This window comes from Anopheles arabiensis, chromosome 2 (assembly GCF_016920715.1).
Source record: "Anopheles arabiensis isolate DONGOLA chromosome 2, AaraD3, whole genome shotgun sequence".
NCBI classification, from domain to species: Eukaryota; Metazoa; Arthropoda; class Insecta; order Diptera; family Culicidae; genus Anopheles; species Anopheles arabiensis.
This window is the reverse complement of record NC_053517.1, coordinates 66,224,421-66,296,509: the sequence shown is the minus strand read 5'-3', so window position 1 is coordinate 66,296,509 and position 72,089 is coordinate 66,224,421. Positions and strand designations below refer to the sequence as shown.

General features: G+C 40.7%; 1 protein-coding gene and 2 long non-coding RNA genes across 3 annotated transcripts; all 3 read left to right on the top strand.

Moving 5' to 3' along the window:
- Positions 1-1,633: 1,633 nt before the first annotated feature.
- LOC120896191 lies at positions 1,634-2,603 on the top strand. The gene is made up of 4 exons (XR_005738406.1): positions 1,634-1,744; positions 1,818-1,940; positions 2,014-2,136; positions 2,210-2,603. It is a non-coding gene; the product is annotated as an uncharacterized LOC120896191 (long non-coding RNA).
- Positions 2,604-13,302: 10,699 nt separating this feature from the next.
- Positions 13,303-13,819, top strand: LOC120896192. Its single transcript, XR_005738407.1, has 3 exons — positions 13,303-13,426; positions 13,492-13,595; positions 13,682-13,819. It is a non-coding gene; the product is annotated as an uncharacterized LOC120896192 (long non-coding RNA).
- A 23,584-nt stretch (positions 13,820-37,403) lies between these two features.
- Positions 37,404-49,126, top strand: LOC120893490. The gene is made up of 4 exons (XM_040295415.1): positions 37,404-37,416; positions 37,492-37,572; positions 41,152-41,396; positions 47,951-49,126. The coding sequence occupies exons 1-4, from the start codon at positions 37,404-37,406 to the stop codon at positions 49,124-49,126; spliced, it is 1,515 nt and encodes a 504-aa protein (XP_040151349.1).
- The last annotated feature ends 22,963 nt before the right edge of the window (positions 49,127-72,089 follow it).

Sequence of the window (72,089 nt, the reverse complement as noted above, 5' to 3'; positions counted from 1 at the left end):
GTTTTTGGCATGACTTTTATATATTTATATATAAATACATAAATACAATAAATATAATAAATATAATAAATATAATAAATAGAATAAATACAATAAATATAATAAATGCAATAGATGTAATAAATATAATAAATAGATAAATAAATAGTAGGTACTTGTCCTATTGCTACATCATTTTTGCTGGAGTGTTGAGTGCAGGTTCTATGTTGTGAGTTTTGAAGATATAGGAAATGTGTAAAAAAATTGTTGACTTTTTCTTTTATTTGAAAAAGTGTGTGATGAGGTACTATAATGTAATATTGTTTTCTTTTATGAATTCTATAATTTTTTGCAGGTATTTCCACTGGTTTCCATCCAGTTTTCGTGCAAGGTGTCTAGGGAGATGTCTTTATGTCTTTTATATTTTTGACACTCAAAAATTTTGTGTCGTCCTGTTTCTGGGACTAGACATTTCTCACAGGTTCCATTTTCTACTATTTTCATTTTATGAAGCCAAAATTCGGAAAGATCATGCCCTGCCAGTATTTTGTTAATTGTTTTTACTTCATTTCCGTTCAGGTTAACCTGTTTGTGCCATAGTTCTGTTTTGAAAACATTTTGGAATTGTTTAAACTTTTTCCCTTTATTCCTGCCCAGGTCTGTGTACCATTTTTTGTTTCCTCTTCCATTTCTTTTGAAATATTGGGTGGCGTCTGTGTATCTGATTTTGTTCTTATAGAACCAATTTGTTAAAGTGCCTTTTTTGCCAGTTCATCTGCTCTATCATTTCCATCAATGCCTACATGTGATGGAATCCATACAATATCTGTTTTAATATTTGTTGCTGTTTTTATAATATTGTAACAAATTTCCTCTATTTTGTTATCTGTTATTGCTTTTTGTAGAATGTTACATGATGTTAGACTGTCTGTGAAAATTACTGGGTTGTCTATATTGTTTTCTTGTGCTAAAAGTAAGGCTTTTTCGATTGCTATCAGTTCGGTGGTGGTTATGGAGGTGAATTTTTTAATCTATAGCTATAGTAGTGATGTTGTGATTTGTTTTTATGTATATCCCTATGCCTACTTTATTTCCGGCAATGCTTCCATCAGTGTAGATGGTGGGTCTGTTATTTTCGTACTTGTTAATGTTTTCAATGGTAATTTGTTTCAAAATTTGAGTGTTTGTTTTTGTTTTTGTTTCTATCGTGTCTTTAATTTTTGTATTTATTTTGATGTGTGTGGTTATATCGTTGTTCTTTGCAATGTATAATTGTTTTAGAATTTTATTGTCTTTTTCGTACGTTGTTTCATGTATTGTTTTTTTTTCTTTTTTTGTATTTTGTTCTTTGATGTATTTGTAGTTGTTGTCTAATGATTGGTGAATAGACTAAATCTTTGGCTAGTTACTTACGTACTATGAATCTACTTCTGATATTGAAAGGTATTTCTGCTGCAATGGCATGCAGAGTATTTATGGGGGTAGTTTTGGTGCAACCTGTAGCTTTTCTTAGTGCCTGGTTGATAGTTGAATTCATTGTTTTGTATTTGTTTTTGTTGCTATTGAAGGTGATGATTTGTTTTAATATATGTATATCTTTCGCGAGGTATTATTATAATTAAAATTACATTCTAAGTGTAATAATTATAGATGATTATTAATTCGTGTTTTAATGTATATTCCATACAGGTAGCTCGCAACAAACGATCGACAGCACGGTTCGTGTACGTGTACGTGTGGATTGCTGGAAGGTTGCTGGTAGCTGGTAGGTTTTCTATCACAAATAAGTTTTATTATTTCCTTCATATTTAAAAGTGTTTTGTTTTGTTTTTCTTCAGGTTGCTGGTAGCTGCAGCTGCGGGAAGGGCTGTGTTTCCTCATCGATCCGGTACGCCACGAAGCATCGAAAGCACGGTTCGTGTACGTGTACGTTTGGATTGCTGGAAGGTAGCTGGTAGCTGGTAGGTTTTCTATCACAAATAAGTTTTATTATTTCCTTCATATTTTAAAGTGTTTTGTTTTGTTTTTCTTCAGGTTGCTGGTAGCTGCAGCTGCGGGAAGGGCTGTGTTTCCTCATCGTTCCGGTACGCCACGAAGCATCGAAAGCACGGTTCGTGTACGTGTACGTTTGGATTGCTGGAAGGTAGCTGGTAGCTGGTAGGTTTTCTATCACAAATAAGTTTTATTATTTCCTTCATATTTTAAAGTGTTTTGTTTTGTTTTTCTTCAGGTTGCTGGTAGCTTCAGCTGCTGGAAGGGCTGTGTTTCCTCATCGTTCCGATACGCCACGAAGACCTCAAATGGGAAAATGGGACACACACACACTTTGGATCCTAAAATACATAGTATAAACTATATATCATCCAATGGCACCTATCGCCAACGACGTTAACCACCAGTCGATAAATGTATCGACCAACATAATAACCAATACTCATATCAGAACCGATTTACGACGTCTTATATAGTGACTTAAAGATATACTTGTAGCAGTAATAATAAGACTTGGTTTGTGAAAATTATTAAGCCATAATTATGGAAAAAAGTACCATAATATGAAATATTCAATTTATGGTAATGAAACATTTCAGACTCATTTCATGGTTCATTTTGTTTAAATGAAATAATTTGAAAAAAATGAAAGTTTCGATGATTCGTTAAAAAAAAATTCGTTGTTTATTTTATTCGTTTAGTTTTGCTTGACAGCTCAATGCTTTTTATCTCTATCCGTACACGCGCCAAAAACATATCCGCCGAATGAAAATACAATACAAATGAGTATTGTGTTGGGTTTGAAAATTCCTCATAAATTCATCAGACTGCAAACTGGAAGGTTCTAGTTTTTTGTTTCAATCGAGTATTGTGTTCCGAATGCTGGCTATTGCATAATAAAAAATCTTTTAGTTCAAAGAGATTGTACGTGTTTTCCGTATCCGTGAGAAGAAACGTGAGTAGTACATGAGTACAGTACTGATTTTCTAATGTATTAAAAGCATTTCTATTTGTTTACAGCAATATTTAACTATGGCATTCTCAATAGTGCAAACCCGTGGGCCTAAAGGGTACGCTGAATTAAGCATTGTTCCTGATTCCTGGGTTCAAGGCACTAGCCATAAAAAAACATATCTGTTTTGGCCAAACGTTAAAGGAAACATACAACATCTAATTACGAATGATAATAGTGTTCCGGAAGAAGGATGGACGAAACAGGAGTGTCAGATTAAGCGGCAAGGATTATCATACGAAGCTGCTGATTGCACTATAATGATCATGTCCGGCGAATCATCTACAGATTCCGGAAAGGAACCGATATTAGCTAGTTGCAGAGAAACAACTTCATACGCTGATATGTTTTCAACAAGAATTGTGGAAAACTCTTTAACTCCAATCCGCGTCGAGAATGAAATCGACATCTCCTCACCACCTACGTCGCCTCTTACACCAAGTTTGTCAGAAGTGGATGAATATGTTGGTTCAGTTGAGGTAGTCCCAGAAGAAGTTTCACGTGACAAGACGATAAAAGAAATACTAGAAGCCCAAACTAATATGATGATAGAGCTTCGTAATGAGCAAAAGCAGATTTTAAAAGAACAAAAGAAAATAGTGAGTCGTATCGGCATAATCGAAGTACAATTAAATACTTTACTTAATCATACCGAAGTAAGTACTACTAATCTCACTGGTTTTGACCATCCATTCGTAGACAATGCCGAAGATCTGGAAAAATTTGAAAAAGATTTAGATGAGGAAGAATATTATACCCAAGTAGTAAGCTTATTGAAACAAAAAATTATTGATAAAGATATAAACAACAGAATGTTAGCAACCCTTGATGCCCTTTTCGATAGGAGTTTCTTAACAAAGTGCACATGGACAGGTATTTCTAAATAAGGAACTAAAATAGCAATGCATTCATTTAAAAATGTAGTAAATCTTTTTAAATGCGTAGGAAGTACTAACCTTGTGCCAGTCACAGATGAAACGGTGCGAGGTTTCTTCATGAATAGATTGAAACACGCATTAGAACGATCTGAGGCCAAATGTCTACGCAAATCAACTAGCCGTAAAAGAAAATTAATATAAATTCTTGTCTACATTTAAGAAACATAAAACCTTTTATTTGCCTTACTTACTACATAAATCTAGCTCTAACATTTTCTATTTCAATACGTGAAATTAAACTTAGGTTAACGTGTGCAACAATAGAATAAACAAATAATCAGAACTATTATCTACACTATACGCAACTAATTTGCATTTAATATCGCCAGGATGACAAACTAGTTCGTTAGGATTTAAGCTCTTAAGATCGCCAAGAAAAATGTTTATAATTCTTGATGGAAATGGTGATAAAAAATAATCTGAATTGTCGGTTATTTCTTGTCCAAATATACTTATCTTTTTGTTGTTTTGTTCTGAAGACTTTGTGTATTTGACAATCTTATTGTCTTTTGTCATGTACCATTCGTTTCCGTGATCTTTACTATGTATACAATTTTTCATTTGCAAGATGGTATCCCCATTTGGTTTGGTTTTGGTTGATATGCAAAATTCTTTATGATTCATAGAACGTAAATCATGACTAAATGCTTCCAATTCCGATAGTCTATTTACTATTTGTTGAAGATGCTGATCTGCTTTGCGAAGATGTTTTTTTAAACCTCCCAGAGCATTTTCAAAATCATAGGTGGAAATTGAAGGTAAAGGACCGAACTTTTGTACTTCTTTTGAGATGTGAATTAAGTTGTGCACATTACTGGTTAAAAATTTCTCTCCGTACAGTTTACCGAAATTTTCAACATAAACCTTAAGCATTTCACCAGCGATTTTCCAATTAGAACGATAAACTTCAGAAGATAGCAAAACTATGGCACAAAACAAGAGTTTGAAGTGCTCATATTCTTTATCAGGCAAATTATCTTTCAAAATATAAATGCTAAGATAGTTAAAAAAACTATGGAATTGGGTACCTTTCCAAAATTTGAGGTCTTCTAGTGGACCAAGTTTTCGATGGATTTCTTTGGGCAGTTTAACTTTTATAATTTTTTTAGATATTTCTTCAATCTGTTTAGCAAACCATTTAGTTCTAAGACCTAGTTTTCCATCTCTCCAACTGTTGTAGAAAACAACGAGGTCGGCGAAAAGTGACAAATTGTTGTTTACATTTTGTGTTTATTGATGCGCCGTTGACAGCCGAACCGAAACGTCGCCGATTTGCCGTATTTCCTATATCTTCAAAACTCACAACATAGAACCTGCACTCAACACTCCAGCAAAAATGATGTAGCAATAGGACAAGTACCTACTATTTATTTATCTATTTATTATATTTATTACATCTATTGCATTTATTATATTTATTGTATTTATTCTATTTATTATATTTATTATATTTATTATATTTATTGTATTTATGTGTTCAAAGTATCAACTTTGCTTGTATAATGAAACGTTATTTCATGTTTTTTTCCTTGTTATTCAATTATTTAAAACTATTTATTCAATCATTTCTCAGCACCCTATTTATTTATTTATTTATTTATATATTGTTTTTGGCATGACTTTTATATATTTATATATATATATATATATATATATATATATATATATATATATATATATATATATATATATATATATATATATATATATATATATATGTATATATATATATATATATATATATATATATATATATATATATATATATACACAAACAATCATCTAACTGCACATTCCAAATCCAAACACCACACCACAAAAAATAAAAATAACAATAATAAAATTTAATAAATTCAATAATAAATCCGATTTTACACGCATCAGAGGGCCTCCTAAGGTTGGGTACTCCGTTTGTTCTTGCAAACATGAGAAATCCAAAGTCATCCATTTCCATCACTAGAGGATAGAAATAAGATGCCAAAAGGACCAACTGAAAGGGCCTTGTATCAAAACCACCACACCCAAAAAAAATCTTTTTGAAACAAGCCACTTCAAAAAAAAAATAATAATAATAATAATAAAAATAAAAAAACCCAATACAAGAACAAGAACCGGTAAAAAAAACAAAATTCCTCATCCTCTCCCAAGTAATAAAAAATACCTATATATATATATATATATATATATATATATATATATATATATATATATATATATATATATATATATATATATATATAAACACCACAAAAAGAAGGAAATCAAATCCACTAAACCACAAGCGAACTTAAAGATGGAACAACACAAACTGAAAAGGAAACACAAACCATCAAAAAGAAAAAAACGATTGATGATATCACGAAAACCAACACACTGTGCATCAATCAGAAAGATCTCAACCACAACATATAAACATCAACGAAACAATATAAAGCAATATAAACATCAAAGGAGAATGGATGATTTCCCCTCCAAAACTGGTAGTCAAACCTCTGATTGTACCTTCAAAAAACGGATGGTATAGGAGGCCTCAACCTACCAACCCTATTAAGAAGAAGAAGAAGAGTTGCACCATCTTCACATCCACACCTGTTTCTAGCACTTCAAAAAGGAAGTTCACGGTTTCTTCTAGGGTGGGTTGCTTAGGAGCCTCCGAATAGTCGATACGGAAGATTTTCCTTCCATATCTTTCGGTCGTACACATTATGGCTTGCAAATCAAAACAACAACACGTCCTCTCTCGTTGACGTTTGCAAGCGAACTGCCGGAAATTCGTATCAGCTAACTAAACTTAATTTTAAAGATTACTGAAAAAACTATCAATGGTTGACTGTCTAGTCGAACTTTTCTTTTCATTCAATATTTGTAGATAAACTTCTTTCTTCTTCTAATATGGCAACAAATTATGGGAAATCATTCTTCGTCGACATCCATCGCCTCTATTTCAGTTAATGCAATTTCCAAATGACTGAATTCTTCGGTTAATCATGTTACCGTACATTTTTTATAATTTTCTTCCACAATTTCGTCGTCGTGTATATATTCTTCAAGCATTTCTACTGTCTAAAGTTATATCAATTCATCGTTTGATAAAGGTGCCTCGGAACTATTTATGTAGTTTTTCATGACATCAAAATCAATTTCAATTTTCGAATAATGGGCTAATGAGAAGCATTCATTCATAACGTCATCCAATTCATCAGATAAGCCTTTATCTATTAATTCCTCACCAAAAAAAACTGAAGTGATTTTTTTTCATGCTGATTTCATTATACTTTGCTTCAATTCTTTCCAGGCCATACCAACATTATGAACTGCGTTTCAAATAATTTTTTGCTTTCAAAATTTGCTCAATGTTATTGCATCATTTTCAGTCGTTTGAATCTCTTGATGTGAAAGTGAGCCGCAGATAATGAGATTTAAAAGCAGCTTTTAACCCCTTATACATTGGCTGCATTGACGAGGTCGTTCTTGGTGGTAGAAATAGTACGTAAATATTAGGGTGCATATTCTTCAGCTCAACAGGGTGTCCAGGAACATTATCTAACAGTAAAAGCACTTTAAACGATACCTCGTGCGAATCATTTTTATTCGCAGTATTTTTCCACCTCGAGTACAACACTTTCATCCTTTTGAATGGAATTTCCACACCGCTGGTAGACGCAATAAATTAACATTTTTAAAAGCTCGAGGATTTTTGTGCACGGTACACTGCTAGTGGTTTTAGTTTATGGTCACCTGCTAAATTTCCTCCAAGCATCATAGTGGTTCGGTCTAATGCTTTTTATAACCGTTCATCAAATTTATTTATTTTGGAAACTTAAGAACGTGCAGACATTTTCTTCCAAAACAGGGAAGGTTCATCTACATTAAATTTTTGTTGAGGATCTTTCTTCTTCTGCTATTAATCCATCAAAAAAGCTCGGAAAAGAACAGGGTGCATAATCGTCCGCACTGCCTGTTTCATCGTATATTTTTACATTACGCAAATTTTATTTACATTACAATTTTATTAATTTGTGTTTACGATTGTGTATATTATTGACTCAGGGCAATTGGTTTCCCGTCTGATCGGCCACCGCCAGGATGCTCGGATCGCCGTAGTTTAGCAAACTCGTGGTTCATCCTTCTCCTCCATGCTCGAACACACCGTCAAAGATGCTTTGGGTATCTTCAGGTGTAACTAAGGCGGTGTGCATACTGGAAGCAGGTGCTGCGGATGCTCATGTGCTTGGAGGAGGCAAAGTTTATCAGCCTGAGGCCGTTTGTCGTTTGCCAGCTGGTGGACGTTGAAGCTTCCAATCGTTGGTTTATATGCCTTCTCCTGTTCGACCTGAGCATTAAGGTCTCCGATGACGACCTTCACGTCATGTTTTGGGCAGCGGTCTTACCCCCTCTCCAGCTGCGAATAGAAGGCCTCTTTCTTGTCATCGGTGCTCCTAAGGTACGGACATGTCCGCTGCGCAAAGCGATCGAAAACGTCTCAACCTCTCGCTCAAGGTAGCTAGAGAGCAAGAATAAATAATGATAAAGCGAGGTGTAAAGAAGGGAAGAAAAGGAAGGAGGGGAGAAAGAGAACGTAGGTTTGAACTATTTATAGACCATTATCATTTTTGCGCCAACACGGTCGCGTGCCGGATCGTTTTTGTCAGAAAGAGATTAACACATCCCGCTGCGCAAACCGATCGAAAACTTCTCAGCCTCTCGCTCAACTTCTTGTGCGGGTGGAAACCGAGCTCAAAAACTGCTTGACTTTGTCGTGCGGGTGTCATGCGCACCCGCACGACTAATTCGAGCAGTTTGAGCTCGGATTTTCGATCGCTTTGCGCCAAAAGCGATCGAAAAAGCGAGCAGAAATGTAAGGGAAAACACTTGAATTCCGATCGAAGAAATATTTCAATCCAAAAATTTCAGCGCTGAAAATTTCAAAATATTTGATTTATAAATTTGCAACAAATTTGAATGCGAAATATTTCACAGCCATGCAGGCCTATTATTTTACTCGAATGACAGTCGATTCCGTCGGAAGCACTCGAGTCGAACGGGAGAAAAATTGGTATCGTTTTCGCCATTCGAATCGATGAAGGTTTCGTCGACATTTTTGTTCTAGCATCTGTGTGTTTGACAGTTGGTTGAAGCAACCGGCGGTCGGAGTGAGTGTAAACAAACGGATTTAGCACTTCTTTAAAATCATTTTTTTCCATAATATTGTTGGAAATGAGGTAAATATGAGTGATGAGAGTGTTGATAAACTTATGTTAAACTGAATTATACACATAAACAGTGGCTTAAATTATTTGTGTGGTTAAATTTGCGCGTTTCCGACAGCTTGAGCTGTCGGCAGAAAATCTCTCGAATGCACCTTCCTGTTCGAGCAATACGGTACCGATTTTTACTTCGTCGACTCGAATCTGCCGATGAGTTACTCGAAGCGGAACGTCGCTAGCAAAACGATACGAAAATGAACATAATGAACGTGCGAGTGAATCTTCTCGAATGCCGAACGCAATATCATAGGCCTGATGGGCTGTGAAATATGTTTGCTGTTTGAGTTTGAGAAGTTTTCGATCGCTTTGCGCAGCGGGGTGTTATTGCTCTCTCTCTCTCTCTCTCTTTCTCTCTCTCTCTCTCTCTCTCTCTCTCTCTTTCTCTCTCTCTCTTTTTCTATTTTTCTCTCTCTCTTTATCTCTCTCACTCTCTTTTTCTCTCTCTAGCTCTTTCTCTCTCTCTCACTCTCCCTTTCTCTCTTTATCTCTTTCTCTCTTTCTCTCTATCTCTCTCTCTCTTAAAAAATTACTTCATACCAACGTTCTCTTTCCCTCGTCCTTCCCCTCTTCGCCATCGACTTCCCCTTGTTCTCTTACTCGACGTACCTCGAACCGGCAACACGTATCATACGATCATTGTTACGCGGATTGTTCAGGCACAACCCTGTCACTTCATATCGTGCTTAACGAAACACGAACATTCTTCGTTCAATTTCGAGTGTTCGGCTCGATCGAGTAGTTTATAAATAACAGTGTATGTCGCGAATAAACTCTCTCTTCCAATTTTGCTGCACAACGAATAACTACTGGTAAATATTAAAGGTTTGAAAGTTACACCGAAACGCGGAAAATAAATTATCCGAAATAGTGAGATTAAACACGGATATAAAACTTCGGAAATAAAAGTCCACAGATCATAGAACTTACTAAGGTTTGGGAAATCAGACCGATTTTAACGAGTGGTTAACTAGGACGATTCAAAAACCATTATGGCATTAGAATGCCACTAATTTGCATGTGGTGAAAGTGCCCAAAAGTGTCGTAGAGAGTTAGAGGAAATTGTAAGCAAAAAAAAGCTATGTTTAGATCAGTACAATATAGAGAAACCAGGGCTAAACTGGAAATACAGGTGGGTCTTTCAAAATACAGCTTCGAGGAAGCGTGTAACCGTTGTGTGTTGCTCAAATGCTTCCGGAACCTACAAATTAAAACTGCTAGTGGTCGGAAAAGTTTAAAACTCTAGAGCATTGAAATGTATTAATGTAAACGATTTACCGGTTGATTATCAAAACCAAAAAAATTATGAATGATGAAATACATTTTTGTTAATTGGTTTAAAGACGTATGCACCAGAGGTTACATCTTTGTTATCATCTAAAGGTCTACCCCAAAAAGCTTTTATTATTATATTATACAATGCTCCTTCACATCCCAATGAATCAGTTCTGACGATGCATAACAGTATGATGAAGGCCAAATTTATATCACCAAACGTAACGAGCTTGATTGAGCTTGACGTAACGAGCAACCTATGAATCAAGGAGTGATATGCTTGTTAAAACGTTTTTATAGAGCATTTATTATTAAAAACCTTTTAGATAAGGATGATCAAGTTTAAGAATTCCGGGAAAAATGACTGTTGTTATGCCATATTTTCATTGGATCAGTTTTGGGAGAATTCCGGATATAACTCTACTTGGTTCATGGTATCATAATTTACCAAAGTTTGTGGCTGTTGCTCAATATGAGGAGAATGATTGTGAAGAAATTGAAGTGCTATGCAAGGATCTTAAAAAAAAAAAACAAACAATCTGGTTTAGAACATGTAGGCGAGAAAAGTGTAGAGGAATGGATGCTAATTGATTTTAACGATTCTGGTGAAAAAATTGGAGAAAACCCAAATACAGTGAACCCTCTCTTATTTGACACCTCTCCAATTTGAAAAACCTCTCTTATTTGAACGTTTTGCACAGTTCCTTGATTTCCAGTACATTTTTGTTCCTCTAATTTGGAAAACCTCTGAAATCTGTGTCCCTCTTATTTGTGTATGGTGTTGCCATGGTTATTGAATGATGTATGCTCAAATTGGCAATCCTGTTCGCAGTTTCCTATAGCAACAGTTAAGGCTGCATACTAAATGATCTGTCTCTTTCTTGTTTGTTTGGACCTTTCATTCACTTTCTGCTTCTGTAATTTGAAAACCCCTCTTATTCGACAGTCCCATCGCTTCTCAAATAAGAGAGGGTTCACTGTAGATTTAAAAACTGCAAACTTATATACTGATGGATTGTTAGAATTCATGGACAGCAAGGGATTTTTTTTTTGCAGTGATAAATCGCCGTACGAAAAATATGGGTAAATATTGTAAGCAAGATGCAAAAAGCGTACTGTGGTGCGTCAAGAGAGACTGCGAAGTTTGACTTCTTCTGTCTTTGTCTTGTACATGGGGCTCGAGTGCTTTACAGGTTTTGTCCCGCGCGCGTAGTTTAAAAAAGATAGAATACATTAGGTTAAATAATTTACTTGGTAACACTGACTAATGATTGCTAAATACGTATCCGTCCATTAATGCAGCTGCCTGTGTCTTTATTTGCATTGTCTCTTCCACTCTCCACTTTTCTCTGTACCGCATCAAAGATTCCGATAAATTTCTTTACTTTACTCTTTACTCTCGGAATTCAACAATGTAAAAATTAAAAGATAAGCTGATTGCAATTTTTTATGTGACACCCACAACCGAAAACGTCTTCCAACAACTGCATAACTGCCGTCTCTCGCCCAATGAGACAGCCATGCGTTATGTATTAAATACGCAGTGAATCGCCAGTCGCGCATTCGTTCCTCAGCCTGAATTGATTACCATTATTTTTGGCAGTTATACAGTTGTTGGAGGGGCTTGGCAGTCCGTCCCACACCGCTTGAATTCGGTTTTTAGTCAAAAAAGTGGACGTTTTGAAGCCACTTTTAAACAAGCTTGAGACGGTACAACCACGAAATGTCACCAAATCATTCGAGACGCTCTTTTCCGTCGATCACAAACGGGCTACAACTAATCGAGGAACAACATCAACAACTGTCCCTTGTTTCAATTGCTCCCAGTTTAATCATCATCAGAATGCGTGTACACGCCAACGTCGCCCACCAGGAGCTTGTTTCCGTTGCATCCAGCAGGGATACAACTATAAAAACTGTCCGAATGCCGAAACCGCGCTGGTTGTTTAGATTTTCAAATTATATGTCCCTTTTGTGCGAAAGTGTGCCGCAGTCTTGCGGAACAAAAATTATAGCATGTCCCACAATATTCTTCTGGCGAAACTTGATAGACTCGAATTATCACCACCTTAAGGAAAGTGAATGAAATCGTATCTATGTGGTCAATTATATGCAGTTAGAATGGGCTCCCACCTGTCTAAATCTATCGGAGCCTCTTCGGGCGTACCCCAGGGCAGTAACCTGGGGCCTCTATTGTTCCTGTTCTACATAAATGACTTGTGCACGGTACTCCCGGACAATAGTTGCCTACTCTATGCAGGTGATGTTAAAATCTATCGTCAAATCCGTGAGCCGAAGGACCATCTTCAACTTCAAGCCACCCTAACTAAGTTTGTCTCCTGGTGAAAGCGTAACGCACTAAGCGTCTGTATCGTTAAATGCTCCATAATCTCATTCAGCCGTTCAAGAGCGCCATTACTCAACCAGCAAAACCGAAGCTATTGGAAAACTTTCCTGTGTGCCAAAGCGAGAGAGCATGTCTTCTTTCTCTAGATTTTGGATGGCACAACGCCGATCGTGTGGCTTATGAACGAAAAACGGCCCAAGTAGCAGAGCCGAAGTTTTTCAGAGCTTTTTCTGTGTGCCAAAGCGAGATGCCCTGTCTTCTCTCTCTAGATTTTGGACAGCAAACCGCCGCGCGTGTAGAGGTGTGTGCGTGTGACGAAAAACGATGGATGAAAAACGCGAGGAGCGGGGTCCGATGTCTTTCGTTGGTCACACACATGCATCTACCAGCGGATTGCGCTACACCGAGTCTACCCATCTCTCTCGATCTACCATGATTTTTTCTGCTATCGCACTCATCCGGGAGTTAGGCATCCTCAGTCTGCCCAGAACATTCGTTGTGGAAGGATGTGCGGGAGTGATGTGCGATTTCTTGTGTCCCCTGCTTTCCTTGTTTACGTTTTGCGCAGTGTTGCTTCTTCTTCCATTGTGGAATGATTTATCCTAGCTAACTTGTTGAGGTATGTTTCTTGATCTCATATTTGCGGCAATGTACCAATTCAACTAATGCTTATCGTCTTCAAAGTTACAGGTGCATGCACCATTCATCAGCGCCTACCTGTTGGCATCATCAACAATCTTCAAAGTGGGTGACGGAAAGAAATTGTTTTCCAGTTTTAAAATATTAAGGTAAGTGTTGCTCTCATCATATACGTAAAACTATCCAAAGTAATACGTACTACATACATTAATTATTGGTTTATTTTTATTGACAGCGCTCAGCACAACTCAGCCACAAAACAACGCACTGGATTACGCTAAGAACCTGTCGAAACGCGCGCAGCCCACGGGCGCGGTAGGAGAAAGGAAGAACGAGAGGAGAAAACTAAAGCCAGCGCGCAGCTCTGATGGTATCCCGGACGCGGTAAGAAGAAAAAAGATCGAGAGGAGGGAGAACGGTAAATTTGGTAAGGGGAGACCGTTCTGCCGTCTACACAGTGTGAGTATGCCAAAGCACGTGTTGGAAGGGAGAGAAAAAGTGTGGAATAAACCGCATGCGAATGTGTGCATACAGCAAAAGTAAACATGTGTGCCTCATCATTTCTATAAGCAATCCAAAAAGCGGGTGGAGCAAACACATTGGTATGCGTGAGGTGCAGAAGAAATCAGAGCGTGATAGTATGTGTTAACGCGATCGTTCGGGTGGAAGGTGTCTATGTGTGCGTGAAACCACATTTACACTTCTTCTGCAAGTGGGTACGTAAGTGGGTACATATGTGTACGACACGATCCCATACAAAACTTCGGCTTTTGCGGACTGGGGGGAACAACCAACACACTCTCTCGTTCCGCAAACGTTGTATAGAGAGCTCGCACTATCAGGTTGGCAGAACGAGAAAGCGTGTTGGTTTTTGTCCCCTACCCAACGGAACAAAAGTAGAAAGCTTGGAGCAAATTAATAGTTTGTCTCCCTCTATCCTCTATCCCGCGCTTGCTTGCATTCATGCGCGAGTATATTTCATTTCATTTCATTTCATTTCATTTCATTTCATTTCATTTCATTTCATTTCATTTCATTTCATTTCATTTCATTTATTTAATACAATATAATATAAATCAAGGCTAAATATAATAGACTTAAAACTAATTTAATACTAACAAATAAACAAAATAATTCATGAAAAACTAAGCCTAACTAAACTAGTCTTGACCTAGCAAAAAAAAATAAAGAGAAAAAAAACATAGGTAGAGCGTAGAGACTATGATAAACAAATTGAAAACTTAGAAGTATAATTAAAGGGAATTAGAAGAAAAAATACGGTTACGGAAAGAGTTAAGAGAGGAATCGAAATCAAAGAGATAGTAAAAGTGGTTAAACAACCTGAAACAGGACAGAAGAGGGTCATTGAAAGTATAAAGAGTATGACGTGTTTCAATTGACAGAGGATCACGTGGACGAAGAGAACGAGAGGGAACATACAGCGAGATGGACGAGAGTAAATCAGGAGCATCAGTAGCAGAAAGTAATAAGCCACCAATAAAACAAGCCTGAAACACTTGGCGGCGGAAGCTTAAGGAGTGAAGATTGAATAACTGCAATCGCGTTTCATAGGGAGGTAGTGAGGCAGCACCGAACAAACGACGAAAGGCAATTCTGGTAAACAGGCGCTGAATGCTTTCAATTCTCGAACAGCCATCAATAGTAGGAGTAGGAGCATAGTAGGAGCATATTCAAGAAGAGGCCTTACCAGAGCACAATAAAGGTTTCTTAGGAAGCTTTGATCTCTAAAAATAGAGGTAAAACGTAAAATAAACCCAAGGGTTCGATTAGCTTTTAGTAGAACCTCATCAAGCTGCAGTTTAAAGTTAAGACGACTGTCGAGTATAATACCAAGGTCACGGATGGACATAACACGAGAGAGAGACGAGTTAGATAGAGTATAGTAGAAAAAAATAGGAGAAAGAGAGTGAGAGAAAGAAATAACAGAACATTTTTCAGGGCACAGGCGAAGTAAAATGGATGAACACCAATGAACAAAAGCTTTAAGGTAATGCTGAAGTCTCAAACAATCAGAAGAAGAAGACACAGGTAAAAAGATTTTGATATCATCCGCATCAAGTAGATGACCATCAGGAGGCAAAACATTACAAACATCATTGATGAACAAAGAAAACAGAAGAGGACTTAGCACACAACCTTGAGGGACACCTGGCGTACAAAAAACTCCTCAGATAAGTACGACCCAGTTTTAACCCTGCAAGATCTATTACTTAAGTATGAGGATAGGCAGCTAATAATGCCATCACCAAAACCAAGTTTAGATAATTTAGCTAATAATAAAGAGTGAGGTAAGCTATCAAATGCAGCATGAAAGTCAGTGTATATTGCATCAAGTTGGGTACCGACCTCAAAAGATCTAAAAATATTGGACACACAAGACATGAGATTAGTTGAGGTAGACCTACCAGGCATAAACCCATGCTGTTTAGGGCTAATAGCTGAACTACAACTATGAAATATGGTTAGAAAGATACATAGCTCAAAAGTTTTGGCTGTGGCACATGTTTGGGTTATTCCACGATAATTAGAGACAATGCTACGGCATCCCTTTTTGTGTACCGGAAAAAGCCAACAGGATTTCCAAAGAGCAGGAAAGACCCCGAGAGAAAGTGAAAGGTTGAAAATTTTAGCAAGGTGTGGAGCAAGCACGTCCTTACAGTTTATTAAAACTGAGGCAGGAATGCCATCTGGACCAGGAGTGAAAGAACGTTTCAACTCAAATAACACCTGTACAACTGTTTCAGAGCTAACTGAAATATCAGAGAGATTAATTAAGTTCTCTGGCGTGTAGAGTAGCCCACCCTCGATAAGTTTAGGGTCACTAACCGGTGGCTCAAACATTTGGGAAAAATGTGCAGAGAATAGCTCACAGATCTCAACAGGCGTAGAGGCAGTTCGAGAATCAAGTACCATTTCATTAGGTAACGTATTGCACCCTCTTCGAATCCTAACAAATTGCCAGAAGGATGCTGGATCAGAACGGAAACGCGATTGCAGTCTACTCGAATAGGCCTCAAAACGAGCCCTGTTGTAAAGTCGATGCGCAGAGGCAGCGTACTTAAATAAACGAAAGTTGAAAGCAGATCGGTTCAGACGAAACCTCCTAAGATATTTCATTCTATCCTTTTTCAGGTTGCGAAGAGTACGATTGGACCAGGGAGGATTAGGAGGGGAACGAAAAATAGGTGTACATGAAAGGAATACAGAGGTTACCAAAGCATTAAACGATTGGACAGCCTCGTCGACCGATGTACATTTATAAAAAAAGACCAGTCAGAACGAGATAGAACAGAATTAAGTTTACGATAGTCAGTGAGACGAAAATTATATTGAACACTCAATGAATTAGGAGCAGAAGACAATACATTCCTAACCCTACTAGCCCTAAATAAAGAAGACGGTAACGCAATTTCCAGAGCAGGATGATGGGCATCCTGGGGCAGGAGCAATGACGAAGCAGGATACACAGAAGAACAAGCAGCAGCAGCAGAGTTAGAGAGCACCAGGTCCAGATAATGATTTGAATGGTTATGCACCCCGTTCAGCTGATAGAGTTCATGCAAATTTAACACATCCAAAAAGCAGGAACTGGATGAATTCAAAGAGATATGAGGCACATAATGTCTCATAGGTAAAGATGAATCTGACCTTACTGCGGCTGCAGGCGACCACCCTAACGCCGGTTGATTGAAGTCGCCAAGAAGGATAAGATGATCATTCGGTTTCATTTGCATGTATGCATCGCTGATGAAAGCAGAAAGGGATTCAAAATAGTTGCGGTCGCTGCTCAAATACGGTGGCACATAAACAATCCCCACAAAAAGCCGAAACTTAGGAGAAGAAACACGTATACATAAAGCTTCAAGCGTGGCTTGATTCATGTTAAGTGCCACAGACGGATATCGACTGGAACATGCAAGCAGCATACCACCCCCACGCGATCGTTCATTGTTTAAACTGCTGTGATCGCAACGGTATATATTGTAGGAATCACTATCCAGGACCATGTTGGATGGAATCGATTCATTTCACAAGGTTTCAGTAAGGGCAAGCTTATCAAATCCTGATTCATTCGCAGAAAGGCGCAATTCATTATATTTGGTGCGAAGGCCTCGAACATTTGAGTATTCGCAGTTCAACCCGTGCATTGAGAATGTATGTATTAATGTGCAGCGAAATTTGTCTCTGTATCTCACTTCCCCACCCCCACACACCCACGTACACTCTCCCCACAATACAAAAGGTCGTTTTAACCGCGCGCACTGATCAAAGTTGCGATGGTCCAACCTGAACGCCGACACTCTAAGTGTGAAAGAAAAAGGTTTTCTGACCAAAACTACAACAAACACGCGACTACACACATCGTAACATAGACCGCCGTCGATGGAAGTGAGTGATGAATTAAATATAGATCTGTGTGGCGAGTGATTGGGGGGGGGGGTTGAGAGGCGTAGAACAGGCTCTGTAAGCGTGTGTGTCTGTGTCTGTGTCTGTGTCTGTGTCTGTGTCTGTGTCTGTGTCTGTGTCTGTGTCTGTGTCTGTGTCTGTGTCTGTGTCTGTGTCTGTGTCTGTGTCTGTGTGAGTGTGTGTGAGTGTGAGTATGTGTGAGTGTGTGTGAGTGTGAGTGTGTGTGTGTGTGTGTGTGTGTGTGTGTGTGTGTGTGTGTATGTGTGTGTGTCTGTGTATGTGTGTGTGTCTGTGTGTGTTGTGTGTGTGTCTGTGTGTGTTGTGTGTGTTTGTGTGTGTGTGTGTGTGTGTGTGTGTGTGTGTGTGTGTGTGTGTGTGTGTGTGTGTGTGTGTGTGTGTGTGTGTGTGTGTGTGTGTGTGTGTGTGTGTGTGTGTGTGTGTGTGTGTGTGTGTGTGTGCGTGTGCTCGAGAACGCTTTTTTTTGCTCTTTCCTGGGACCCACATGTTTTACATTTTCCTGACTCTACCCGCACGACAAAATCGAGCAGTTTTGTAGATCGGATTTTCGATCGCTTCCCGTCAAAAGCGATCGAAAATGCGAACAGAAATGTCAGGGAAAACGCTTGAATTCCTTTCGAAGATATATTTCAGCGCTGGAAATTTCGAAATATTTCATTAATTAATCAATTTGAAACAATTTTAAATGCGAAATATTTCACAGCGATGGGCTGTGAAATATGTTTGTAATTTGAGTTTGAGAAGTTTTCGATCGCTTTGCGCAGCGGGTAAGCAACCAAAGTAGAACGGGAAGTAGAAGGCTACATCATATTCTATTTTTTTTACTACTTCGGAGCGTTTTTAATTGCTTGGGTATATGTGGTAATGAAACGTGCAAAAACGTATTGTTTTCTCGCTCTTTCTCGCACCGTGCGGACGGGTCGTCAGAGATCAAAATGTACTCTGTTGGTTTTGAAATCGCACCCATACAACTCAATTCCTCGAACGCCGTCGAATTTGTCCGGCCCCGCCATGCTATTGACAGAGATTTGCGAGGGCGTGCAAGGGCTCGCACGCAATACAAGTTCATCGCCCCAGAGCCCTCGCATTAAAGAGCTTGTGAGCCTCGGCAATCTTTTCGCCCCAATTTCTAGCAGTTATAATTATAGCACCTATAGAGCAGGTATAACAGTGCGATTTGTAGCATCCCGTCATGCAATTGACAGCGATGTGCGAGGTCGCGCGAGGGCTCGTACGCCATACAAGTTCCCCGCCCCAGAGCCCTCGCATTAAAGAGCTTACGAGCCTACGCGTCAAACATTGCGAGGGTTGCGAGTAGTATCATCTGCTCGAAATATTATTATGTTTTAAATAATCTGTGTTTTTTATTAATTATTTATTTATGTAGTAGTGTTATTTGTCGAAAAGATCACTAGTTTTCATTTTGTGGATTTATTAAAATAAAATGAAAAAATTTAGGTGTTTAGTATGCTACAATTTGCATTGTTGCTCTCGAGGTGCTATAATTATAACTGCTAGAACTAGGGGCGAAAAAACTACCAAGGCTCTCAAGGACCGTAGGACCGTAGACAAGAGATTTGCGTCGGGCCGGGCCGTGTCAGATTACAGCGGGCCGATTTAGTCGTCCGGTACGTGTAGCTTGGTCGTAATGCGAGGGCTCCGGGGCGGTGAACTTGTACGGTGTGCGTACGCCCTCGCAAATCGCTGTCAATTTCATGGCGGGTCAATTCAAAATGAACGTATGACAGCAGCAATCATGCATTTATAATCTGGTATTAAGCACTGTCACTGTCATTTAGATTGATATGTCATTCTTGTTTTTGTTGTTGAAACAGTTTGATTTATGTGTTTCTTTTTGTGATTTTACCAATCCAAATAGATTACAAATGAATCACATGCAATTGTATGATGATGATGACGAACAAGAACAACTATTGTTGAGGAATACTCGTAGAAAATTAATAAACGAATCAGATCCTTTGAAACTACCTGATCAAGCGTAAATATGCAATATTTAAAATAAATGTACATACAATCCTTTGTTTAATTTTCTTACCATTTTTTTTATTTTTTTCAATATGCCAAATCACCAAATCTATATTTTCAAACATTTTAGAAAAACTTCAAAACAAGTTGAATATAAAAAAAGTAATGGTGTTGATGCAACAAGCAAATTGGCATCATAGGGATTGCCCCGATACCAACCACTACAACAGATACGCTCGCACAGCCCGTTACGATTTCCTCACCTGCCATGACCACTACAGATACAGCTTTGTTTACAAACGAACCACATCTTGACCTTAATGAGCGAATGCTTGTTACCACCACACCTACCAGGTCACCTCCCGAATGCTTAGCCGCTCCTAAAAAACGACCGAAGCGAAACGCTAAACGGACTGATGAATCTGCTGACGCTGGCCCGTCGGATGAATACCAATCTTGCACTGCATCCGGCGATGCATCTCGCTCAGCTCATCTCAGTCTCTCTATCTACTACCAAAATGTACGTGGTCTACGAACGACAACTACAAATCTTCGCCTGGCGCTATCAGAATCAGAATATGATTTTATCATTCTCACCGAGACTTGGCTTACTCAGTCCATCCCTTCTTCGCTCCTCACTGACGATCATTATCATATCTACAGGTGCGATAGGAATCTTTCCAACAGTGCCCTCTCACGCGGTGGGGGTGTTTTAATTGCATGTTCCTCTTCATGTGAAATCACATCGCCTAATACCATACTAGAACAACTTTGGATCAAAACATTCCGCCTAGTCATGCGAATGACCCCGCAGTGATGAACGCTTTACATGATAGTGTACGTGAAATTTCAAGCCGCATTAAAGAGAGCGATTTATTGTGTGTCTTCGGAGATTTCAATAAACCTGATATCAGATGGGAACTGACTAATACATCAGAAGCCACCGATTGCTCTCCATGTTATTCTGTCATGCATTATGTACCTTTATGCAATTCCGTGGCTAATACCGATTTCGTTGATGAGTTGCATAGTAGCGGTTTATTTCAGTTGAGTGGTATCGCAAATCAATCTGGGCGTCAATTGGATCTGGTCTTCGCAAACCTAGCCGCAACCAATATTTTGTGCGACTCAATCACACCTCTGTACTCTGTGAATGGTACTTCGGCTCTAGAGAACTCCCTCCCATACGTAACACAATGTAGTATTCCACTTCTCAGTGAGGATATTCATCATCCTTCATTGGATATGATGATTTACTATCCCGCACAATTATCCCACACCACCAACAGTCACACTCGCAGTACAGTCAATAGACATTTCTTCAAAACGAATGTTGAACGTATGAATTCTCTTATTGTGTCGTTTGACCACAATTTTGACTGCTCCAACTTTGCCACTATCGACGAAGCCACCGATTTCTTTAGCGTTTTTATGCGCTCAGCGATTAACTCCTGCGTTCCTGTTGCTCGACGAAAGTCTGACCCGATTGGTCTAATGCATCTTTAAGACGGTTGAAAAAAATAAAATCAAAAGCCATCGCGGATTACAGTAGAACGAGATCATCGCTGCATAGGAGAATTTTTTTCGATGCACTGAACAATTATCGTCGACAAAATCGTGTGCTCTATCGCTCCTTCATTCGCCGTACTGAAAGGCAACTGTTTTCTAAGCCGACACGGTTCTGGAGCTTCTGGAACAAACGGCGCAATATAAGAAGTATCCCTCCGTCAATGAGCTACAATGGCGAAACTAGTTCGATACATCCGATATCTGCAACACTTTCGCCAATCGTTTCGCTGATGCTTTCAACCTTCCTGTTCACAACCCTAACACACTAGCAGAGGTTACTCGCAATACTCCATCGGATGCTATCGATTTTATTATACCCACAATTGACGAAGCATTAGTTGCGCGCACACTCAGCGATATAAAACCATCTACATCATCTAGACCTGACAATATTCCCGCATACATTTTGAAGCACTGCCGTCAATCACTTGCACCCATTCTTGCCAAAATATTTAATGATTCCCTTATGCGTGGCACGTATCCTGAGTCCTGGAAACACGCGCGAATGATTCCTATCCATAAAAAAGGCAGTCGACTTCATGCTAGTAATTATCGTGGCATTGTTTCTCTATGCGCTTGTGCAAAGGTGTTTGAGCTCATTCTATACAATCCGCTACTCACAGCAGTTCAAAACTATATGAGCCCTAGTCAGCATGGATTTCTCCCAAGGAGATCTTCCACCACAAATCTTTCTGAATTTTTTGGTTTCTGCTTCGACAACATGGATCGTGGTACTCAAGTTGATGCAGTATATATCGACTTCAGGGCTGCGTTTGATAGTATTTCTCATGATATTCTACTCTCAAAGCTAAAAAAAACTCGGTTTCCTCGACTGGCACATCACCTGGCGGCGTTCATACATAACTGGTCGTTCGTACTATATAAGCATTGGATCTCATCGTTCTCACTCCTTCACCAGCTCCTCCGGAGTGCCTCAAGGGAGTAACATGGGACCGCTACTCTTCCTCATCTATATAAATGATCTATCTTTTGTTTTACCGACAGGCCAACACCTAATGTACGCCGACGACGTAAAAATATTCGCTCCAGTTAGATACGACAGTGACTGTGTACGCCTTCAAATGATCCTTGAGAATCTCGACAGCAGGTGCAGCAGAAACGCCCTCCAAGTGTGTGCTGATAAATGCCAGTGTATATCATTCAGCAGAGCCCGTTACCCTATCTTGTTTACATACACTATGCTCAACACGGCTTTGGTTCGCACGACATCTTTGGCGAGATCGATTCCCCGGCATTACTAGCCAGCGTCAATTTGTTCACTCCCTGTCGGATTCTTAGATCTATTTTCCATCTCCGTGTACCGCGTACCCGCAACAACCATAGCCAGGGACACCCTATTATACGTATGTCCCTCGAGTTCAATGAAGTGTTAGATTTGTTCGATTTTAGTATGTCTACTTCCACGTTCAAGGAGAAATTGCGTCTACGTAACATTTAATGTTTGCTTATAAGTAGAGGTTTATTTATATGCTCCTTAATTTAATTATAAGGTTGCCGATTAGACACGATGGTCCGTCGGTTGTATATACAAAATAAATAAATAAATGTCAATTTGTTTTTCGCAGAGGGCTACCAGCATAAACCGGTCGCAGTAAACAACAATGAGCAGTACAAGCCGCTCAAAGATCACATTGCACAATGGGCAGTTTAGAACAAATTTCGGGATAAAATTATTTTTGCAGAAATTGTTAGATTTTATCGTTTGTAGTAAAGTGTTATGATAGTAAAAAACATTTTATATGTAGTTCGCATCCATACCACCAGGTGGCGCTACATAAAAAAGTGTTTTAAGGGATTTTTGCTTAGTTTTAATAATGTTGTGTGCTTTTTTCTTGTATTTGTTGTTTCTAATAGTATAAACCATTTTAAAATATACTGTAATGTCCCATTATATATGGGCAAAACATTATAATTTTGAATAAGATAATATTTTTTGCTTTGTATAGGGCATTTGTAGCTAATTCTCATAACTTTTACTCACAGGTAGTACAAATATTAAAAAATTACATACTCAACTTAGATGGATGCTATTACAAGCTCCTGACGTCTAGTTCACATTTCTAAAAACATGAATAAAGGCATTTAAATAATTAGATAGAGCAGGCACATTGAAATAAAGTAGTTCCCAAATTCGTAATGAAAAGCAGCACATACGAGGGCTGACAATAAAGTAAGGTCTCCAACGCTGCAACTTCGCCGGATCACGCGCTAGGCGAAATCTGGCAACACCGCCGTGTTCCTTGGTTCCCCCACTACCAGTTTGCTGCTGGGTGAGGCTTCCCCGACCGCTCAGTCTTGGCTGAGCAGCCGTCAACGATGGAGTTACCCCTCGCGTCAGCGTCCAAGTGCGAATTGCGTTCTGTAATACGTTTTTTGAGTGCGAAAAAGGTGACACCTATTGAAATCCATCGTCAACTAGTTGAAGTTTACGGGGAAAAGTGTATGGACATAAAAAAACGTGCGTAAGTGGAGCCGCAAATTCAATTCCGGGCGCACTAATGTTCACGACGAGGAGAGAAGTGACCGACCGTCGGTCTCGGATGCGATTGTTCAAGCAGTGGAGGCAGAAATGCTCAAAAACCGCCGTGCGACAATTAGGGACTTGGAAGAGAAGCTTGGAGGAGTGTGTAGCAGCGAAACAATCCGTCATATCCTTGTGAACCTGCCCTGAAAAAACATCTCGGAGGGAAGAAGTTTCAATGTGACGCGGAGGTTCAGAAAGAGGTCAACACCTGGCTGCGCGAGGCGGACGGAGAGTAGTTTTCTGCCGGCATAGACAAGTTCGTCGTGCGGATGCGCAAGGTGTTGAAAAAAAATGGCGATTATGTAAAAAAGTAGCCAAGACCTTCCACGCAAACAATGAGACCCCAAATTTTGAGTGATTCAGGCCGAGGGGTATGAGGAAGCTTGAGGAAGCACGGAGAAGCGCGCTGCGATGAGAGTTCGCATTCTGTTTTACACGCGCGCTTCACTAACACCAATTCAAATACCGTGCTTTGACGAGCCGTCTGTGAATGTGTGTGTGTCTTCTTTCAGCGAGCTCAACTTGGAGCTGCTCGTCACATCGTGTTGTCTCGCTTACACTACAGCATCGAACCATCGCTCCGTATGTCCCCCCCCCCTCCTACGCGTACAACACCACCAGTACAGCGCGACGCTTTGCCGGAGATGGTTGTGCGTGTTTTGTTCTAAGTTCCGCGCGCAGTGTTTGTGCGTTGATGCGCATTTCGTTCGAAGTCTTGTGCGCCGGTGTTTTTTGATGAAGTGTGAAGTAAACAGTGTGTACAGACGCACATGCAGTGCGTGCATCGACAGGTAAGAAATTGCTGAACAGAGGCAACGCAGATTGTCGACAAGTTTCCCGCAGCCTGGCTCGACCCGGTATGACGTCATTCGTGAGTATGAAGGATTCTAAATGTGTACTTTAGTGTGTACTTTATGTTTCAATAAAGTGTTATATAAATATAATAAAAAATGACCGTGTTTGTGTTTAGTTTTAGAATAAGTGCATGAAAGAAAGCGAAAAACAAGAAGCTTTTGATGTGTTGGTAGCATGGCTCGAAAGAACACAAACACATTGAGAACTGCAGAGCGCACCGTGCGTTACGGGTGGGGAATACACTCATTTTGCCGGACGGGTTTCGACAGCGTCACTCAAATCACTCAAAAAATACACTCATTTTGCCGGACGGGTTGGCCTTTCCAACGGTGTATCGCTTTTAGTAAATAAATGTCATTTTCTATGAAAAAAAATTGGAGACCTTACTTTATTGTCAGCCCTCGTATTGTTTGTCTTTGAATATTCATCCAATACTTTTCCAAGTCCTGTACTGCCTTCAGAAGGGGTGATAAAACTAAAAATACGATGTTCTTGGTTTTACAACTATCCGAAAAAATCAGAATTCAACGATAGCTACAAACAAAGTATTTACTTCTTTTGTAAAGTTAAACTCTGTCTATGTTTTAGTGCGTGTAGTTACTGATATTAAACTGGTTAACGAATCAGAGGAATACAGCTTATTATACAAAATGTCCTTCTGGATGCATTTTCTTTCTTGCAAAATATTCCTTGTAGCATACTCCCCTCTAACCTTATAATTAGTTTGTCTTGACTTTTAGGAGTTTCTTCTCCCAAAATGCCAATAGATGCTGGTGCATTTATAACGTTTTTCTGTTATGCGTATGATTTTAGAATTATTTTCCTTACATCCGTCTATAATCTGGAGTAGGAGTAGGACGAAAGGTATTTCGTTATGATTTGCTTCGTTTAATAATAAGGTTAGATTAGAATAGAAATTTACATATTAAATCAGTACATTAGGTGAAACTAAGATTCACAGCTTCGTAATGGAAATTAAAGGTGATCAAAAGCACGACTGGAATTCCCTAATTTAACCTGTTTTTCTTGCTGTGATACTCTGTGTTATTTATTTTGTGCTGATGTTACATTGTACCGTGATGCTTTATGTTATTATAAGTTTAGTTTATAAGATCAGTGATAAGGCCAATTATGGCCAATCACTTAACATTTACAAATAAACAAATAAACAAATATATTTTTGTATAATACACTAAAACACTGCACTAGCCACCTATGGAGTCGCCTAGTTACGCATGTGTCTGTTTTTAGAAAAAGTTTATGTAAAAAAACTTCTATAAAATTCGCGTTCGCAAACTTTCGCAGAATATTTCTTCACAGATTGATAGTATATATATTACACTATTATGTGACATATATAATACAACGTCACTCTACGCCACTTTCATAATGACATCAAGTCAAAACTTAAAATGATGAAAATTTTCAGGAAGTTTCTTCAGTTATTATCGTATATTTTTGCATTAAATTAACTTAACTCAAAATATTTTATGTATTTATAAAGCTGACTGAATATCCTTTTTAAAATGTTTAAACTTATCAAAATCGGTTCATATTTGAAAAAGTTGCAAAGGTTCAAAGTTTTCCAAAAAAAAGTGAAGATTTTTCTGCATTTTTTAACAAATCTCGACTTTGAGAGGTGTTTTCTAGATAACCAGAACAGATAAAGAGCTCATATTTGGTATTTTTCTTAGTTTAACCCTTAGTATTAAAACCTATTATTTGGAATTGCGCTATTACAAAGTTGATTTTTTTGAATTTCATCCCGGCAAATGCCCATTGTGCATTGTGAGGAGAAGGCGCACTCATAAGCAGCTGTGGCGGTTTACACTAAGCAAAAGGGCGGACGCGTCGTACATGCTACAGCAGGAAAGAGCCATCGTAGGGAGTAGTGCTGGAGTTTTTCGGCATGTGACAGAGATGGCAACGCTGATGTTGAATGATGTGGACCCAACGGCAGACGAGACCGAGCTAGAGGCAGCCCTCGACAGACAACTCCAGTCGGGCACAGGCATTGTCAGCATCGACATGTGGCAGCGTCCTAAGTTGAAGCGTGCTGGGGTTCGCCTGCCGCATAAAAATGCCAAGCAGCTTGACGGCACCAAGCTCGGGCTATGCGTCAGCGAGGTCTGACTAGTTCCACCTCCGTCGCAGGAAAAGCTACGGTGCTACCGATGCTTAGAGTGAAGCGTTGGCCAAGGCCTGTAAGCCAGCACACTATTGGCCACACCGAATGCGTACGGTCGGCATCCCAATGATCCAACCAATGTAAGATAACCTGGGTCGTGGTCAGCATACCCAGGACTTAGAGCTGTAGGCAACGAGGGAGGATCAAATCGACGTGCTATTGCTCTCGGAAATTAACCGTCCAACGAGGACCAACAAAAGGTTGCTAACAGTCCAAACGCACGCCGGTAACGCCAGTAGAAGTTTAAAAGCAGTAATAAAAATATATTCCGTGCAGAAACGATGGCTTAAAGTTGCGACAGAAAGACCGGATAGGTGTTCAGCGCAAGCAAACGCCTTTTGTTGAAATACTGCGAGGAAGAACACAGTTGGAGGAAGAACGCGCCGCTCCGCAGAAATGGTTGCTGTGCCAGTGGCATCGGGGAAGTAAAAAAATAACATGATTACAAGCATCGTTCTAATATGCTTGATGATTTTTACCATTACAGGAAGTCGTGCCAGTGTCGTTGCACCACAATTAATCCTCTCGGCAGCTACGGAACACTTCAAACCGATGGATATGTGGCAGCCGTTATATGCTTAGCGGTTTTGTGCTAATTTATGTTCGTTATTTAGCGTTAGCGAAGAGGAAGAACTACCGGAAGAATACGGCCACAGCGATGAGGACAACTCATCCTATGGTAGTATAATGTAAGATGAAAAACAACTGTTTGATGATTCGTTAGCGGATGTTTCGTGAAAGGATGGTCTGCGACTGTGGGCCCTCAAAACAGGGCAAACCCACAAGGCGATTAATCAGCTGTTGCGCCACCTTAAAAAAAAAGCCGGAGTTTGAGTCGTTGCCGAACGATGCGCGCACTGTCCGGAAGACACCGGGAGATGCAATGATAAAAACAACAATAACGCAGATTGATGGAGGAGAGTTCTGGTACCAGGGTGTAGGAATTTGTTTGATCAATTATCTCCAGTAAATTCTTAGTGGCTACAGAACTAAGTATTCTGTGAACTTGTGCTTCTGTATCTATTTTTGTTAATATTCTAGAAACTTGCCTTGTACCGACGATGGATTTGCAATCGATTTTTTCTTCGATGGCTTACCGCTATACCTGAACGACAGTAAACAGTTCTGGCCGATACTTATGAAAGTATTTAACATACCGAACATGCCCGTGATGCAATATTTTCCAGCTTATCAAAACCTGTACCAGTTGACCAGCATCTCGAAGACTTCGTTGAAGAAATGAACGAACTACAAAAGAACAGTTTGATGATGCACGGTCAATTCTACTGGGGGAAAATTACCGATACGTTGACTCGTGCTTATATCGAGGGTGAGTTATTAATTTATAACATTCAAAGTTCAGCATTGATTTTATTTTGAGTTTATTCTTTCAAAATTGTAGGTGTTAAATCCCACAACTCTGTTAGCGGGTACTTAAAATGCACAATTACAACCAAAAAGGGTTATCATTCTGAACACAGGTTCTATCCGTGTGGGGCGTTTTCCCAGCCAAGAGACTTTACAGCCAAGAGACAACGAAAAATATCCGCTGCATCAAAAGTTTGTATCGGCGCTATCCCGTCTGGATGGATTGAACATTATTTTAGATATTATAGTGTCGAATCGTCTGCACCTCATAGATGGAGGCGTTTTGGATAGTTAAAATTGTGTCGTAACATCTGCTCTAAATCCATCTGCATTCTGATTTCAGACGGTAGATGCGGAGCCTGAATCTGAATCAAGATAGGAACGGAATTAAACTTAAATCATTTCTGCAATTTGTGGGTACGTTGTTCGAAAAGACATTTTGAGCGACGCTGTATACCGACACTACATGTTGCTGTTTGTTGCGACACCATTTTTATCGACTGCACATCATAAAGACCGTTGGATGGATGCGGAAAAAATTGTTGCACCAGTTTGTGGCACAATCGTAGTAGTCTTTACAGGGTTTTACAATTGATTGTAGACTTCCTGCATATTTTTTTTAAATTGTCGCTATTGATTTCTTACCAGCAGCATATAATTTGGGTTGAGCGCTATAGATTTTTGAAAAGGTGCAATTGATTTCAGCAGGTCCCTGCTTGACAGCCTAAGAGCGTCGCGTTTATAACATCCGGACAGATCGACTTGAATAATAATCTGTGGATAATATTTAATTTCATCCGCCAATTTGTTTAAATCACTTGTTTTACTACTATATATCATCCACAAAGTCAGATATATTTTATCTGATAGGTTTTCGGTGCTATTGTTTTGATTTTATTAATGCACAATACAACACAAAAGCACTTAACGGCTGAATTGAAATTTGCAGTAGTGGACCCACAGGCATAACCTAACCAAAAGCTAGATTGGGCAAGTTTTTCAAAGTGACCATATGTAGTTCTATCGATTTTCGATCGAATATCGGTTTACAATTGAGCGCACTATTACTCAATTTTTCTAACCAAAAATCAAATGTTTTTCTAAGTATTCAGCGTTCAACGTAAAATTAGAATTTAATAAATTTTGTGAGTGAATAAAAAGTTGTTTTTACCGAAAATTACCGAATTCGCTTTAGATTTCCTACCGATAACCTCGTAATCAAAAATAGAGAATGCTAGTCAAGAATCTATTGCGACTATTCAAAAAAAGTATGCTGCTAGTCTAAACTCAATTGGATAACCCTTTATGGCCCGAATTCATAAACAGCAACGTACACAATCTGTTGCATGTTTACGAGGAGGTATTTAGATTCGGTGAACTTGACACTATGTGTTCGGAAGAGTACGAAGGATATCTCCGCAATTTTAGGCAAATGGTGCTGCATAGCAAACGACACAGTTTGGCGCAGGCGGTTCAGCGTTGTGCCGAGCTACAACGCATCAATATTTCGAAAATGATACATTTATATTCGACCTCAGGACCCGCCGATTAAATCAGTCGGTAGATATACCGAATGCACCATACGTCCCAGGTAGTTTCTTAGAGACAATTTCCGGGATCAATGGTGTATGTTGCACGACGGAACTGTTCTGAGGTACGAATCAGCCTCCATAGAAGGGTGTGAATTGATGATTCACGGGCATCGGTTTACACAGCAGCGTCCAAAGAAGAAGAAGAAGAAGCAGAAGAAGTGTTTTAAATTAGAAAAAGTGTAGTAAAATGACAAATGCTTCCAATAAATAGCAAACATTAAAATACAATGTATTGGCAATAGAGCAAACAACCAGCGTATGCAGTGTTGAAATATTAGAGAGACCCGTTCAGATTAAAACTTATAACCACAGTGCATCTCTCTCTCTTTTGTTGGCCTGCTCATGATAGAGCACGTCGATGTGACATGGCCCGGTCAACTAAAAATCTCCAGGATACTCGGTCCCTAGCTGCAGCGAGTTGTTTCTCCGAAGGTGAAATGAGCTCATAGCGTCGTACAGTTTTACCCTGGCTATCCTATCATATGCGGCTTTGAAGTCAATGAAGAGATGGTATTTGTCGTTTCTGTATTCAGCCATCTTCTCCAAGATCTTCCGCATGGTGGTTGATTTTCCGTTTCGGAATCCTCTTTGATAGTTTCCGACTAACTCTTCGACGTGCGGGACAAGGCGATCCTGAAGGATCAGGGAGAATATTTTAAAGGCGGTATTCAACACCGTAATACCCCTGTAGTTGTTGCAGTCCAACCTGTTTCCCTTCTTGTATATGGGGTAAATGATGCCGAGATTCCAATCACAAGGCATCGATTCGCTATCCCACAGCTCAGTAACGATTTGATGAATCTCGTTTTCTGGTTGTACACCTCCATTCTTGACCAGTTCAGATGCAATTCCGTCGGAGCTGGGTGCCGTGTTATTTTTCAGTTGACGAATAGCCTTTTGTGTTTCTTCTATCCTAGGTGGCAGTAGCATGACACTGTCTGCTTGTGGCGCCTCTAGCTCTTAACCTAGTGTTCGCAAAATGGAAAAAAGCTTTTGACTGTAAAAATACTACAATTGCTGTATTCCTCGATCTTAAAAGGGCTTTTGAAACAATTTCGAGGCAACTATTACTAAAAGTGTTAATGCATTTTGGCATTAAAAGCAAAGAATTACGATGGTTCGAGAGTTTTCTCCAAGACAGAGCACAGCGAACTGTATTTAATAACAAAACATCAAGTTCTGTCGAGAACACCCTAAGGGTACCTCAGGGAAGTGAGCGAAGACCAATTATTTTCTTGATGTACATTAACGATATGAAAAGGGTTTTACAGAATTATGATATCAATTTATTTGTGGATGGCACTGTCATTAGTCATTAGTGATAGTGATCATTGTAATATTGTACAGAGTTTCACACTTCATCTCAAGACCGTATGATGCTTGAAAACGTTTTGAATGCGATTTTATTACGCAGCAAGTCCGAGAGATCGAAAGCGCACAGCGCGCAAAGAAAGAAATGCGCGGGAGGGGTGTCCAGCGCAACGTTCAAAGTGTTGCAAAAGCGCAGTGCAAACCGAAAGAAACGCGGTATCAGCTGAGCAGCGGTTTGTATCGCGAGAGCGCCCCGTATAATTTAAAGGTAAGCGGGAGAGCTCTGCGCGCGCTAACGCCTTCTCCTTGTTTCTACATGCCCCTCGCCAGTAAATTACGCTATCTTTGCCTATCAGGTGTGCTTTAAATTTTGCTAACCGTCCAAACGCACGCCGGTAACGCCAGTAGAAGTTTAAAAGCAGTGATAAAAATATATTCCGTGCAGAAACGATGGCTTAAAGTTGCGACAGAAAGTCCGGATAGGTGTTCAACCCAAGCAAACACCTATGCACCGGTTTTGGTAGATTTCGAAGACTGCAGCGAAAAGGAAGAACGACCGGCAGAATACGGCCACAGCGATGAGGACAACTCATCCTATGGTAGTATGATGTAGGAGGAAGAACAACTGTTTGATGACTCGTTAGCGGATGTTTCGTGAAAGGATGGTCTGCGACTGTGGGCCCTCAAAACAGGGCAAACCCACAAGGCGATTAATCGGCTGTTGCGCCACCTTAAAAAAAAGCCGGAGTTTGAGTCGTTGCCGAACGATGCGCGCACTGTCCGGAAGACACCGGGAGATGCAATGATAAAAACAACAATAACGCAGATTGATGGAGGAGAGTTCTGGTACCAGGGTGTAGGAATTTGTTTGATCAATTATCTCCAGTAAATTCTTAGTGGCTACAGAACTAAGTATTCTGTGAACTTGTGCTTCTGTATCTATTTTTTGTTAATATTCTAGAAACTTGCCTTGTACCGACGATGGATTTGCAATCGATTTTTTCTTCGATGGCTTACCGCTATACCTGAACGACAGTAAACAGTTCTGGCCGATACTTATGAAAGTATTTAACATACCGAACATGCCCGTGATGCAATATTTTCCAGCTTATCAAAACCTGTACCAGTTGACCAGCATCTCGAAGACTTCGTTGAAGAAATGAACGAACTACAAAAGAACAGTTTGATGATGCACGGTCAATTCTACTGGGGGAAAATTACCGATACGTTGACTCGTGCTTATATCGAGGGTGAGTTATTAATTTATAACATTCAAAGTTCAGCATTGATTTTATTTTGAGTTTATTCTTTCAAAATTGTAAGTGTTAAATCCCACAACTCTGTTAGCGGGTACTTAACATGCACAATTACAACCAAAAAGGTAATCATTCTTCACACAGGTTCTATCCGTGTGGGGCATTTTCCCAGCCAAGAGACTTAGCATAATTCTTTTTGCAACGAACAATATCCGCTGCATCAAAAGTTTTTATCGGCGCTATCCCGTCTGGATGGATTGAAAATTATTTTAGATATTATAGTGTCGAATCGTCTGCACCTCATAGATGGAGGCGTTTTGGATAGGTCAATACAACTTTGGACCAGCGCATTTCCCGGGCAGAAGTTGAGGTTGTCCAACTTGTAGCTTAAAATTATGTCGGAACATCTGCTCTAAATCCATCTGCATTCTGATTTTAGACGGCAGATGCGGAGCCTAGATCTGAGTCAAGATAGGAACGGAATTAAACTTAAATCATCTCTGCAGTTTGTGGGTTTGTGCGTTCGTCGAAAAGACATTTTGAGCGACGCTGTATACCAGCACTACATGTTGCTGTTTGTTGGGACACCATTTTTATCGACTGCACATCATAAAGACCGTTGGATGGATGCGGATAAATTGTTCCACCAGTTTGTGACACAATCGTAGCAGTCTTTATGGCCCGAATTCGTAAACAGCAACGTACACAATCTATTGCATGTTTACGAGGAGATATTTAGATTCGGTGAACTTGACACTATGTGTTCGGAAGAGTACAAAGAATATCTCCGCAATTTTAGGCAAATGGTGTTACATAGCAAACGACACTGTTTGGCGCAGGCGCTTCAGCGTTTTGCCGAGCATTTATCTTCGACCTCAGGACCCACCGATTAAATCAGTCGGTAGATATACAGGGTTTCGAATCATATAATGGACTACTTGATCCACTCGGTGGAATGTTTGAAATGGTAAGGGGATGTTTGCAACGTTGCTATAGAGGTTTACAGGCATATAGGGGAATCTGTCAAATACTTAGGAGAAGTGTGCAAAACAGCTATGGAGTTTTGCATCCAGCTATGGAGCGCTCGGTTGTAGCGCTGTAGAAATTTATTCAAAAAAAATTTAAAAGCACCGCGTGATGATTTAAATGTTTGGAGTGATTAAACACATGTTTTACGATCATCAGAACGAAATAGTGGTTAATCCGTAATAATATTTATTCGGACTAAATTTTCACTACGTCCTATCCGATTCAACACCCAATTCTACTATTTTTTACATCATCAACATTTTCATACGTATTTAACAATGATGATTCTTGAGGGTATTGTCAAAGTTTTGCAAGAAATCGTTTGACTTAGTCTTTACTATTTTCTGGAATTTCATGCTGGTTTTTAGTGGGTTCTAAATTTAACGCGGGTGATTAAAGAAGGGGGGTAATTTGATTACTAGGTGGAGAACTATGATGAACATTATTTAAAAATTCATGTTTAACTATGAGGAAAAATATTGCCGCAAAGAAGAAATAGTAGAGTAGAGAATGTAACAAAGAATATTGTTTAAATAGCAAATTGAATTTAAAACTTAATTATTATGTTGCATGACAATACCAGAAACATATGTTTAATCACTCCAAACATTTAAATCATCACGCAGTGCTTTTAATTTTTTTTTGATAAATTTCTACAGCGCTACAACCGAGCGCTCCATAGCTGGATGCAAAACTCCATAGCTGTTTTGTACACTTCTCCTAAGTGTTTGACAGATTCCCCTATATGCATGCAAACCTCCATAGCAACGTTGCAAACATCCCCTTACCATTTCAAACATTCCACCGAGTGGATCAAGTAGTCCATTATATGATTCGAAACCCTGTATCGAATGCACCATACGTCACGGGTAGTTTCTTAGAGACAATTTCCGGGATCAATGGTGTATGTTGCACGACGGAACTGTTCTGAGGTACGAATCAGCCTCCATAGAAGGGTGTGAACTGATGATGACCACAGTACATCTCTCTCTCTCTCTCTCTATTGTTGGCCTGCTCATGATAGAGCACGTCGATGTGACATGGCCCGGTCAACAATAATACTCCAGGATGCTGGGTCCCTGGCTGCAGCGAGTTGTTGCTCCGAAGGTGTCGCGAACTCGAATGCTAATTACGCAACCAACAAAACCGAAGCCAATCGAAAACTTTCCTCTGTGCCAAAGCGAGAGAGCATGTCTTCTCTCTCTAGATTTTGGACGGCACAACGCTGCTCGTGTAGCCTGGCAAGAAATGATGGACGAAAAACGAGAGAAAGGGAAACCGACATCCTTCGAACGACACGCACATCCGTGGGGAATGTTATGCAAAGCACACTTCACTTATTGAATTAATATTTCACAATAGAAGCAACAAGCATCGAATCATCGGTCTATAACAAATGCATAGAGTGTTAAGTTGTTTCCGGATGGTTGACATTATACTGTACGGTGCACTAACAGATAGTCAAATTTTCCGGTAATGCACTTTAATTGTCTATGAGAATATCGCTATTCCACGGGCCAATAAACGGTGTTCAATAAATTATTGCGAAAGGCTAAACGTGTCGTGTACCCTATGTTTTTAGTTGCACAAAGACGATCTCAGGTAAACATTCAAGTGAGTTTATTGAATGCGCAGTGAAACAACTTAGCACCAAACACATAGCAATTCATTGATTACAACAATCCAGTCAAAATAACGCACCAATACTAATAACATCCATATGGCAAAAGAGAAACAATTCATTTATTGCATTTACCGCTAGCGCTGGATTGTCTCTTTAAATTTTGGCGATTAGCGTCTCACTTCATCACAAATCTCTATCCTTTTCTGGCTTCATGGTGCAGGTGTTGTAACTTATCTCTGTGATTGAGAGAAAATGGCTTGCGGTGTTATCAATCACATAGACAGAATGTGTATGTGTATCCATACAGAACCAGCAATAGAAAAGAGAACGACGTTGTATACCGGATCGAAAAGAACGCTGAGAGACACAGGTTCAGATTTCACCTGCTTCCTTCCCGCAGCACAAAGCGATCGAAAAATCACTAATTTCTCAGGCTTTCACCATACATGCAACTCACGGGCGCTCATGAACTAATCCTTTCTCGCTTTCGCTTTTATATCGTTCTCTTTTACGCGCGTGTAGCTCGCTGCCTATCGTGATTTGAGTGGAGTAAACTCTGTCAGTTAGGGCCGGTACCGAACACACTTGCGTGTATATTCGGTCCTATGAGCACCTATCAAACTATGTTCCCTTTCATGTGCATGTCGTGCTATTACAGCCGTTGCCGTCAAATTTTGGCCGTAAGTCATGTATTTTTGTCTCGTAGGCGTCAATTTTTGACAGTGTGCATCAATTTTTGTCTCGAAAGCATCAATTTTTGACAGTGTGCATCAATTTTTGTCTCGAAGGCGTCAATTTTTGTCAGTGCGCATCAATTTTTGTCTCGAAGGCACCAATTTTTGTCTCATGGTCATCAATTTTTATCTCTTGGTATTTTTTCGTTATTTTAATATTTTAATAATTCCAGAATGCAAAACAAAATTCAAGAGGTTATACAATGCAAAGGAATAAATTCAGGAATTCTATATTTCACATAGTTTTACGTCTTATTTATAATAATATCAAAACAATTTAGAGAAGATTAATCCACGATTATTTCTTCATTTTGGCATCGTGGCAAATCTTCTTCTTCTTTTGGCTCAACGACCATTTTCGATCAAAGCCTGCCTGTACCACAACTTGTGGGCTTGGCTTTCAGTGACTTATTGATCCCCCCATAGCAGGATAGTCAGTCCTACGTATGGCGGCACGGTCCATTTGGGGCTTGAACCCATTACGAGCATGTTGTTACGTCGTACGAGTTGACGACTGTACTACGAGACCGGCAATCGTGGCAAATAGTTAGATAAATTCCTAAAATAGTTCTCGCAATCCGTACCTAAATGGCAGATAAACCTTTGTACTGCCATTTTCGATTGAGGAGTACAAAGTATATTCGTTGTTCAAAAGCAATCAGCTGTGTTGATCTACGTACCTGAAATTTAGTCAAAAATTTTGAAGCATTTTCTTTATAATCCCAACAAAATATTCATAAACCACAGATTTTTATTGAAATTAAATGTTACTACAATAAAATAACCCTAACTACGCGTCAAATCAGGTAAACTCATGTTGATGTATAAAGAGGCAAAATTTCATGAACAAGCGACAAAAATTGATGACCATGAGACAAAAATTGGTGCCTTCGAGACAAAAATTGATGCGCACTGACAAAAATTGACGCATTCGAGACAAAAATTGATGCACACTGTCAAAAATTGATGCTTTCGAGACAAAAATTGATGCACACTGTCAAAAATTGGTGACTTCGAGCCAAAATTTGACGGCAACGCCTGTATGTGGATGTTGTCTGATTCGATCGCGTTTGGCGCGTATTGTTCGAAGTGTAATCGAAGCTTCTAACGCGATTTGATCATCATAGAGTGCACAATCCGTTCCCACCGAACCCGTCAAATTTTCAATCAATTTGTGCGAAAATTAAGCAAGTGCTGTGATAATGGCAACACGTCGTGATAAGCGAAGTGGTATGGTGAACCATGCACGTGATCGTTTGCTGAAGCGGTGCTTGCAGGAATAGGAGGAGGAATGTGCACGTGCTAGCCTTCCAAAATCCACAACAATAGGTAAGTGTAATGTTCAAAGAGAAAAATAGGATTGATCGAAAGTGTTGTTAATGATTTTTTTTGGCTATTTTAGTCATGTGTCTGTTCATGCTTTGTCATTGGCAAGCGACGAAGGCTTCGAACATATGGAAGTGTCCGGTAAGTGGAGATGGTTTTAATTCATTCTTTATCAATGACTTGACGTTCATTGTGTCTATTTTTTTTGCTGGACAGAAAATCTTCCATCATCGATGAGCGATAGTGAGGAGGAAGGAGGGATGGGATACAGCAGCGGTGCTGCTGGTGCCGCACGAGGTACGAGGTACCGAGCTGCAAGATCGTCCGTTCGGCGAAGCGTCGTTTGCGGATGGCTAGAGACTGTGGGCACTACATACCGGCCAAACTCATAGAGCTTTGGCCCTCTTACTTGCCCACATTAGGCAGCACCAACCGCACTGCAAATTGCCACGCGATCTGTGGAACAGAGGTATGGCCACATGTTTGCAGGGATATTAGCCGGAATCGCGAATAAATGAACACATTTTAACATTCGTTTAAAGTTCAGTTTGGTTAAACTGAGTTCATTTGTTGTTCATTCCTGTTAAAATAAACGACCGTCAAAACAGTTAACGACTGCTCGATATCGCATATAGGCAAGCACGGGGAAAAAATTCGAGCAGTATAATTAAACGACTGTTAATTTGTATCGCATACGCTCTTCACAGTCGTTTGTTTAACGGCGGCATAGGACCAGTCGTTAAAAATAACAAATGAACTCAATGCGTTCGCGATGCCAAATTCTAGCAATTTTTAACGACTCTGGTTAATTTTTAACGACTGTTAATTTTAAACCATTTTCTTCGTGATGCCAGCTATTATCGGTAAGTATTGAAAAGTCACTAAGTTTTTCATTACGTTTGAAACGACTAACTACTTTCTTTTTAAAAAATAAATAAATTGTTTTTAGTTGATTTTACCACCTCGTGAACCAACTAAAACTTTATTGCACGAGCCAAAACCACCACCAAACCACCTGATAACCGTTACCAAAGTGCCGCGTCTTTTTTTCGCCATCGCGCCGCAAAACCGCTCGATCAGCGTACCGCTTCGTCCGATCGCTCGCTCTCTCGGTTTTCGGTTCGCCTCTCGCAACTATCCACAATATTTATTCTCACGGCCGCCCCTTTAGCCGCAGCTACACGTAGCCTTATCGAAAACCTTATCGAAAACGGATCGTAGCGGGCAAGGTCGCTACACGTTGAATGGATTGTTCCGTGTTCTCACAAGTGTGTATGTTTGATTTTAGCAATGTAAAACCTCCAGTCAAGGGTTTTGAGATCAACTTTTTGTAGATGGTATGCCGCTCTATAAAAGCAGTCGGTCTTAGTTTTGGCCGATTTTGATGAAGGTTTTTAACCTACCCGATTCTCCCGTTATGGTGGTGGCCATATTATTTGGCGAATCCAAACTACACTCTCTGGAGGAGTACTTAAGGCAGTTTGTGGAGGAGATGAACGATCTTCAGATAAATCATTCGGCAATTGGTCAGCAGTTATATTGGGTCTGTTTGAGAGCCATCATTGCCGATGCACCAGCAAGATCGTTTATAAAAGGTAAGTTTAAGGTAATTTGGAGAAATTTAGTATCGCAACATATGTGAGTTTTATTTTTGTAATCTATTTCATAAAATTGAAAGGCCATAATTCATACAGCGCCTGTTACTAATGCACGGTGGAAGGGCAATGTGTGGACACCGGATGTATTTCCCATACAGTACAGAGAACCAAGAAAGGACTAACGAATTGTTCTGTGCTGGAAAGTACCCGGACCATATCATCCGCCCTACTCCACTATTCGATATGATAAGCTGTCATATGATTATGGATTTTGTGTTAGATTGCATGCACCTGATTGAGAAAGGATTGCTGGCAAGGAAAATAGACATATGCATTAATGGCCATTCAGAGGTAAAGTTTAAGCTGTCCCGACAGCAACAGCGTGAAATGTCGGCACATCTTCATCGCCTAAGCCTGCCTTCAGACTTCCAACGAAGGTTGCGAAACTTGCATTATGTCAAGCTATGGAAGGCATCCGAATACATGATGTTTTTGCATTATGTAGGTTTTGTGGTACTGAAGGACAGACTTTGCGATGCAGCGTACCAGCATTTCATGCTGTTGTTTGTTGCGATCACTTTCCTCTCCACGTCGCACCTTGAGGACAAATGGGAGTATGCAGCATCGTTGTTGGAGCAGTTTATGGCAGATTATGCTCTTGTTTACAGCCCCACAGAGGCAAAGCTGCAAGATGTTCGAAAATTGGTCCATTCTGGGAGGAACAGCCTAGCACAAGCAGTCCATCGATTGATTGAGCGAGAGCACATCGAGGTTGCTAAAGAATGCAATCCAGCAACAGCAGCAGAATGTTCCACCCAAAAGGTTAAAGACAAGGAGATTGTTGCGAACCAATTTTTTGCGATCAGTGGTACATGACAAATGATGGCACCATCGTTATGTACCACACCGCAACACAACAGGGCTCGCAGCTAATCGTTGAAGGGCATGCCCTGAAACAAAAATATTCTGCTTTTAGCCAGCCTTGCCCTTCCGAGCATGTTTTAATATTTCGGGGAAGTGTTAAAGACGTTGATTCTGGTCAAATACACGCTGAGCAGCTCAATCTTGTGCAGGCTTGCTGCTGTAGAAACCGCCAAAGAGGGCGAGTTTCTGTTTGTGCCATTAACACATACCTTTGTAACGGTAAATAAACAAACTAAAAATAAACGCGCTACTTTAATCGACTAGCTTTTCGTTAAGTTTCATATTTAATTAGAAGAAAAGCGGCATATTACACTTTGCATCAAATTTCATCAACAGAGATAATTATTTGCAACAAAGGTACTACATCGCAAAATTAACCAAAAAGTTCTGACAATTAATAATACATCTTTTTTTTTTTGTTGACTAGCAAATAAGAAAAGCGTAGCCTATCATAACGTGCCACTCGCATTTCATTTGATTGCGCGTAAAGTATTTAGTTTATGAAAGAAAATAACGAAAAAAGTGTTTCTATTTTTATGCATGGTGTTTCCGTGTTATAATGCTATCATATTGAGATAAATATAAGAAAATAAACGAATAAATAAATCCATGTACATATTGATTCGTTATGAAATCAAAAAAGTTTTTTTACGTGTTTTAATTGTTCAATTCTGCTTTAATAATAAATTATGCTAAACGATGCTTACCTATGCTATGCTAACCTAAACTTACTAAGCTTAATTGGTCACCTATAGCTATCTAATGAATACTAAACTAGCACTAAATTAATATAAGCTAAATTATATTTAAATTGTACCCACCGTCACCATCCACTACAGGGTTCGGTTTTTTTGGCACGAGTTGATACGCGTACCGCAATTTTTTCCCGAAATAATCTCGAGCAAATCCGGGAGCTATTATAACTTGATTGGTGCTCCCAATCTTCTTAATAAGCTGCAAAATGTTGCTATATTGTTTTAGCAACTTTTGCATTCCTCCCGCTCCAGCTGTAACGAGGCAAAAATTCCTTAGCGAAAACAAGATCCCTTGCTTCGTGTAGGGTTTTTTGTGTCTCGGAGTCGAACACCATAGCCTGCAGTCAAGCTAAGCTATCCCGCATACACTCAGCATCGCCCAGCTTCTGCTCTAAAGCATTTAGCTCATCCTCCGTTGTGACGGGCGTAAGTTTAAAGCCCTCGGGGAGAGGGAGCATAGCCATCTTGGCCAACGCAAAACGATTTTCTGATCTGCCCCACCTGCACTTCGACCAGGTGCACCGACTTGGCGATGGCCAAAATGTTGCTTGATGTTTCTGCATGATGCTTCTTTTGCTCCCCCCGCATCCCCTCATCAGATTCGTCCAATCGATCCAGCTTAGACCGGACGATCGCGTATTCCGCCAACAATTTCGCCACAACGGAGAATGGGACGGATTCGTCAGTTGAAACGACAACCGGGTCCACAACGGAAACGACAGCCTGGTTAGCAGCGGTAGTTGCAGAAACGGCATCGAGCGGTCCCAAAGCTTTACGCTTCAGGCTATTTTCGCGCCTACGACTGCTCATCAAAGTAGTAGCAGCTGGAGCGGGAGGGAAGACGGTAAGACGGCAAGACGGAAGGCTAATTTGACACATCCATTGTCAAAAGCTAATTAATTTCCCTATTGATCGAATCTTAAAAATCATTTGAAATGGTTATAAATTTGTTAAATTCAGTCAGAATCACATCAAATAATCAATTTGGAGATTAAAATCGCCCCCAACTTGCAAAATTACACAAAGATGATTGATATTTTAACTGGAAAATACGATATTCGACTTTCGCGGAAATTCCAGATACGCGGTATTTTGCGGCCGTTTTCGGTCCCCATTTACCGTGTAATCTCGGGGACCGCCTGTACTTTTGTCCCAGTCCCATAGGGACTGCCCTGGATTGGTTACCCCTCCCTTTTGATTCTTACGAGTTGCGCTGCGCTGCACTGACATCCTCTCCCGCAAGTTTCTTTCGTAGCGCACTGTTTGCTTCGCTTTACTCAGCCTTGGTACGCACGAATCGAAAAAAAATGAAATAAAGCAGCGGAAATGAAAAAAAACGATAAAAGATAAGCGCAGCTTCATTTCAATATGCACAACACTTCAACATTTATCAAAACTTCGATCGTCCGGCTTAGGCTAACAAGCGTGCGGCCTTTCACGGCGAACGCTTAAGCTGAACTGACGATTTCGTGTGGTGGCAAGAAAGGGAGCGCACAGAGGAACACTCGCTACATTAGTGCGAGCGAGATACCAGCATGCCGCTACGAGAAAACCAAACTGATCGCAATGGCTGAAAGTGAACACATACACACCCTCACTTGCGTGAATTTGAGAGTGCAGAATCTATGTAGAAACCAAAACAATTTCTCATTTCCGCGTACAGGTGTCCCCTGAGATAGTACTGTATTTAGGACCGAAAAAATGTTCCAAAGCAAGGCGTAAGTCGAAATAGTCGTATGTCGTATACCTGGGAATATAAAGTTGTTAACCGAAATTGAAGAGTCAGAATCTACGAAATCGTACATTTTATTTAAAATAATGTACGATAATGTATTAATTTTCTTCTAAAAGCCGTTTACACGATATAGATATTCACAATCGGGGACTTGTGAAAAAAGAGGAAATATTTTTGTAATGGTTATCTGCACATAAATTTAAAAAAAATGTATCAATTTCGTCTGAATGACAACTTTAAACTGTCAAAATCAAAATCGTCATATCTGCGAATTGTCGTAACACGAGAGGGTCGTAACTCTGGGGACGCTTTTATTTCTACGTATTTCTCACTGTCTCTCCCTGCTTCAATATGTCCCTCGCCTAAAAGTCGCACAATTTTTCATTCTCTGTGCAAGTAGGGCGCCATTAGTTAGCAGTACAGAGTAACCTATTAGATTAATTGCGTCCCGTAATTTTGTATGTTCGTTTCACGATTTATTCAGCGGTTACCATATATTTTTGTATCATGTGCAGGACAAATTTGAATCGTCCAATTGAAAAGCAATACAAACAATAACAAATTCAGGTGCTGATTAAAAATCGTGCTAAAAATTCTAAACAAAACGGCATCCAAAATTTTTAAAAATAAAAAAAACTATCGGTTACCCTTAACTTATCATTTGATTTCAGTGTACCTGAGTAGCAGGCGTTGAGTTTGCTTTGGTAGTTTAATTCTTTTGTTTGCTCCGTGATTGTGGTCATCATTTCAACAAGGCCGTAAAAGAACAAATCTTTTCAAAAGTTTGTCAGTATGATGTGGAATGTTTTCAATCGCTTATCATGTTTTCAATAGCACACGGTGGCCACTCGAATCAGGATTTTAAATTCCCGGTTTTTCTCGGTTTTTCCCGGTTTTTCCCGGATTTTTCCCGGTTCACTATTCTTCGATACTTCAACTCCAAATTATTATATCATACGTTTTCAAAAATCGATATCTAGAGGATGGTAGGTAAACACGGGCATTACGGGAAAGATAGACTTCTTCTTCTTCTTTGGCTCAACAACCGATGTCGGTCAAGGCCTGCCTGTACCCACTTGTGGGCTTGGCTTTCAGTGACTAATAGATTTCCCCCCATAGCAGGATAGTCAGTCCTACGTATGGCGGCGCGGTCTAATTGGGGATTGAACCCATGACGGGCATGTTGTTAAGTCATGTTAGGGCATGTTGGGAAAGATAGACACTTGTCAAAAAACCGGATATAAGTTTTTAGTGAATTATTCAATCATATAGTATACAATCTGAAGGTGTGATAACACATTTGAGAACCATTTTTGGCATGATTTCTATCAAATTTGTACAAACAAATTTTCAATCGTGCGCTCGTTTTTAGATTTAATTTCGCTACTATGGATCTTAAGCTATTTAAATATGCATTCTTTATATTTTCAGAAGTTTTATATGAGCTAACAACTGATGAAAAACGACAAAAAAATCTTTAAGAATATTGCTTTTTGGTGGTTTAGCTTCATGACACTAACGTGTAAAGAATTTACCCCATGACAAAGATATTTTCCATCTGCTATCAATTGTTGATTAACAGATGTCATCACACAACCTTAAAAAAAGGTAACCGGAAGTCATGGACCAACCAGCCACTGGAGAAAGCATACAAATCTGCGAAGAACGGATTTCCTGTTAAACAGCAGCCATGCATTATGCTGTTACTCGCACGACACTGATGATGCACCTCACGAATAGATACAGGAATCAACCATCAGCGCCAGTGTGGAAACCCACTCACCCGGGCGGAATGAAGGTAGAGGCCCGAAACCAAAATGCAAAATGCCAATGTACAGGCGATGTGTGATTGGGTAACCTTAAAATTGCTAAAGAGGACACAAATTATCAGTTCTGTTCAAAACTTGAGATCGCCCACTAAATCTGACACGACCGCAACAACACGAGAGAAGAATAACAAAAGACGAGTGCAAGGTAGAACGAATAGGCACACCATACCCGAAATGGGCAAGAACCGATAACGATGAACGTAAGTATTGCACCAGTGCGAATGAGAAGTATAGTACATATGTATATTGCGTACCATATGTGAGAAACGGAAAATGTTGTCCATAGACATTGGTGTGATGTTGATGGCCTGTGGTAAGTTGGGAACAATATACAAAACATCCCATTAATGAAAATGCACTTCGTACGATGGTAAACAGTGATAGGAAACGTTTGTGATAATTTCCCAGTTTCTTAATAGAATTTCCCGATTTTTTCCCGATTTTCCTGGAAAATAAAATTCCCGGCTGATTCCCGGTTTTCCCGGTTGAGTGGCCACCCTGATAGCAAATAAAAAGTTTTCTTAAGTAGTAATACAAAATACAGCCATTAGGAAGCATTTTATATGAAAAAAAACATTGCTTTTATACTTACATATGTACATATTCCATTTTTGTAGGAAAAAGGATTACAGAAGAGTACCAACGCTATCTTAGAACGCTAATTCAAACGAAGTGTTTTACCATTACCAGCATCAATGAAACCGGGAACAAAAGTAACACTTCCAGAGCAGTTGAAAAATAAAGCAGCAGAAGTTGTGACCGAAGGAATGACAGTAGTGTTCCTTCCATTACAGCCTACCGTAGGAAAACATACTCACATTATAAAGTCAAGCTTTCTACTATCAAGCATTCTTTATTTCATAAGTAGGACTGATTATCCTCCTATGGTAACAATAAGTCACTGAAAGCCAAGCTCACTAGTGGGTACAGGCAGGCCTTGACCGACAGCGGTTGTGGTGCCAAAGAAGAAGAAGAAGATTCTACTATCGGAAGTTACTTCGCCACCGTTTTTTGATTTTAATAGTGCAGTTGTGCCGGTGCATATGAATGTGATCCGGTTTCGTCAATTGAGTTTGACCACAAAGGTACAATCAATAAATCAGCACGCAGAACCACCAACGGAAGTTACTTCGGATCCGGTTTATGATGATGATTGTGCAGTTGGGCCTTTGCTAATGAATGTGACTCGGCGTCGTCCATCTAATTCGGTTAGTCAAGTACAGCCAACAAATCAGTTCACAGAATCGTCTCAATTTGCGCCTCTCAACTTATCACCTACTACTGAACTCGTAAGTCAGTTTCAATCAGAAATGCCGTCCTTGCAACGCTCTATGTCTCCAAGTATTATAGGTCCGTCATTTGCCTCACCACCTGCACATTCTACCAAGCCATCATGTCATGAAAGTAACATTAATGTGGAAAGTATTTTGACTCAACTGTGTACGAACGTGTCCAACATTCGACCGTCGAGTCAGGTCAATCAGGCTCAATCATATATGCAGCCTAAAAAAAAAATCCGCAACTATTAGCAAGGAAGGTTTGCCACTTGCATCACCAACATCTCCTGCAACGTTCTCAAGATTCCCAGTTTAATCCGAATTTGTAGGAACTGTAATGGATAAAACAGAGTTTGAAAACATACATAAATAATTAGATATTGTTATAAGAGAACAACGAAACTTACGCCAAGCATTTGAGCATGCACTGCAATCAAATATGATTTTTCCTTCTGCCAATGCTGAAATGTTTAATTTAAATCCATTACAAAATTAAAGTGAGCAGCAAGCGTTTAACGATCAGCTGCTAAATAATCAATTTCTTGAAAATGTAATCGGATACATAAGGCCGCAAATACACGACGCGCTTTTCCGCGCCCGCGGAAACGCGTATAACAATCCAGCCATAGAAATGAAATGTCATTCGAACGCGCTACCGCGGAAACGCAGAGATGCTCAGCTGGATATCTCTGCGGAACTGTTATACGCGTTTGAACGCGCCCGCGGAAACGCGCGTCGTATATTTGCGGCCTAAGAAACCGAGCAAACGATTTACGTTCGGCATACTTTTTCACTGTGCGATCGATGTACTGTTTTCAAAATATTTGCTTAATTAATTTAATTGGTCCGGGATATCCTCGAAAAGCACTAAAATTTGTTTTAATCTTTTTAAAAATTTGGTAGATCTTACGGGTCAAGCTTTTCATTAGACGCCAAGACGGTAAGAAAATACACATTATTAGACCTCTTTTTTTTCTTTAACTTAGCTATAATATGAAAATTAAAACTGCACTATTGCTGAAGCTATAAAGCTACTTCAATACCTGCAGCAACTGTTGGCTAGATGAAAGTATATACAAATGGTATAAAAAGCGCATCGTCTTTGGTCGTTTAATATTATTGTGCAATATTTAGCAATAATATTGCATGGATCAAATTCTACTATTGGCTTTAAAATAGTAATGTGCTGTATGGAGCGCACCCACGACTCCGACACGACTTAGATGACGGACCTATAATACTTGGAGACATAGAGCGTTGCAAGGACGGCATTTCTGATTGAAACTGACTTACGAGTTCAGTAGTAGGTGATAAGTTGAGAGGCGCAAATTGAGACGATTCTGTGAACTGATTTGTTGGCTGTACTTGACTAACCGAATTAGATGGACGACGCCGAGTCACATTCATTAGCAAAGGCCCAACTGCACAATCATCATCATAAACCGGATCCGAAGTAACTTCCGTTGGTGGTTCTGCGTGCTGATTTATTGATTGTACCTTTGTGGTCAAACTCAATTGACGAAACCGGATCACATTCATATGCACCGGCACAACTGCACTATTAAAATCAAAAAACGGTGGCGAAGTAACTTCCGATAGTAGAATCTTCTTCTTCTTCTTTGGCACCACAACCGCTGTCGGTCAAGGCCTGCCTGTACCCACTAGTGAGCTTGGCTTTCAGTGACTTATTGTTACCATAGGAGGATAATCAGTCCTACTTATGAAATAAAGAATGCTTGATAGTAGAAAGCTTGACTTTATAATGTGAGTATGTTTTCCTACGGTAGGCTGTAATGGAAGGAACACTACTGTCATTCCTTCGGTCACAACTTCTGCTGCTTTATTTTTCAACTGCTCTGGAAGTGTTACTTTTGTTCCCGGTTTCATTGATGCTGGTAATGGTAAAACACTTCCTTTGAATTAGCGTTCTAAGGTAGCGTTGGTACTCTTCTGTAACCCTTTTCCCTACAAAAATGGAATATATAAATATGTAAGTATGAAAGCAATGTTTTTTTAATAATATGCTCCCTTTTGTATACTTACTGACTAGCGACTCCGGGCGTTTCCGGACAACTCCGGACGACTCCGGGCCATTTCGGACGATTCTGAACGACTCCGGATATTGCAGCGCGGACCTACCTTCCGGAGTTTATACCGAATTTATCGGAGTCGGATCGGAGTCGACTCTGGATATTTGCCAACTTTACCCATCACTATTCTAAAACACAAATAATGTTACTTTTTCTGATAAATAAAAAAGTACATGATGGCAGTCGCATAATTCACTTTTTTCGCGAATTATTAGGCCAAAAACTCGCACATCACGATTATTTTTTTCTGCTGAACTGTGCCGCACTACATTACAATGACGTTTGACGTCTAACTGCTCTGTCGCATATCGCTGTGCTCCGCGTTTTTCCAAAAATATTTAAGTGTATTTTCTAACGTACCCAGTTAATACTCGTTCAATTGACTACCAACCTGCTTCCTGTTACTGTTGCGCGTTAGTGTGTTATTTCATTGACCCACGACTGTGTATTAACGTTTTTTAATCCGGGTTAACGGTGGTGTGATCAAAACCGCGCATAATTTCGCGATGGCGGCTATCTGTTTCGCGTGTGCTGTGCCACTGGATGCTGCCGACTGTATCGTCGGCTGTGCGTACTGTGAGGCTACTTTTCACCGCGGTTGTTGCAGGCTGCCTTCCGAGCTGATTGATGCGGTCCTGACTCACATCGATCTGCACTGGAGCTGCACTGGGTGCACCAATATCCTGAAAAATCCGCGCTGCCGATCAGTCAAAGAGATCGGGGCTCAGGTCGGTTTTCAAGCTGCTCTCACCTCAACTGTTGCGGCTGTGGGGAAGCTTATTGAACCGATTATCGCCGAGGTGCGCAGTGGATTTACTCTACTGCAAAATGCACCCATACCTCAGCTTTGCAATACCGATCCTCGGCCCGTTGCGGGTAGAAAGCGGCGGCGTATCATCGAGGATTCTATGTCCCCTGATGTCAACAAAAACGTAAACATTCGTCAAAATAACATGTATGCATCGTCATCGCCAAGCGCGTACACTAACACTACAGTCGGCATCCCACCCCCGTCTACGCTACCGGAAGAACTCATGGGAACCGATTCGCTATCGTCACCGCTTCGAGCAGCGTTTCCCCAGCCGGCCACAGACAGAATATGGATCCGACTATCTCGCTTGTCCACTGCCGTCACCGTGGAGCAAGTGGTCGCTTCTGTGAAACGCCGTTTAGCCACCGATGACGTCCTAGCATACTGCTTGCTGAGGAAGGGAGTCAGTGTTGACAGCGTAAACTGGCTTTCTTTCAAAATGAGAGTACCGGCCGCCCTTCGTGACGCAGCACTCGCCCCATCGTCCTGGCCTGTCGGTATTGGTGTACGTGAATTTGTACAGTCCCGTCAACGAGAGCATGGACACTCATCGTCACCAATCACCATCAAACACCGTTCTCTCACACGCACACCTGTTGTCATCGATCGCCGTTCGATGCCTCGCACACCAACATCCACTGTCTATCACTCACCGGCAAACGCATCAACTTCACAGGCTCAAACACTAACATCACCACAATTGGGAGAACACACGCTGAATGACACCACTCATGGTCCTAATTCAACACTCATTGACGGCCCGCTTTTAATTCGCCGCACTTCCAACACTAACTTACAACAGACCACACTTGACCGTTTCTTTCACGAATAGATGAACCTCTGTTAAGTCTGCACAAACACCTACCTGTTATGTTCCTGCTGCTAATGCGCTTCGCACTGCCCGTTCCACTGCCTCTGTTTACTATCAAAACGTGCGGGGACTGCGCACGAAGGTCGATGAGTTTCGCCTGTCGGTGTTGGAATCCAATTTCGATGTAATAGTGCTTACGGAAACCTGGCTCGATCCTAGTCTACCTTCGGCTTTGCTGTTTGACGATAGCTTCCGAGTCTACCGATGCGATCGTAGTGTTGACAACAGTACATGTTCCCGCGGTGGAGGTGTGTTGATTGCGTGCTCTCAGTCTCTGACGTCACGGGAACACACAACGGTGCATCCATCGCTTGAGCTAGTGTGCGTTGTAATACAACTAGGCAATTCCCGACTATTCATCATTGCTGCATACCTCCCGCCTAGACTTGCCGCAAATGCTGCCACGCTCCGTGAAATCGAAAACTGCACTCGCTCATTATGCTCAACTATGCATCCCGGAGACGGTTTACTCCTGTTAGGAGACTTCAACCAACCTCTCGTCTCCTGGTCAGCCGCTCAGCATGATCCGGTTTTGCCATTTCTGCATTATGAGCCACGTACGCGATCGGCTCTCTCCGCTCTGTTAATGGACGAGATGCATCATAGCGGACTTTTCCAGATCAATGGTCATCTTAACACCAGCGGACGCGTCTTAGACCTGGTGTTTGCAAATAATGCTGTTGCTTCTGTTTGCCTTCCGCTTGAACTTTGCCTCACCCCGCTGTTAGCAATTGACACCTATCACCCTGCGCTTGAGTTGGCCATCCCGCTACCACGAGAGGAATCAGCCGTTCCTGCGCTAACATCACGCCTTGACTACGCGAGGACGGACTTTAACAGGCTCCTGCCGATGATCGCCTCGTTCGCGAATGTCTTCGATTGTTCCCGTTACGCCACTCTTGACCTCGCTGTGAAAGATTTTGAGCGGTTCATGTTGCAAGCCCTGAATGAATGCACGCCGGTGAAACGACCTAAACGAGGCCCCCCTTGGGGTGACAGAACGCTGCGCAGGCTCAAAACGGCTAAAGCTGCCGCGTATCGCGATTATTTGTTGCGTAGGTGTCCCGCTGCATTGCGCAACTATAATACTGCGCACTCTCTCTATCGGCGCTATAACAGGTTCCGCTACCTGGGGCACGTACGGCGTACGATTTTGCGCTGCCGCGGCAATTCACGTGTACTGTGGAACTTCGCAAACAATCGTCGGAAATCCTCTGGTTTTCCTAGCTCCGTCAGTTACAACGGGCGCAACGGCAACAATCCGTCTGCAGTATGTGATATTTTTGCCTCGCGCTTTGCCGCCACCTTCCTTCCAGCTGTAACTGATGAGAGGCAGATAGCCGACGCATTATCAAACGTACCGGTGGATGCTATGGCCCCAAACTTGCCGATCATCGATGAGTATTCAGTCTCCAAAGCGATTGACAGGCTGAAATCTTCGTTTGCTCCAGGGCCTGACGGGATCCCGGCTTCCACGCTTAAGCGTTGTGGCACCACCATCGCGCCTATCCTGGCCTCGATTTTTCGCGACTCGCTGCGTTTGGGCATCTATCCTGCCTGCTGGAAACCTTCGTGGCTTGTTCCAGTGCACAAAAAGGGGGACAAATTAAATGCATGTAATTACCGTGGCATTACATCGCTTTGTGCCTGCGCTAAGGTCTTCGAGCTCCTGATGTACGAACCTCTCCTCGCAGCTGCCTCGAACTACATTAGCGCAGCTCAACATGGATTTGTCCCTCAGCGTTCAACCACCACCAACCTGGTTGAGTTCGTTAGCCTCTGCCACAGGACCATCGATGCCGGCTCGCAGATCGACGCAGTCTACACGGACATCAAGGCTGCCTTCGATAGCGTTCCGCACGCCTTGCTGCTCGCAAAGCTCGAAACGCTTGGTCTGCCCGTGCAGCTGCTGGCCTGGATGCGCTCCTATCTTGCTGGTCGCACATACTGCGTGAAGATGGGACCCCATACGTCGCGCCGTATCGATGCTTCTTCGGGGGTGCCGCAGGGGAGTAACCTTGGACCGCTGCTGTTTGTCATTTTCCTGAATGACGTAACACGGTTGCTCCCTCCTGACGGCCACCTACTGTATGCAGACGACGCGAAGCTGTTCCTGCCTATCCGTGACCGGTCAGACCAACTCCGCCTTCAAGCCACTCTAAGTGCCTTCCAGTCATGGTGCTCTTTGAATGGTCTTGAATTGTGCGTCGAGAAGTGTGTTGTCGTTACGTTTGCGGAAAAGCGGTGCCCCTTAGTGTATGACTATGCGTTAAATGGATCTACCATTGGTCGCAAAAGCTGTGTCACGGATCTAGGAGTGCTCCTTGACGAAAAGTTGAGCTTCCACGACCAGCTAGAGCACGTTGTCACTAAGGGTAACCAATTGATCGGCTTACTAAAACAAATAGCACGAGACATCACTGACCCGATATGCATCAAGACGCTATATTGTGCTTTGGTGCGACCAGTGTTAGAATACGCTTCAGTAGTATGGTGGCCTACAGCTGCTCGTCCCCTAGCTCGTTTAGAGTCGATCCAGCGCAAATTCACGCGGTTCGCTTTGCGCTCCTGGAGTGTCCAACTGGACTATGAGGGACGCTGTGCGTTGCTTGGCATCGAGACGCTAAAGCAGCGGAACTGCAACGCTCAGAGGCTGTTTGTCGCGGGACTTCTTGACTATCGGATCGACTCGCCCGCGCTTCTTTCGAGGCTCAACATGTATGTCCCGCCGAGATCGCTCCGAGCTAGATCGCTACTTGACGTGGAGGAACGCCGCACTCGCTTTGGCTCCTCTGATCCGTTTATTCGTATATGCCGTGAGTTTAATGTTATTTGTGATCGTCATCAACCTGACATGTCGCGCACCGCATTGTTAAATAGTATTCGTGTCGTGCGACCTTTTACATGTTAATTATATTACTTAAGATTAAGCGTGACAAATGAATGACCGAAATGTGACTATGCTAATGTAAATGAATTCGCTTCAAGTGGGCCACTTGCGGTCCGTTGAATTTTAATTAATAAATAACAAATAACAAATAACAAATTAAAATTAGAGGAGAGAAACCAATCATCCCGATTTCCCTTATTCAAAATGAAATTTCGTAAATGAAGAATTATCTTATCACCATAATTTTGAAGCCATCAGGAACAATTGCTATCCAAGGTATTAGGGAAGTTCAAGTGCTCTAATTATGTTAGAAGATTAATAAAACCTGTTACAAACTCTTGTAGCCATTCCTTAAGAAATGTGTCATAATTTGTAAACAATTTTCAAAATCATAAGCGCTTAAGGTCCATAATTATCTTAACTTTTTGATTTCATCATATACATGTACATGGTTGTGAACATTACTACTCACATAATCTTCTCCGTAGCTGTGACCAAATACTTTCACGTAAAGTGTGAGCATTTGACCATCAACATACCATTGATGTTTGTAGAAATTGCAGGACAAAAAGGTGGTGCCACAGAAATACAAAAGAAAATGATTGTAGGCCTCGGAAGTAATGCGGTCTTTCAATACAAAAACACTAGCATACAGGGTTTTCGAGGATTATATAGACATGTTCAGCGAGATGTAGATTTGTTCAGGCATATAATAGACTCTTTCAGCGAGTTGTAGATTCGTTCAGGCATATAATAGACTCTTTCAGCGAGATATAGAATTGTTCGGATGTAGGTGTAGACATGTTCGGTTATACTGTAGAGCTGTCACTTTCGTACCCCTTGGACTGCAAGTTGTATCATTCTCATCAGAAGGTAAACAAACGGTTTTCGAAAAAATATGCTTTTTTCAACTAATTTATGTATTAAACAGCTTGGAGAATGATTATTAGCTACTTTTAGGACTTTTAAGAATGAAAAATTAAACGCTGCGGCACATGATGAAAACAAAACAAATGACAGCTCTACAGAATCGCTGAACATGTCAACGCCTACTTCCGAACAATTCTATATCTCGCTGAAAGAGTCTATTATATGCCTGAACAAATCTACATCTCGCTGAACATGTCTATATAATCCTCGAAAACCCTGTAATGCAAAAACGAGCTATACTCAGAGCCTTTCCAAAATCTGACATCGTCTAAATGGCTAAACTAAAACTTTCGGTAAATTTCTGATGGTAGCGAAATGTGGGTCAAAGCTATTGTCATATTTGATATGGCCCCAGGAGATAATTTTGGCATTCCCCATTGACCAAATATCCAACCCTGCAAAATTTTACGGGTCACACCTAGGTCTATCAAATGTAGGCTGTCAGACACAATCACGCCTTCTACTATTTCAAAATGTCAAGTCTAATAAGAGGAGTTGTTTCATAATGATGATCTCCATATTCCATACCACCAAAGGCGTTATTGGTTCTAGCAGGGAACATCCCGGCAATCGGAAAACTAATGGCGTTGGGAATGGAATGACGATATCCAACTACCGTGCATTTCATCTCTCCAAAACCTTGTACGTCTCAAATAAGAAAAAAAGGAATAGCACATTGTTGATAACATTATACCGCACCAACTTGCATTTTATGAATGCTCGAGCGGGTGAATCTGCAACAAAGGCACGCATCTTTATTTTGACTAATATGCCATTGCGACCTAAATGAATTCTCTGTTCCATTAGTAAATTCAACTCATCAACAAATTCACCAGGGTATTCCCCAGTGGATGTCGGTTTCGATGGCCCACAAAAAAATGCTACGGTCATATGATGCAAATGTGTCATTGTTTGAATCCGCATCAATATGGACGAGAAAGCCATGCGGGAGATTTTGTGCAAGGGCACCCCACCCCATCGATGAAGAACGTAAGAGGCAATTCAGAATTGGCCTCAAACTAACTAATAATATTAAAAAAAGAATCAATAACCACTAAACCTAATGCTGTCGATTCAAGATTTTATCGTTTAAATCACATACCTGAACATTTTGACATTGTGTTCCTTAGACATTTTGCAACACCTTGATACCAAAACTGACCAGTGCCGATGTTTTTTATTATTTGCTTGGGTAATTAATTGCTTTGCAACAAAGTCCATGCATCCTTTGGAAGCCGTCAAGGTGTTTTTTCTCTGAGGTTTTGAAGAAACAGATGCACAGATGTATGTGAAGTGTTTGACGATAAAGCCCAAAATGTTTATGTTTATGTTTATGTTTATTTGTCTATCGATGGACAATAATGCCCTCTCGAACCATTTTTGCAATGTTTTACAATGAGTTCTTTACAATGGATTACAATAACATAGAACATAAAAATGTGCACTATGGAACCAAGTTTAACACAGAAACACGATCATTAAACTCAGTTGGCGAAATCCTCGGCTCAAAAGCGTCGCTGACTGCGTTGAAAGCACGGCACATGAGTAGGAACGGGTCAGAGGAGCCAAATTGCGTTCTACGGTCGTCGAGGGCCAACATTGCCCGAGTCCGGAGCGGCCTGGCCGGAACGTACAGGTTGATGGCAGCCAGTAGTGACGGAGAGTCAATACGGCCGTCGAGAAGTCCCGTGATGAACGACAACCTGGCTTTTCGTATACGCTCACTTAGGGTGGGTAGCCCGAGTAGTAAACACCTAGTCCGGTAATCGAGCCTTTGGTTCCATGAGCGAAGTGCAAATCGTGAAATTTTGCGCTGGATTGATTCCAATCGAGCTAACGGACGCGCTGCAGTTGGCCACCATACGATATTTACATATTCCATTAACGACCGGATAAGTGAACAATAGAGAGCCTTGGTGCAAGGTATATCATTAAGCTCGCGAGTCATGATAGTCATGATTTTTTCGAAAACCGTTGATAACTAGTCCTAGCATTCTATTGCTGGTGGCTACTACGTGATCCAGCTGATCCTTAAATGATAGTTTTGTATCGAGCAAAACACCTAGATCCTTAACACATAGTTTTCGCACCAAGGACTGTCCATCAAGCGCATATTCATACAATGATGGGCAGCGAGAACGACTGAAAGTGATGACTTCACATTTATGTGTGCATAGGGACAACGCATTACGGTTGCACCAACACTGGAACTCATGCAAGGAAGTTTGCAGTCGGGCGTGGTCTTCTGGTTCACGAATAACACGAAAAATTTTCGCGTCATCTGCGTACAGTAGATGATTATCAGCCGGAAGGATCAATGTCGCGTCGTTGATGAAAAGAAGGAACAGCAAAGGACCCAGGTTGCTGCCCTGCGGGACTCCAGAAGATGCATGCACTGGACTTGACATGTACGGGCCTAACTTCACAGAATATTGACGATCTGTAAGGTACGATCTAAGCCACATTATCATAGGGTTTGGGAGACCAAGTAAGTCGAGTTTCGCTAGCAAGATGGAGTGCGATACACTGTCGAATGCTGCCTTGATATCCGTATAAATAGCATCTAGTTGTAAACCGTTATCGATAGATTTATGGCATTTGCTAACAAATTCTAGTAGATTAGTCGTTGTAGATCGCCTGGGTACAAAACCATGTTGATTCACACTAATATAGTTGCAGGCCGAGGCCAACAATGGCTCGTAGATTAGCATTTCGAACACCTTTGCACACACGCTGAGTGAGGTTATGCCACGATAGTTTACAGCATCATTCTTACAGCCCTTCTTGTAGATGGGTGTCATCCAGGAAGATTTCCAAGTGGCAGGAAAGGTTCCACATCTCAGGGACTCCTTAAAAATCTTCATCAGCGAGGGAGCAAGCGCAGAAGCACACCACTTTAGGATAACGGCCGGTATACCATCTGGGCCAGGGGTATATGAGGATTTGACACGTTTGATGGCAGAGGTGATCGTATCGACAGTAATGACTGGTAGCATAGGGAGCAGTGCACCAACAGGTGTGTTAGAGAGAGCATCGGCCACATCTTCTGGACCAGTAGTTTGAGAAGCAAAGTTGTCCTTGAAGCGCAATGCAAACAGTTTACACATTTCTGGCAGGGAACAGGCACTGTCACCGTCATAACGTATAATGCTTGGTAGCCCAGCAGATTTTCGTTTTTTGTCCATAGAACTCCAAAAGCGCCTAGGGTACTTGCAGAGGGAACGTGCAGTTTGTTTCAAATAACTTCGGTGACAGGATCTATTATATCGGCGATAGAGAGAATGAACTCTGTTCATTTTAAAATCGAAGACATTTTTGTAAACTGTGGTTTTATGGGTTAAATCCCTCGGTACTAGTAACTTCAATAATATTATCGTCATCATCGTTTATCACACACAAGCCTTGGGTATATTCTACTTAATTTGAATCTGCTTTTGGTGTATTTATAGCGATCTGAGAGATTGGGACGAGGGCTGTAAACATTATAAAATACATTTTGTCAAGTTAATTTCATAAATTCCACAATTTGTTATTTTTTGTTTATAAAATATTTAGTCTTATAGTATTTATGTTAAGCTTTACTAACCGAATGAGTTCAAATTACTTATTTTTATAATTCAAACATTAATTTAAATGTTACTTTAACCTACATCAGATCTACGATCTTGTTTTACATTGACTAGGTTCTACTAAAAACCCGGATTGCTACCAAATGACTGAGCCAAAATCGGAAGTGGCTTCCGAAACTTCAATCTCGGAACCGTTTCGAAGCCATTCGTAGTCATCGGAATCGTTCGAAGTCGTCCGAATAGACGGAGCTATCGAGGCCGTCGGAGCCGTCCAGATCCGGCTTCGATTGCCGACTAGTGGCTTCGGATGGCTCCAATGGCTTTGACGATTTTGACAACTCCGAACGGTTCGGGGTAATTTCAATTTGTTAATTATTTAATCCATAACATTTATTGATCTTAATCATCTATAGATTGATCTATCTCCAAAGTTAATTCAACACGAGCCTAAACGAAGGAACACATACGTTTATTATAATGTTGAATTATAACGTTTGTTTTTAAATTTTCGGAATGAATAAAATAGTAAATTTGGCTTATTTACGGACCACCTAGTGAAGAATCCGCACCAGAAGTGGCCTTAGACAATAGGCCTATTCAAACAATCCGGGTTAAGTGTAAAACGGGGTGTTGCCTAGACAAGTATCTTCTTCTTTGGCACAACAACCGCTGTTGGTCCATGCCTGCCTGTACCCACTGAATGAAATGAGCTTGTCTTTCAGTGACTTATTGTTACCATAACAGGATAGTCAGTCCTATGTATGGGGGCACGGTCTATTCGGGACTTTAACCCATGACGGGCATGTTGTTACGTCGTACGAGTTGACGACTGTGCCACCAGACCATACAGGACATACAGGACATTACGGTCATGAGGTGAGGCAACAGGTAAAAAGATTTTTACATCATCGGCGTAGAGGAAACATCTATTTTGAGGGAGCACATACAGTCAGTCCAAAAAGTATTCGTCTAGCTGAATATTTTGCAGAAAAAGGCGAATTATGGCCGCAATAGGCATGTGGTGGTAAAAGTAATCATGGGGTTTGATAAAGGGACTATCAATACACACGTACTGCTAAAAAAAAGCATTAAATTAGTGCAATATCAATACATAAAAAACTAAAAAAGTCGTTTGATGGGCGCGCAAAAAGTATTCGTCCATCAGACTTTTGGCATAATATGCGTATGAAAACAAAGGTTATGGAATCAAAAATGTCCTAATCGTATTTCTTATTGCATTTATGACTATTGGTGACTACTTGCACAACGCAAGAACTCATTTGAATCTTTTAAAATGCGTATTTTTTTACCCACTCATCCTACAAGACTTGTTGAAATTATTCTCTGGTGGAAATATTGCATTTCCGGACTACGTGGCCAAGTTCCATTGAAAAAATGGCAACTGATATCATATTGAGAGTCTACCAAATCGTTTTTATCAGTATAGTTTCAGCTGGTTTGGTGTGTTGGGTAAATAACAATGCTCTGTATGTTCTCCCGCTCGACTGATCTTGAAACATGTGGTACTTTTTAAGTAAAATTTCTCAGAGCTGGAACTCAAAGTACTTAAAAACTGCATTAATATGTTTTCCCACCTCGTCTCCTATCATTTTGAATCATTTTTCTAGCTCACCTTACCTCAATGAGCCCTAGTATCATGACTCCATGATGCTACCGTTACACGAGATTTTGATGTTGCATCTTAGTAGACTTTTTTTGCTATGGTAGACATCAGCCGTATGACCTTGGCGATTTAAACATGTTTTAATATGTAAGTAGAGCCTAATTTGAAACAAATTCCTGAATTATTTGATGCAACTTACCAGATTTGGCCACTTTCTGTGTATGGTATTATTCAAACAAACATGTTTGTAACAACTCACTCATTCAAGCTATTACATGATAAGCTACGATGAAATGCAGCATGACCCATCAACCAAATGTTGCCCATATCTTTTCCTTTTCTTATTGGTCATCATGCTTTGGTAATATTCGATTTTTTGGACATTAAACCGCTTCTTTCGTTAAATTAACCGTCAAGAATGGCTGCTTACATAGCAGTTTGTCACACAATTAGGGTCAGAAAAATGGCCAAACTCTGATCAAATGAAGGAACGAGCCCTTCCACACATTTTGTTCCATTAATTTAACTCCCCCGCCTTTAGTGCCTCTCTGACCGCTTGAAGTGCAATTGAAACAACAGAAATGCATTAATTTAGAAGGAAGGCACTAGGCAGATTGATAATAATAAATTTAATTCACGTCTACGTAGTGTTTGTCCAGCGTAAATAATTAAAAAGCTAGATGGACGAATACTTTTTGCGCGCCCATCAAACGACTTTTATTAGTTTTTTTTATGTATTTTGGTTGCTATTGCACTAATTAAATGCTTATTTTTAGCAAAACGTGGTTATTGATGGTCCCTTTATCAAACCTCACTATTACTTTTATCGCCCCATACGTATTGCGGCCATAATTCGCATTTTTCTGTAAAATATTCATCTAGACGAATACTTTTTGGACTGACTTTATACACAATCTTTAACAGATAGTATAAAAAGCATAGGACTTAGCACGCTTCCTTGAGGTACGCCTGAGAGACCTATTAATGTTTCGGAGAAACTATCGTAGACACGTACTTACGTACGTATATTGGCGAAATAATAATGGACTTCACGCTTCACGGCACGACGCTATTTCACGGGATGTCTAGTTGCACGATTAGGCGTAAAATGTTTCAGTCATGTTGATTATGGCTATTTTTTACGGTTCACGGCGTTAAATTGTCTCTATCTGTCAGGTTGCACGGTTGCGCAACAAGGTCAAGTTCGATAGAATTTACAGCACTGGTCGCGAAGCGCTGACACGGCACTGTTCCAAGCCAGCTTCGCGACAACCACAATTCTCTTCTTTTCCTCTTGGCTGGGAAATTACCATCGTTCATCACATCGGTGCACAGTAGGATATACAGTTGACATCCGTTCGTCGAGCGACACGTCAATAATGTGATAGTGGAAGTGGATATCATTACATGCGTGCGAGGCTGATCCTACTACGCTGACGGCGGGCAGTTATAAATCGGAGTAACAAATGCTTGCGTTCCAATCTAACGAATAATAAACATGGCTATCGCTTTATCCATAAATACCTAGTGAGGTAATACTACCAACTACACAGTGGTGATTTAGAAGTGACCGCTAACTGGAAGTTTTACTGGAGTTTTTTTCAACCGGATGTTCGCTAACTTGAGTGCTTCTCAATTAAAAAACACATAAATGTCAAAAAATTTAACTTTCGGAATGTTACGAATAATATTTCATAGCAAATGCTTTTCTCACAAATTTAACCTCTCAGTTAGCGATAATAACAATAGTGGCGGTATTGCATTAAAATACGCTCCATACGATAATTTAACAGTAATTAATTTATTTATGTTATTTTCGAATATTCTCTGGTCTTTTACAAAAGCTTTGAAGCTAAAGGCGACCCCTATTTTATCACCCCTATTTTAAGCCTATTATGCGGTCCGTGGCAACTTTGTGAAGGTTAATATAAATAGTAAATTATTGTGACTATTTTTAAAGAGGATACAAAATTACACTATGTTTCGGGTCTTAAACGCGCGAGAAAAGGAACGCAAACGCAAATAGCGCCCCCTAATGTAGATGTAATGTTTTGCTTTTATGAGACATAAATCAAGGTTACATAATAACAAGCTAAAGAAATGTGTATATTAAGTTAGTATTTTATTATAAAGACTAATTTAGATATAGGCAACGGACAAATGGCCCTCAGCACCATTATATATGAAGCAAAACGCGAACCGAAAAGTTTGAAAACTCCTGCGGTAATTACTGTAATTACCTTGCGGTATCGTGATTCGTTGTCGTAATATTTGTTGTTCAATCGTTTCACACATACTAATATGTTGTCCAGCACATCAATTGCATAAGAGAGCTCCGCGTCGACCAGGGAAAATATTTTGCAAACGGATAAAGCGCATTATAGCTGGTCTGGCCCTATCTGCATAAAGTCGGCTAACTGCGGCATACTCGGAAAGATCTTTATAAAAGGAGGCTGACAATTGTTATCAGGAAAAACAACAGCTATAGAACTAGGAGCTCGTCGGACTACCTAGCACGCATCGAATAAGAGCGATTGAAGGGGGAGAACAACAACCATTTCCAAAGATAAAAGGATAGGTAAAGATATCAATAGACCGTGACGAGCAACCGATTTTCCAACACCCTAGAAGACCACCAATAGCACTTTTGACGAAAATCTAGGATAAAATCCAAGACCTGCTAGAAAAAGATATTTTCGAACCTGTAGAAGGCGGGTGTGAATGGATGTCGCCGATGGTTCCAATCATTAAGGACAATGGTTAATTACGCCTATTCGTAAATATGCGCCGAGCATAACACTACAATGATGGAATGGCATTTAATGCCAACGATTGAAGATTGTTTACCGCGGCTAAAATAATTAGTCGTTTGGACATAAAGTAGGCTTTCCATCTAATTGAACTACACGACATTTATTACTTATATAGGATTGCTCCAGTACAAACGGTAAATGTTTGGAATTGGTATAGCGCCGGAAGTTTTCCAACGCATAATGGAATTTTCGCAATATTTACTAAAAAGGTTGTTAACTACATATATGATACATTGATCTATGCGGATTCAGAAAAAAATACACGACAAGGTGTTAGAAGATGTAATGCGCGTATTGGACGAGAAAGAAATTCTGCTTAATCAAGACAAATGTCTGTTTAGGGTCCTAGTTTTTTTTTTTTTTTTGGGATCTTTCCAAAGTATTACACCAGGCCTAGGAAAGTTAGAAGCAGTTACAGGATATGAATGCGTTTCTTGAATCTGAAATCTTATCTGACACCTAATCTAGATGGGTTCAACCTATGCCCAGTAAGCTCTAACAGCTGTGCTAGTATAAAGCATACATTTATTATCTAGCATTTTTCAAACTTTTTAGATGCGACGACCATTTTCGGTCAAAGCCTTCCTTCCTATAATAGGCTTGGCTAGCAGTAACTTATTAAATGCCCATAGCAGGATAATCATCCCAGCGTTTGGGGGCACGATCTATTCGAGGCTTTTACCCATGCCGATGTTATTGAGTGGTACGAGTTGACGATTGTATCACGAGATTGACTAATTATTTGAATTTCACTTACTATTTAAAACAAATACTTTTTTACACAAACCGTTTACAAGATCACGGCACTCAAACGGTTGTCGAATGGAACAGAATGCTTCGAATCGAATGGCCAAATATTGGAATCATGCCGAGTGCCAAGATCAAGTGGATATCGTGGCATAAAAAATAAATACATTTTATTTTTCGTTGTTCATACTCGCATATTATAATACATCTTTTCCAACCCGCTCTGCCATATGAGTACAGATTTTAATTTGATGATAGTTATTTGTCTAGTTAAGACAAGCAAAATTATAACAAAAAGTATAATAGATGTTACAAATTGCACCATAATGCCAAATGCAACACCATTTTTGGTTTCGCTTATCACGATTTTTATAAACGATACGCGACGAAGTGCGATGAATATTCCTGTGAGCATGGGAGAGTGCACAGGCAACACATACTGTATGCGAGAAAGAGTGAACAGTTATCTTGCATGCAGCAAGCAACAGCCGGACAAAGCCGGTTTTTTTTAAAGAACGGAACGCATGAACACCTTGCTAACAATATTGAAGCGGCAAAGACCGGAACGGAACGGAGTGAACGGAAAGAACGAATTGAACGGAACGGAATGAACGAAACGCAATCAACGGAACGAAATGAACAGAATGAACGGAATGAACGGAACGGAACGGAATGAACGGAACGGAACGGAATGAACGGAAAGAACGGAATGAACGGAACGGAACGATTTTGTATAAAGGATCGGAACGGAACGGCCTACATAAAGAACGGAACTTTTTTACTAGGTTCGGACCGGAACGGCCAACACTAATCTCGATTGTTATCTGACAAGTAAAAATACTTTTTTGACGAAGAGAGCAAATTTTTAGTTGATTTTTAGAGCAATGATGCAGTCAGCAGCAGTTGATATACATAAATTTGAAGAAGTAGTGAAATGACGAAGAACTGGAAAAATTTAAAAAATTTTGCACAGAAATTAGAGAAACATAACAAAAGCGCTGGTTTGCATGACATTGCCAAAAACATTAAAAGGACAATGATACGCCACACGAATACATAATTATAAATTGGTACGATACTTCCTGCGTTTCGCGTTGCAGTTTGTTTTGACAAACAAAGCCATTTCAGATCAATTTGGTAGCAATAGCTGGCATCGCGAAAGAAATGATTAAAAATTAACAGAACGTTAAAAATTAACCAGTTTCGTTAAAAATTGCTAGAATTTGGCATCGCGAACGCATTGAGTTCATTTGTTTATTTTAACGACTGGTCCTATTATTTAGTATTATCCGGCGCTACAACCGCTTTGCGGTCTTGGCCTGCCACAGGAGTGTCCGAAACCGCTCACGGTCTCGCGCCTTTGTCTTCCAGTCTGTTATCCCGGTCTTAATGGCGGACGCCTCCACGCCATCTTGTCACCTCAATTTGGGCCTACCACGCCTCCTCTGTCCTTGTGGACAGCCTTAAAAGACTTTACAGGCTGAGTCGTCCGTTTCCATGCGTACAACATGGCCAGCCCACCGGAGCCTGGCGAGCTTGATACGCTGTACGACAGTGAGGTCGCCGTACATCTCGTATAGCTCGTCATTATAACGGCTCCTCCATTGTCCTTCCACACATACGGGGCCAAGTATCCTTCTGAGCATCTTCCTCTCGAACGCGGCTAAGAGGGTTTCGTCAGATTTGGACAGTGTCCATGTCTCAGAGGCGTATGTGAGTACTGGTACTATATAGGTACTATATAGTCCCAGCTTTGTCCGTCGCGACAGGTTCTTTGAGGTGAACTGCTTTTTCAGGGTGTAGAATCCCGGTTGAGCCGGTCTCGTAGTACAGTCGTCAACTCGTACGACTTAACAACATGCCCGTCATGGGTTCAATCCCCAAATAGACCGCGCCGCCATACGTAGGACTGACTATCCTACTATGGGGGGGAATCAATTAGTCACTGAAAGCCAAAGCCCACAAGTGGGTACAGGCAGGCCTTGACCGACATCGGTTGTTGAGCCAAAGAAGAAGAAGAAGAAGAATCCCGGTTGGCAGCCAGCATCCTTGCGCGCAACTCAGCTTCCATGCTATTGTCGTTGCTGACCTTTGACCCCAGATAGGTGAATTCTGGAACGACTTCAAATGTGCGTTCACCTATCTGCACGTCACGCCTGCGTAGATTCTGATTATTTGTTGGTGGGCCCGCTGATGTTGCCACCATCAGTTTGGTCTTTGCTTCGTTTATCTGCAATCCGAGGCTCTCTGCCGCCTGCTCGATTCCTTGGTAGGCTTCTGCTACATAGGAGAGCCGCAGACCAATGATGTCTATATCATCAGCGTATGCCAGGATCTGGGTTGACTTATAGAAGATGGTTCCCGTAGTCTCCACCCTCGAGTCGCGGATGGCCCTCTCTAGCGCCAGGTTGAATAGGAGACAGGCAAGCCCGTCCCCCTGGCGCAGACTTTTGGTGGTAGCAAAAGGTCCTGAGAGTTTTCCATCCACCCTCATCTGGCATGTGACGTTGGTCATAGTCATTCTAACTAGCCTTTCATTCTAACTAGGTCCTATGCCGTCGTTAAACAAACGACTGTCAAGAGCGTATGCGATACAAATTAACAGTCGTTTAATTATACTGCTCGAATTTTTTCCCCATGTTTGCCTATATGGTATATCGAGCAGTCGTTAACTGTTTTGACGATCGTTTATTTTAACAGGAATGAACAACAAATGAACTCAGTTAAACCAAATTGAACTTAAAACGACTGTTAAAATGTGTTCATTTATTCGCAATGCCGGCTAATGTCTCGAGTCAACGAAAGAAGTCTCTAACAAGCTTGTGTAATACCGATTTTGATTCAGTTCGTGTAGCGCGGTTTTGTTGGATACTTTTCCGTTTGAATCAGATAATCGACACTATAGTCGAAATATAGCAAAAGTTCGTGTAATGTAGCATTTAATGGTAAGTAATAGTCAGAAAATAAATTATTTTATTTGATATCGACTTAAGGTCCACGTATCTCAGAGACTACTTGTACTAATTATGATGTAAGTACAGTAGAACGTCGATTATCCGGGCACCTCGGGACCGGACGGTTGCCAGTTAATCGATTTGCACGGATAATCGTCCAAAAAATGTCAAATTCATATAAAAATTGTAAGATTCACTAGTTTTATGATTAATTCACATTGAAATAATCGATCAATCTGTGGCGACCACGGTGTGGCCCTACCACTGTTCGGAGCTGACCTCCGGTTGTACACACCGCACACGGTTGCTGGTACTCTTGGAACGCATCACATAAAGCCTACCACTACTTTCTGTTAACCGGAGCCAGATTGCAATTTCCCTTCGTATGCTTGCGCGTCCTGCCGATAAAAATTGACGATTCTGTCAATTGTTTCAATGTGCTGTTCGCCATGGACGTAAAATACGTACGGATTGACGATGCACGTAACACTTACCATTGTGGAATACGGCAAAACATGACTCGAAAAGGAGGTAGAGTTTTTTAGGCAGACATTTTTGTCGACGTTCCGACGACTGCTCTGTGGGCTGTGGCTCATCACCATTTCGGGATATCGCTCCTCTCGTTGCTTCTCTTCTGATGAGCAAAGGCGTAGCAGTGAACAAGAGGGTGGGTCCTGGTGTAATTTCTTGCGGCTAGATGAAATCGATAGAGAATTTTTGATATTGTCACTGCCCGCGATCAATACGAGCTGTCTCACTCTAACTAGATCCGGAAGCGTCAGTTTGTAGTTCTTATTAATGCTTTGCACAAAGGGCTCATAGTCTGTATCGAAGGTGACCATCGGTTCGACAATTTCGCATTTGAACAGCTTTAACGGTTCGTTCGTTCGAGGAATGTTTTCACCTCCTCGCCAAACGTCTACCAGCAGCTATCAATTCGAGTGGGCGGATCGCGATATAATTGCTTCGACAGTGCGTATAATTCTTCTGGTCGATCTTTGCTTCGCTTTGGGTTTATCATACTGGTGTCCCCATTATACAGCTTAATTCTTTGACCGCTGGCCTGACGTCACAGTTTTTCGAGTGAGCACGTAGCGCACAACAAAAAAGAGAGATGCGAACAACAATTTCTCGTGCGACTGTACTCAAACTTTTGTTTCATTGCCATAAGCGGAGTAACACAAGTCGTTCTCGTTCTTTCTTTCCTACCTCATTCGTTCTCAAGAGAATCATTGAGCGTTTGATACAAAGCTTGATATCGCGCCGCTTAAAGTGTTAAGTGATGTATGGACAAATGTATGGACAAATGGTTTGATTAAATGTATGGACAAATGGTTTGCTTACCTGTTCATGACACACTTCGGTGTACGTTAAAGAATTAAGCTGCGATGAAGCTCAAGTTCATGTAATAAACGAAACAACGGGTTTCTATGGATCCAATCTTGTAATAGTTATCAATATCCCCCGAAAAAGCGTATACATTCACCAACTATTCCATAATACAGGCAAATTGAAGGTTTAGGTTTAGGTTAAGTACACACTTATTCGACAACACGAGTTATGTCATGACGAGAAATGTCATTTTGCTCTGAACAACTTCACCTTGCCATTTCAAAACACCTTGGGATAAACCCACCTGTATAATAAACCCACTTTGAGGCCCGTGGCAGCGCTCAGGGCGGTGGCAACGCTCATCGGATGCGATTTTATCGGACGCGATTCATATGGGATTTGACAGATAACGTCGGACGTGCGATTTCGTCGTCCGACGTTACCATACAAAAATTTGACAGGCCGTCCGATAAAATCGCATGCGAAAAAGCGTTGCCACCGCCCTCATTCAATACGATTTTATCGGACAAGATTTATATGGGATTTGACAGAAAACGTCGGACGTGCGATTTCAAAGTGGGTTCATTACAAAATGGGTAGAAAGGAGGTGTCGTCATACAGAACAATTGGGTATCGAGGCTTTAGAAAAAAAAACACAAAACCAGGATCGACGGCAGTTGTCAAATGCGACGAATGTTGCTGATATTTGGATATGATAAATGGATTGTTTTCGTTCAATAAACATTTGTTTAGCATTAAAAATTTGTATTTTGCATCCACAATCCATAAATCGGCATTTTACACGTTATAATGCAGCTGCTGCCTGTAAACAAATATCGACGGCTGTTGTCAAACTGAATCTCAAAATGGCAACATGCCAGACGCTAAGGCCCGTGGCAACGCTCATCGGATGCGATTTTATCGGACGAGATTTATATCGGATTTGACAGATAACGTCGGACGTGCGATTTCGTCGTCCGACGTTATCTGTCAAATCCCATATAAAAATTTGACAGGCCGTCCGATAAAATCGCATGCGAAAAAGCGTTGCCACCGCCCTAAGAAGACACCTCCTCTATATTCCACCTTGCCTATACCCACTTTGGTATTACCGTCCAATAGACATAGAGCGTCAACGTCGCGCGCGACGAAAATAGCTCAAAATTTCACTCTGTGCAGATCAAAGTAGCTCATTTGACTCAGTCAACCAACTTGTTTTGTATATGAAAACACACAAAAATAGGTTAAAATGTGTTCAGATCTAATTTTTAATGTTTGGCATTAATCTGGCTTGTAATAAAACTAGATAACTCGATTATTTCGGATGAAGCAAAACTGTCGCGCGAGACGAGTAGCTCTGTTTGCAAAATTGAGCTACTTTTTTCGCGCGCGACGTTGTCGCTGTAAGTCTATTTGGACGGTAATACCAAAGTGGGTATAGGCAAGGTGGAATATAGAGGAGGTGTCTTTTTAGCGTTTCGCATGTTGCCATTTTGAGATTCAGTTTGACAACAGCCGTCGATATTTGTTTACAGGCAGCAGCTGCATTATTATGTGTAAAATGCCGATTTATGGATTGTGGATGCAAAATACAAATTTTTAATGCTAAACAAATGTTTATTAAACGAAGACAATTCATTTATTCTATCCAAATATCAGCAACATTCGTCATATTTGACAACTACCGTCGATTTTGGTTTTGTGCTTTTTTCTAAAGCCTCGATGCCCAATTGCTCTACATGACGACACCTCCTTTCTACCCACTTTGGAGGGCTGGAGGGAGAAATAGCAAATTGTGTGCGATTTGACATAACAATACTCAATGATGGCGCCCGGAAAACGCGCTAATAAATCATCTTCTTAATATAAACACTTATGAAGCGCTGTTGTGAGTTGAGCGGTGGTCGAGGTGGATTTAAAAATATCAGGTGGTGGACTCTAGTGCATTTTTAAAATTTGTCATTTGACGTAAGTGTCGTGATCGTCACACATTTCAATTATTTACTTGGTTCGAATTATCGTACCTTTATTCATTTTTTTTTACGCTCAACCGATCTCGTTGCAATCAACCACAAGACCGACTCGAGGCACCTTTATTTCTCCCTGTCGCCTGACTTGTTTTCTCTCCCTGATCTCACGATCTGTCTCTCTCTCACACTCTCTCTCTCTCGATTCATTCTCGGAGTTCACTCTCTCTTGATCCCAGCTACCGCTAGCTACCGGTAGACGTCCGTCTCCTTTTCCGCGTGCCTTCTCCATCTCTATCTCTGCTTTCGTCCAATCTCTCCTCTCTCATCCTCATTTTTGCATGTTTCAATATTTTTCGCTCTCTCTGATTTCACTTAACTTCTCTCTCCCACTCTTGATCCCTACATTACACAATAATTAGTACAGGTTCCCGAGAAAACGGGACCTCTACTCAATATTGTTAAGGTGTCAATTCAAGTATCAAACTATCCATACGTAAACACAACAACTACGTGTAAACGCGGCCTCATGAACTTTGTATATATACACTTGGATTTCAATAAAACTGTGTATTGGCATGCTAGCTGTTCTCGGTGTCAATTCATTTCGATCACATATCACAACAAATATCTAATAAAAAAAAATATTTTTAAATTAAATGCTACATTATACGGACGTCACACGAGGCGTAAACTCAAAAAGTTTACGCTTGATTTGTATGGGAGAGCGTAAACTTCCTGTCAAAAGATTTCAGGGTTGCATGGCTGAAATCCAGCCCGCTGCGCAAAGCGACCGAAAACTTCTCAAACTCAAACTGCAAACATATTTCACAGCGCATGGCTGTGAAATATTTCGCATTCAGAATTGTTGCAAATTTATAAATGAAATATTTTGAAATTTTCAGCACTGAAATTTTTGGATTGATATATTTCTTTGATCGGAATCCAAGCGTTTTCCCTGACATTTCTACTCGCTTTCTCGATCGCTTTTGGCGGAAAGCGATCGAAAATCCGAGCTACAAAACTGCTCGATTTTGTCGTGCGGGAGTTTACACCAAAGTTTACGATTCGTGTGACGTCCGTATTACACGAACATTTGCTATCCCGCACGACAAAATCGAGCAGTTTTGTAGCTCGGATTTTCGATCGCTTTCCGCCAAAAGCGATCGAGAAAGCGAGTAGAAATGTCAGGGAAAACGCTTGGATTCCGATCAAAGAAATATATCAATCCAAAAATTTCAGTGCTGAAAATTTCAAAATATTTCATTTTGTAAAAGTTTGGAAAATGTATATACGTGTAAACGCTACTTGATGTCACGGTACGTGTATATTAGCATTAGGTTATTTTTGACAGCTGCCATTAGAACAGAATAAAAAGCGAACGAATCAGGATGCCAAATCGAAGTGACTACAATTTAATCGATTTTACATCTCAGAAGTGGGATATTGAGCCCAAAATGTCCGTAGATGACCAGAGAGTGACTAAGGATGAGATGCTGTGCGCACTCCAGTCGGCCGAAATAACCGTGCCATGTACGGCAACACTGATGCAGATCCGTGCTCTCTATAAGGAAGCGTACCCTAGCTCGCAACAAAATGGCGATTCCAACGACACCATGTGCAACGCAGCTATTGCCGAAAGTAAAGAAGAGAGCGTCACCCAGATCATGAAAACTGATGTGATCAAAGAAAACGACGAAGCTGCAGCAGAAATTGTGCTCCTAAAGCAAAAATGTGAGATACTTGAACTGCGGAACAAATTAGCAGCGCTTGAGAGCCAAAGTCGTGAATACTCCAATACAGCTAGATTGCTTCATCCGGAAGAGGTTAAGCAGATTATTCCGATGTTTGGAGAGGGTGCCAGTTTCTTGCAGTGGATAAAAACGGTAAACCACAGTGCTGAAGTTTATGGTTGGACCGACCAAATGACATTGATGTACGCTAGCAGTCAGCTAACTGGCGCTGCAAAGGAGTGGTACAGTGGTTTCCGGCATTCTGTAACATCGTTTAAAGAATTTGCCGAAGGAATGGGAAAAGCTTTCCCAGACACGCATAATGAAGCTGCTATTCACAAGAAGCTGTTGCATACATTCAAAAGGAATGATGAGTCCTACGCCGCCTACATCTTTCGTGTACATGCCCTTGGAACAACTGGGAACGTGAGTAACGCAGCGATTATAACATACATCATCCGAGGACTATCGCGCGATCCCATGTATGACAACTTAGTGGCGAAAGAATATCGTGATGTGTATGATCTGATTGATCATGTAAACCGATGCGAGATGCATTACCAAATGCGTGAACCACCGTCATCCCCACTCGTCCACAACCTTCAAGCCGTTTTACATCGATGCTGAAAACCAACACCAAACCAGCCAATGGGCGAGAAGAAATGGTGCGATGCTACAATTGTTCGAGTTTCGGCCATTTTTCCAACCAGTGCCGAAAACCACGTCAGTCTGCCCAACTATGTTTCTTGTGTGGAAGCCCTGATCACAAGAAACAAGACTGCCCGAACGTTGCCCAGAGGATGCCTGCCGCTATATTTGCACCGTGCGATCAGCAGAGTTTCCAACATCAGTGTCCGGCATCCCGATTGCCTCATTCCGGTGGCAATGATTACTCACATCTGAACCTGTCGATGGCTGCTGCAGCAGAAAACAATTACGGAGATGATAATGGAAATCAAGTGACTGGTTCAGGAGCTAGGATCGATCCAATTCAGGAGGTAAGTGTCGCATTGCTGAATGATAATGAATTAAGCGCAACGCAATCACGTGTGTTTTGTTTGTTTGATTCTGGCAGCCCTAAAAGTTTCATCAGTGAACAACTTGTGCCAAACATCAAACATACTCCTCAATTTTCGGGATTCTGTGGATTAGGCAAGCAGCAGCTTACATCTTTGGGCCATGTGAACATTAGAATAAAATTTCGAAATATCAACGTTTCCCATTCCTTTATGATACTGCCAAAACAACAAACAGCATGGCCCTTGATTGCAGGAAGGGACTTATTAAAAAAGATGAACATCCATTTACATTACCTTTGTTATCGTTATTCTCAAGACAATCTGATGAACTTACTAAAAGAAAATAAATCTACTCTTGCAACACACGTGAAAGCGCGCCTTAATTCATTGGGGATTTTTAAAACTAATTCGAAGGATGAGGCAGACATTTGGACGCAATCTATTTTCCAATCAGACCAGAAAAGATACGATAGTGTTGATGAACATAATCAGACCAACGATAGTGGTACGGAGGCTGAGAGTATTTTGAGGACTTTTTCAGAGTTATGTGCTATTGATATTAGTAAGGAAGCGAACACATTGGATATAGGAAACGAATTGAGTGAAGACCAGATGTGTCTGATAGCTTCATGTGTGGAAAATAACTATCTTCAGCCCTTAAATGAAACTATTCTTGAATCACAACATTCAATGAAAATAAGTGTTACAAATGATACTCCAATATTCTGTAAACCTAGGCGGTTGTCTTTTGCCGAACGCAATCAGGTTCGTGATATAGTTAAAAATTATTAGAAAAACAAATTATTCGACCCAGCAATTCACCTTACGCATCTGCTATTGTGTTAGTACGGAAGAAAAATGGTGAGGTACGAATGTGTGTTGACTACCGTCCGTTAAATAAGATAACAATTCGTGATAACTATCCAATACCTTTGATTGACACTTGCCTCGAACACCTAAGCGGTAAACGGTATTTCACTCTCTTAGATCTCAAAAGCGGCTTTCATCAAATTAAGATGCACGAAGATTCTATTAGTTACACTGCCTTTGTAACACCTGACGGACAGTATGAATATCTGAAAATGCCATTTGGGCTAAAAAACGCTCCATCAGGATTTCAAAGATTCATTAACTCAGTACTGCGAGAATTCATCGACGAAGCCAAACTAGTCGTCTATCTTGACGACATAATCATAGCGTCAAAGACGTTTCAAGATCATTTAGAAACTCTAGGTGCTGTTTTAAAAACTCTTAGGAAGAATGGATTGGAACTGCGTATTGACAAATGCAAATTTGGGTGCAGTAACTTGGATTACCTTGGTTACTATGTAAACTCAAAGGGAATT

Excerpts from the sequence above, each read along its gene's own strand:
- LOC120893490 (XM_040295415.1), top strand. Across the intron at positions 37,573-41,151 it reads TGCTGCTGGTGCCGCACGAG|ATTCGTCCAATCGATCCAGC; the intron begins GTACGAGGTACC and ends TCCCCTCATCAG. Across the intron at positions 41,397-47,950 it reads CTGGAGCGGGAGGGAAGACG|GTTAACGGTGGTGTGATCAA; the intron begins GTAAGACGGCAA and ends TTTTTAATCCGG.